The sequence below is a fragment of the Salvelinus fontinalis genome, chromosome 6 (assembly GCF_029448725.1).
Source record: "Salvelinus fontinalis isolate EN_2023a chromosome 6, ASM2944872v1, whole genome shotgun sequence".
Taxonomy (NCBI): domain Eukaryota; kingdom Metazoa; phylum Chordata; class Actinopteri; order Salmoniformes; family Salmonidae; genus Salvelinus; species Salvelinus fontinalis.
In genome coordinates, this window is record NC_074670.1 from 37,755,965 (window position 1) to 37,816,912 (window position 60,948).

A 60,948-nucleotide genomic window follows, 5' to 3' on the forward strand; every position below is an offset into this window, starting at 1 on the left:
ATTCAGCATGGCAAGACAGCAGGTGAGGCTCCGGCAGGAATTAGAGGGATAGATTAAGAAAGACGGATAGAAGAGACAAAATGTTTTCTGTGAGAGAGAGAGAGAGAGAGAAAGAGAGAGTAATCAGCAGAATGGAATAACAAGGGGGATTGGGGGGTTGTAAGGACAGAGTCAAGCTGACATCTGCTGTGTTAAACGTTTCCTCTATGTGGTTCATTTAGGCACTGTCTCATCAACGCTGAGCCACAAAATGAACTCAGAGTGAGGGCTGAGATGGTTGTGTGTCAGGGACATGACCGCGGGCACCTACATTCTGAAGATATTATGTCACAAAGGAGTAGTTCTGGCCCTGGGGTAAGTATTAAACTCTTTTTTTACCTACATCATAATGGCACTCAAACATAATACAACATAATAAAATATGCTTATACAGAATGTGCATGCATACACACATCTTTATTTTATTTGTTTGACTTATATGCGCATGAACATATGTAGGTGGTGCGCACACATGCCCCAAACTAATGGCCTATAGTGTTCTGATGTGAGTCTAGACTCCACTCCTCACTGCGCTTTACAGCTGTAAACTCCATTCCAATCATATGGAACCCAGTCAACTCCACAAACCAATCCTCCGGCCTGCTCATCTGAACAGAGTGCCCTGTGATTGCACGGCAGAGACAGGCATTTGAGCAGAGGAATAGAAAGAGAGAGGGAAAAGAGAGAGAGATTTTAATTCAGAGATAGAGACAGGCTTGTGAGACGTCAGATGGAGGCTAGGGATAAATGATAGCTAACAGTACACTATGACAGCCAAAAGCTACTGTAAGTGCGAGGGCACATAGCAAATGTTTTGTGTGTGTGTGCGTAAATTAGCAAGGATATGCCAAGTGATACAAAGATAAAAATGTGTTATCATGTTAAAAAGCCACATTTTCTCCAGTTACAATACACTACACAATAACTTGAAATGTCTCCTAACTTTTGGTGAGAAGCTGCAATGTGAGTTTCAGATCATTTGCACATAAAGTCAAAATGGCAGCTCACTGACTGATGAAATAAAGATGGAAAAAAGCACAGACAATGCATCAAAAGAAATCCCCTTAAAAGAAAAATAGCAGAAAGTACATCTTCCCTTTTTTCCATGGGCGATGAGGCATTATGATGAAATAGGGTGGCAGGGGCGCTTTGAAGAGCGAGACCAAGAAAAAATGGATGATGTGCTCTCTATTTGTTAGGGTGAGCCCTCCACCGCCCCCGCTCACTTCCTCCTCACCCCATTTGGTTGAGTGTAGGTCTTTCGTCTGTCAGAAGACACGGTAATATCTCCATCCCAGAATAAAGTCTGGGATCGGATAGAGCAAGCTGCCTCCGAGACCTTTGTTTGGGATGATCACATAGCACCCCCAGCACATCAGAATAATGTGGAAAGTGCATGCCTCATTCAGCAAGCCAAAGAAACATTTTGGTCACAATGACTTTCAAGTATGCCACCAAACTCAGATGAATCCAGGGAAATGTGCATGAGACTTCTTCTGCAGAACTTAACTGAAGCAGAACAACCTTAAGCCGTACACAGACACACATTCTGGATACTGGCCAGCAGGATTATCTGCTGGACATTATTTAATTTGGTTTACAGCTCTCTTGAGCAAATAACATGAGTGGGATATTGCTCCAGTGTCCTGAGGCTTCGTCTCCCACACAAACAGCAGCCCCTCTCACCAAGACCGTGATAACTGAAAACAGACGGAGTAGGAGTGGGAGAGAGTGAGAGTGAGAGCGAGAGAAAGACATTTCTCTCTACAGCCCCAATTTTCTGATCCTGCTATGACCCGGCAGTTTAATGTGACAGAACATCTTTCCCTCTGTGCTGATGCTCCTACATGGGTAACGTAGGCTCAGGACACAGCTGCTGCAGGGAGGGATGACACGAGGCAAACAAGAGACATTGGCCTGCTCAAATAGGGCCATTCATCTTGGCTTTAGATGCTAACAGATTGCCCTGTCCATAACCCCCTCCATCCATCCATGTACCTATTCACCTCTCATGTAGCACTCCCCTAGAGAGGTCAAGTCAGCTCAGAAGTTCATTTTACTGGCATGTCATTTGGGACTTGGTGAGAGATTCATCCCTGTGTTGGGAGTAAGTGGTTATCATCCCAACTAACTGTCTTTTGTCATGGGGACCTCACCTGGTCTAACTAGTCAAACTCAGGTACCACAACTCATACAGCCACAAAGACCATGCTAAAATATACTGAACAAAAAAATATAAAACGCAACATGCAACAATTTCAAAGATTTTATTGAGTTACAGTTCATATAATGAAATTAGTCAATTGGAATAAATTCATTTGGCCCTATTCTATGGATTTCACATGACTGGGCAGGGGGCCCGGGAGCGCATAGGCCCACCCACTTGGCAGCCCAGCCAATCAGAACGAGTTTTTCCCCACAAAAGAGCTTTATTACAGACAGAAATACTCCTCAGCCCCCTATTTTTTTATTTTACCCTTATTTAACTAGGCAAGTCAGTTGACGGCTTAGGAACAGTGGGTCAACTGCCTTGTTCAGGGGCAGAACGACAGATTTTTACCTTGTCACGGGGATTCGATCTTGCAACCTTTCGGTTACTAGTCCAAAGCTCTAACCACTAGAATACCTGCCGTCCCACCATCATGCTGTTTAATCAGTTTCTTGATATACCACACCTGTCAGGTGGATGGATTATCTTGGCAAAGGAGAAATGCTCACCAACAGGGATGTAAACAAATTTGTGCACAACATTTGAGAGAAATAAGCTTTTTATGCATATGGAACATTTCTGGGATTTCTGAGACCAACACTTTACATGTTGCGTTTGTATTTTTGTTTAGTGTGGATCGCTATCTTCATTATAGAAACCATTCCTTTTCCATTTATTTACTTCAGTTGTCAGCTCACCAACTATACTAAGTTACTACCCAGTGTGAATTTTTGTTCCAGCCCTACACTAAAACGTTGTCACGCCCTGACCTTAGTTATCTTTGTTTTCTTTATTATTTTGGTTAGGTCAGGGTGTGACGAGGGTGGTATGTGTTTTAATCTTGTCTAGGGCACAGGTGTCAAACTCATTCCACGGGGGGCCGAGTGTCTGCGGGTTTTCGCTCCTCCCTTGTACTTGATTGATGAATTACATTACTAATTAGTTAGGAACTCCCCACACCTGGTTGTCTAGGGCTTTATTGAAAGGAAAAACCAAAAACCTGCAGACACTAGGCCCTCCGTGGAATGAGTTTGACACCCCTGGTCTAGGGGTTTTGTATATCTATGGGGTTTTGGTATTGTCTAGGTAAATGTAGGTCTATGGTGGCCTGAATTGGTTCCCAATTAGAGACAGCTGTTTATCGTTGTCTCTGATTGGGGATCCTATTTAGGTTGCCATTTTCCATTTTGGTTTTGTGGGGTATTGTCTATGTGTAGTTGCATATCAGCACTCGTGGTTATAGCTTCACGTTTGTTTAGTGGTCTTCGTTTTAATAAAGAAGAACGTATACATCTCACGCTGCGCCTTGGTCTCCTCAATACGACGATCGTGACAAACATATGATTCTACTAATCACTTAGTCATCTCAGGTGTATTATTGCTGGGCTGCAACCAAAGCCTGCATTTCCTGTAGGTCTTTATGACCAAGGTTGATCCCCACCATATTCTATGGTTACCACATCATGGAACTTATCCATATTTATACTATGTGTACATAAAGACAGTAAAATACACTGAGTATACAAAACATTAAGAACAGACTGACCAGGTGAAAGGTATGATCCCTTATAGATGTCACTTGTTAAATCCACTTCAATCAGAGTAGATGAAGGGGAGGAGGGGTTAAAGAAGGATTTCTAAGCATTGGGACAATTTAGAGATGAATTGTGTACATGTGCCATTCAGAGGGCGAATGGGCAAGACACAAGATGTTCGGTATACTCAGTGTATCTAACTGCCCCTATGCAGTTGACCTCGGGCAGTGATGTTTAGATCTCACTCTAAAACACTGAGCAGCTGTTCTGTTCCTCTTGAAAGATAATAAAATATCTACTGCTACACCGTACAGGCGCTGTACACCCTGGTCTCATCATTACCAACGCTCCAATCGCTCCTGTCAACTGTCACTGGAAGGTCTATTCTCCTGACTGTCAGGCTTACCCCTCAGACACTCCATCAACCTACTGAGAAATCCATGCTGCCTTTAAGGAAAAGTTTTAAAAAGATACAAAAACAACAACACATTGCTGTTCAAATGTTTATCTTATAAAGTAAAGATACACAGGTAACTGCTAAAAAAAATGGGAACACATAGTGTCTTAATAGGGCGTTGGCTGCCAGAACAGCTTCAATGCGCCTTTGCATAGATTCTACAAGTGTCTGGGACTCTAATGGAGGGATGCGACACCATCCTTCCATGAGAAATTCCCATAATTTGATGTTTTGTTGACGGTGGTGGAAAACGCTGTCTCAGGCACTGCTCCAGAATCTCCCATAAGTGTTCAACTGGGTTGAGATCTGGTGATTGAGACACACACACCCTTTAAACCGCCTATGCTCGTTTGAGATCCCTCTTTCAAATTCACTGAGATCTCTTCTTCGAGACACGGTAGCCACAATAATGGGCAACTGGGCATTTGTATACATGTATACCCTAAGCATGATGGGATGTTTTAATTGCTTAATTAACTCAGGGACCACACCTGTGTGGAAGCACTTGCTTTCAATATACTTTGTATCCCTCATTTACTCAAGTGTTTCCTTTTATTTTGGCAGTTACCTGTTTATAGATAGATATACAGAGTGTATTAAACATTAGGAACACCTTCCTAATATTGAGTCGCACCCCCTTTTGACCTCAGAACAGCCTGAATTCATCAGGGCATAGACTCTACAAGCCCATGTTGACTCCAATGCTTCACACAGTTGTGTCAGTTTGGATCTCCTTTAGGTGGTTGACTCCCCAGTAGCATTGCAGCTATTGACATACTCAAACTGATGCATCTGGAACCTACTACCATACCCTGTTCAAAGGCACTTAAATCCTTTGTCTTGCCCATTCACCCTCTGAATGGCACACAAACACAATCCATGTCTCAATCCATGTCTTCTTTAAACGTTAACTCATCGAAGAGGATTTAAGTGACATCAATAAGGGATCATAGCTTTCACCTGGATTCACCGGGTCAGTCTATACCATGGAAAGAGCAGGTGTTCCTAATGGCTTGTATATATCATACAATACAGATACTGAGCACACAGATGCTGATTCGGATTGTTTCGATTAGAATGTTAAAATTGACTGACTGCATGCCATCACACCATCTTGTACTATCATAAGTCTTAGTGGACATCTGTGGGAGTACAACTCACCAATTAACAGTTAATTAACATGTAACATACATTAGTATGTTTAATATTGTAATGTGTGTCTGCTATGCAATTGACTCATATATTATGGCTTTTTATTTTGGGGAGAACAGTAGCACAGAATCCAGAGCAAGATTTATTCTTGAGCATCTCATGTCTACTGATGTGGTGGTGTCATCCTTGCCCAGGGGAGGGTTGGCAGTACTGTACGCTCAAACCTTTCACCGCGGACATGGCATTTTCACAAGTTCTTGTCCGGGGGTGGCACCCAGGCCACTGGGCAAACTAATGAGTCACAGGGGACCCGCAGATACACCACGATGCCATATTAGTGAGCGGTAGGAAGAGAGAGGGAGTACGGGAAGCGCAGAGGAGTGAGAGAGGGGGAGGGGGAGGCAGGAGCATAGGAGGGTGATAGTGGAAGTAGCTGAAGGTTTGGAGAGGAACAGAGAGGGGGATGAGGGAGGGGTTAGGATAGGATGAGAGGAAGCTAACAATGTAGTCGCAAGAGCAAGAAGAGAAATGTATCAGACGAGAAAATGAGAGAACGAGACGAATTATAGAAAGATGTGAAGAGTAATAAGCATGCTCAAAGAGGGAGGAAAGAGAGAAATAAAAGATGCCAATATTATCTTGGGGTGCCCTTACAGCAAAGAAAGCTATCACATTAATTCCACCTGCTAGCAATATCATTATTTTTTTACCCATATCTTTTAACGCCAGTAATGACACTGATTCACAAAGAGCGAATATCAAAGGTTCAGGAATCATTTGTAGAGGGAATGAGCTTGAAGATGCACTTAGGCAGAGAAAACATTAGGGCTGGTTGACTGCAGCAGGAACTCTATCCGATGCCTCATTGACTAAAATAAAGAGCTTGGTTTGGTCGGAGCTTGGTTCCTCTGACTTTATACCAATGGATCTCACCCTTTGCACAGGTCACGTAATCTCACACACCACCCGTCCCAGTTAATCTAAAAATAATACAGAACTAATTCATTTAGGCACATGCCTGGAACATCCAATCTGAAATTGATATCGGAGAGCTCTGAATGGATCTGTCTGTACGTATGTGATGTTATCAAATAATGAACTATCTACAATGGGAGTTGGGAGAAGACTGAAAACATTTGCAGGGGTTGGAGAGTAAACTGGGGTATCAATGTCTTATACTCACTGGGCTGGTTTCCAAAACACAGATTTAAAAAAGTCTCCATTGAAAATGTGTCCTAGTCCCGGATTGACAAACACACTCACACACAGTCACACTCAGCCAGTGCTCAGCCCTTAGATTAGATACAAATGTAAGACCGCAATCACATTTGAGAGTTACAGTAGTAAAGGCTAGTTACAACCTTTAATTCTCTCAAGGTAGGTTTTGATCCCTTCCTTTTCTACCTTCTCCAAGGCATCCTCTGAGATGACAAAAACCTGTCAAGCTACGTCCAAATCATAGGTCCAAATAGGAAGAAAATTATTCCTGAAAATGTTGTGTTTTGTTGCAGTTGTGCATTTCTCTAGCGATAACTAGGTGAGGAGACTAATGAGCAGTACAATGACAACACGGGGCAGCCCAACATCACCTTGGAGGATCTTTAAAAATATTATTTTTTATACACCGTTTTCTTTGATCAAAGACACGAGGAATGAAAGACAGCATCTCCTCAAGGTTACGAAATGCAGTGATTCCAAACAATAAACACTGTTAATGTATCTGTCATGTGTGTGTGTGTTTGTGTGTGTCTTCAGAACGAGGGCAACTCTTCCAGTACCTCTTCCCACTCAGTCTGCTTTGGTTCATACTGATGGTTTATATAGAGCTCTATATATTGACTCTCGTGTGACAAGGGCTGGAAAGAGAGCCGAGACCCTCTTGACCGTTCAACACGGGATATATTTAATTAGCCAATTCACTCTCTGCTTTGCCACCTCAGTGAGCACAATGTGCCTTTGTATTGTTCCAAAGTAATTGTCAGTTGCCGCATCAGCACATGGCAGATCCAGGGTGGCAAACCAGAGGAATCTACATCTGCTGGGGAGCTTGTAAAAAGAATGTTAGACACCTTATGTTGGCAGAGACACAATGCTGAATCGTCTCTCATTGTCTGCTACGTAACCTACGCAGATAGCTTGTCTTATTTAGAAAACAATGATGGAGAGGGGTAGGCCTGACTAGCTCCAAAACAGAGACAGCAAAAAAATATTGAGGACTAGAGCCTAGAGGTTGATACATTTGTTCTTTCTGTTGGATCCGTGTTGCGAAGCTTAGTCCCCCCCCCCCCCCCCCGTTATACAGTACTGTTATGGTCTACCTTATCTTACTGTAGACAGTTACAAGCTGGTCTAACTCAACTCTGTTAGTTTACAGTTTCTTGCTGTTGTACAGCTACCAACAATGACCCCCTTATACTGTATCTGTGTTGGGATTCACTATAGTTATGTCCTAATATTGGTTCACAAAACCATGGTTGACAAGATGGGTCTGAAAAGCCCCAAAATAGAGCGCAAAAATAAATAAATGTATCTGTACATTTGGGTAACTTAGTTTGTCATGGAGCTCTGCTCCTGGTATTCAAACCATGACCTTTTAGCTTGCTCACTATAGACATTAAGTGATACTGAATAGAACTCTTCCCTTATTCTAAACAGTGCAGCCCCTGTTCCACCTCATTGCTATTCTGTTTACAGTTGCTACCAACAATGACCTCGTTATAGCCTATGGGGATGCACAATATTTGTGTCCTATTATTGGTTATGCCCTGTTTATTGACCCACTGCAAGAGAACATCCAAATCCTCAAAATGAAACCGAATCACACTGGCTTTCCTTGAGTGTAATGGAGTTATAGAACAATATTCTGCATAATATATAATCATATTCTGCATCGACGATATGTTGTCATGTACTTTTAAAGCTGGCTGAGTTTCTATTGCCCATTAATCTAAGGAAGTATTTGTAATTAAAGCTTGACTAGCTGACATTCAGAAAACTCTGGAGTGTTCGATCTCATAAGCAACCACATAATTACTAGTTCTCTGGTAAAAAAAAAAGTCATTATAGCTGAGTTATTATAATGATGCTGTCAGTTGATTTTCCTCTCACACAGTAGCAAATAGTGTGGCTTTGAAAAGTGGGTAGAGGTAAAATGAAAAGCCTGTCACAGAGGTTACATAGTGCCCTCTGTAATTATTGGGACAGTGAAGCATTTCTTCCTATTTTGGCTTTATACTTCAACAGTTTGGATTTGAAATCAAACAATGACTATGAGGTTAAAGTGCAGACTGTCAGCTTTATTTTTAGGGTATTTTCATCCATATCGGGTGAACCGTTTTTTTGTTGTTGTACATAATCCCACCCCATTTTAGGGGAGCAAAAGTATTGGGACAAATTCACTTATGTATGTGTTAATAAAGTAATAAAAAGTTAAGTATTTGGTCCCATATTCATAGCACGCAATGACTACATCAAGCTTGTGACTCCACACATTTGTTGGATGCATTTGCTGTTTGTTTTGGTTGTGTTTCAGATGATTTTGTGCCCAATAGAAATTAATGGTAAATAATGTGTGTCATTTTGGAGTCACTTTTGTTGTAAAAAAAAGAATAGACGGTTAATCCTGAAGGAATCGTGAATAATGATGAGTGAGAAAGTTAGATGCACAAATATCATACCTACAAGCCATTTTTTGGAGGGGTATATTTGAGCATCTGTAACTTTGTCACCCACCATTATTCACGATTCATTCAGGATTATCTGTAATCATGGTAGCATCCACATTCATGCAGAAGTGTTCAGAAACATATTCTATTCTTATTTACAATAAAAGTGACCCCCCTCTAATAAACATGCACTTCAACATAGGCATGTTAGTCAGATTCACTATTTAATCTGGGCAGGTCATCAATAGCTCAGACATTCCAATGGAATTATTAGTTACAAGTCTTTTTACATGGTCTGCACAACAGCAGCTATCAGGGTCATGTTCAGTAGGACCAAAATGAATAAACCTATTCAAAACGTATAACGGAATGAGCGTTATTTTTGGAAAATGCTCGAAACCTGGTTTTCCATTACGTGCCTCTTGAACACAGCCGAAGGCAGATAAATCACTGTACTCTAGTGTTCCAGTGCTTCTTCTGCTGGTCCTCCCTCTAGGAAAGACGCGTGGATCCATGGCTCTTGACCTCTGACATTAGTCTCATGTACGCCACCTGTAGAGAATTCAGATAGATAGGGTTAGATCTCTAAAGTGTAACAATAAGAGATACAGTATTACTTTGCGCACCTGTATATGTACATTCAGATATACAGTCAGCAAAATACAAGAATACAAGAAAAACTAAGCAGGAAATAAGCTACTATTTATTCCCTTTGACCGAAGAGAGTGAACCTCAACCTCTAACGTTAATGCTTTCAAGTATGTACCTTTGAACCAGCTGCTGTCATTGATAGATGGTTGCAATGGCGCCTAGTTGCAGACGTGGTAGTTTACTCCTGCAAACTTATTCTTAATTATTTGTTTTAAGTGTTTTTTTTTATGTGCATTGCTTTTATAAACTTTGTTTTTTGTGTTGAACACATATCTAGTTTTTCTTTTTTAATCAACAACGTTAAAATTAGTTAACATATTTGACTCCGAGCTAATTATTTGGATTCAAATACCAGCACAGATCCTTAGATCGCATCTCTTCTTATCTCATATCTACTGCACCAACGGCTGGACAAAAGGATACAGAAATGGCAGCAACTATCACTCAGGATTCCTCAGAAGTTTTGAACATATTAATACAACCCTGTGCAGGGAGCTGAGAGAACAAGCTTATGCAATACAGGATCCTCCGGAAGAAATGCAGACGGCGAGGACGACGGCGCGGTAGAAGACTAATGAACAAACTTAAATCTATTGTGTGCACTCGCAATGCGAGCAGTAGATCATGCACACCGGATGTGGATCATAAAGGACACTGGCCAGTTCTGCAGGTTTCCCCTCAGGCAACTTCCAAAGTAATTCAACTGAGACTTTTGAATGCAACATTCATAAGCAACAGAGGCTAACTACTGAATGACATCATCACTGACAGAGTTCGAGACTTTCGCTGCCTCACAGACTGAGTACACATCCCTCAACCAATTGCACTCCCATCTGGCTACACCTACCTGGACTGTCCTCGCACATCTGGACAGGTTTGCCGGATTGTCTCATCTGCAAGACTGACTGCACTGTGAAGTCTACTCCAGTACCAGCTCCAGTACCAGCATCTTTTGAATGCACGGCTTTCAAAATCACTGGCTCTGTATCAGTACTTGCTGTGCTGATTGATCGGCCTCCTAAGCTCAACTGACTTTTTTTTGTGGAACTATCTGTGGCTCAATACAACACTGCCTTGGCCTCCATACTGAATGAAGTTGCTCCTTTGAAAACCCACCTGGTGTCTTTCTCCAAATATTCTCCCCGGTACACTGAGGAGCTACGCTCTCTTTAAGCAACTGGCGATCGTCTAGAACGACGGTATAAGAAAACTGGGCTAACAGTACATGCGCAGATGTTTGAGCAACATCAGCGAGAATACAAACAGACCATCAATTCAGCTCGGACAATCTACTTCTCCCAACTGATCAGGAACTCCCGGGTGCTGTTCTCTACTGTGAGCAAGCTCCTCCAACCTGTCAACATTTCTGCTACCTCAGCCTCCCCAGAACAGTGCAACAAATACCTGTGCTTCTTCCAAAGCAAAATTGAAAAACCCCAAAACACCATCCTATCCTCTCCAACCCCTGTAGTTGATCTACCCAGTCCTACACTCCCTGAGTCAACGTTCTCCACCTTCACCACAGTCAATGCAGCTGATGTAACCAAGCTTGTTAGAACAACTTCCTCACTTGACCCTATCCCTACCTCCCTTGTCAAGACCTGCTTACCTGCTCTGGAGCCTTTCTTCACAGAAATTATCAACAAGTCCCTCATCACCGGATGTGTCCCTCAGCTCAAACTGTCCACAGTCACACCGGTACTTAAAAAGCCTGACAACATCCAGAACTACAGGCCTATTTCCAATCTGCCCTTCCAGAGTAAGCTCCTCCCTCAAAACGTGCTGTTTCTAACCAACTCCAAAACCACCTGGCCACTCACAACCTACTTGAGCCCTTCCAGTTGGGTTTCAGAGCTAGACACAGCACCAAGACTGCCCCGGTAAGAGTCACCAATGACGAGCTCATGAATGCTAACTCTGGGGCTGCCATCATCTTCATACTCAACATGGTCAGCCACACCATCCTGCTGGACCGCATGGAGAAGCACCTAGGCCTGTCAGACACTGTTCTGGTTCAGGTCCTATCCCACTGCTCGCTACCAGCTTGTAGCCATCGGTCCTAGTAGGTGAGACAGTTGTGGTCCGACAGGGGGTCCCCCTCAATGCTCGGTTCTGGGGCCACTACCGTTTTGTATCTACATGTTGCCACTGAGAAACAACCTGAGGAAACACGGACTGGGATTTTACTTCTATGCTGATGACACTCAGCTGTTTGTCTCCACAAACACTGCCAATGCCACTGTACTCGTGGTCAGCTGCCTTCAGGACGTCAAAGAGTGGATGCAGTTTAGTTTCCTGCAGTGAAGATAGAGGTCATCCTGATTGGCACTCGCATCATCATTGACTAAATCAGCAGCTACAGCCTCAATATTGATGGTGTCAAGGTCCCCCCCTCCAGTGAGGTTCACAACCTGGGTGTGATATTTGACAGTCAGCTCTCGTTTGAAGCCCACATCAAGTGTGTGACCAAAGTCTCATTTCTCCATCTATGGAACATTTGCCAGGTTACGACCTATGCTATCAAAACCTGCAGCTGAGCGACTCATCCACGGCTTAATTGCAGTTTATTAAACACCCCTTTTGTTGCCCTATCTGTCGAGTGCCTAAACAGGCTACAATTTGACCAGAACTGTGCTGGACGTGTCCTCACTCACACCGCCCCCCGTGAGCACATCAATCCATGTGCTCACGCATCGACTACAAAATCCTGGTTCACACCTACTGAGCTATCCACAACTCTGGACCCAAGTACCTGTCTGCCCTCGTTCTATCCTCCTGCCTCAAACGCACCCTTCGCTCCTCCAGGTCTGTCTTCCTTCAGCAGCCCTGCAGCAGACTAAGAACGACAGGTGACAGGGCTTTCAGTTGTGTGGCTCCGCGTCTGTGGAACACACTTCCAGACACTATTAGGGCAGAGTCTCTTCCAGACATTATTAGTGCAGTGTCTCTGTCCTCCTTTAAAAAGGCACAGCTCAAGACCGTGCTGTTCAGAAAAGCTTTCAAGGACCTCTGCTAATTCTGTTCTCATGTCCTCCAGAGTTGATGATACCTGTATATGGCTTTGTTTTTTTGTCTGTCTATGTTCTGTTTTGTGAATTGTTGGAGCCTTGGGTGTGAGAAACACGTTACAAATGAAATTAATTACTATTGACACAAGGTCCTGCTACATTCCAAGAATAGTTGTGATATGCTAATGTTCTACCCAGGGGTGAAACAGTTTCTCATCACAGATTTGTCGTGAGCTCACAGCAGTTACAAATTCGAATAATGGAAATACAATTTTAGCCCGCCCCCTTTAAAAACGTATTTTCTCCCCCGACGTTCTAGGGATATTATTTTTTTTATATATATATATTTGAGAGAAACACTTCTTCCAGTACCAGGATATTGCATTTGCCAGTACAGTTTATTTTCTTTCTATCACTGTACTATGGCTCTTTTGTCAGAGGTAGTAGTATTCACAGCGGTGTGTTTAATCTATCAGCATTAAAAGAGCTGATATGCTATAGGCTCAGCTTTGATGCTCTCGCCCAGGCGTTCTGTTATCACAACACTCAACATCTTGGTGAGGTGACAGAGGGAGTATTATTTTCTTCACTTGACAAGAAAAATAACTGAGGGGGGGGGAAAACACACAAATGATGTGTGAACGTGAATGGGCTGCTGAAGGGAAAGAAGTTTGCCTACACTAAAACTGTGTTCTGTAGGGAATAAGGCATTTCTGAAAGTGTGATCTAGTGGCGCAGCGGTCTAAGGCACTGCATCTCAGTGCTAGAGGCGTCACTACAGACACCCTGGTTCGAATCCAGGCTGTATCACAACCGGCCGTGATTGGGAGTCCCATTGGGCGGCGCACAATTGCACCAGCGTCGTTCGGGTTTAGCCGGTGTAGGCCGTCATTGTAAATAAGAATTTGTTCTTACCTGACTTGCCAAGTTAAATAAAGGTTAAAAAATTAAAATAATGACTGAGGGAGGTTTCTGATTCTGATTGAGAGCCACAGCAACTGACTGAGTAATCTAAATTATGGGGACCAGCCACACTGACTGAGTTTCACAAGTCATTCAGTCTAATACAATAAAGTGCGGGTTAGCAGAGAATTCTTCTCCCGAAATCCCTTTTTTCATGCATCCCTTGGCACAGAAGTAATGAAACGAGGCACGTGTATCTGAGGGAGGTAATTGATTTCAACAATGCGCCACACTAGTGTTCCAAGACATCGTTAGGGTGAGACTTGATATAGATCCACATTTTCCTGCATTTTGCACCTTACATATTTCTGTCCAGTTTTATCTTCCAGTGTGCCTCTCTGTGTGGGAGATTAATGAGCTGGCGGGCAGGGGGGGGGGGGGGGTCTGTCTGTTCCCTGATGCAGGGGTGGCACTCTGCACTGGAACTACTTTACACCCCATTACACTGCAGCACAGCTCAGAGGTGGAACACAACATCCCAGAAAACACACCATTCCTCCTCCAATAAAAGAGAGGCTAGATCTGGTTAGAAGGGCTAACACAATAGACTGGCACGCTCACCATTTCACATGCCCACACATACGCACAAACAAAAACACACACTATTATGGCTACATTATCAATTTGGGAGTTTTCAGCCCTCATATGCTGTAACTCTGACTATGTGATCGCACTACTCTCTAGTACCACTAGGCCTACAGCAGAGCAGTGAATCCATCTCTCTAGTAGAGGTATTTAAGTGACTAAAATCAGACACTCTTCATCACTCCCCTCAGTCCCTCTTGTCTCTTCTCCATTTCAGTGACATGCAAAATAAGTACCCCGTTCTAAAACAAGTCCCATGTCAGCAGTAGGATAATCACTCATGATCAGGACAAGACATTGATATCCTCGATTTCCAGGCTTTCCCGCTGAGTGATGAACGGGACTTGGGAATATGCTAACGTGGGGGGAGTACGGCATCGCAACTGTAGACAATTGATGGTTTCGATGGAAAATATGTATGTAAACTAAAAAAGACTTATTGCGACATCTGGAATGTACGGAATTACTAACTCTAACGCCTATCAGACTGAAATACGACAAACTGAAGATAACTCCTTTCCTTACTTTTCCCATTTTCTCTCTCTCCCATTTTTCTATCTAAGTGGAATTGATAGCTTCTTCCAGAGTCAAAATTGAGTTCCTCCTCCCCTGTACAGACCCAGAGGGCAAGTAACAGAGTTTTGTGAAAGAGGGAAGAAACACAAAATATGAGATTGCAGAGCCTGGGAGAGAGAGAGCGAGAGAGAGGAAGGGAGCTCTTAAACGCAATAAGCAGTCTCGTAGAGGTTTGGTACTGTCGCAGTGGTGGGAAGTGAGAACAGTAAGTAGAAAGCATTTTAACCAAAGGACCCAGGAGTCATAATAACTATATAATGAGACAGGAGCCAGAGGCCTTATTTACAGCCACACTAAATATGCCGGAGCTCAAATGTTTGTTATTTTTCACATGTTTTGTGGATGTTAGGCTCCTTCAACTTCTTCAACTATACGTCTGGCTCTCAGGTGAGTGCTGCTGTGACAGGTAAAGAGGCAGGGATGAGACAATGTCGGTAATTACTGTGCAACTGTCTGGAAAGTCTTTGGAGAGTCCCTGGTGAAGTCAGCAAAGTTTACACCTCCTAGTCTTGCCTTGGTGCAAGAAAACTCTCCCTTTTTGTACAGTAGAGGAGACTGTTTCTGTGTGCACTAATAAGTTAGACTGCCCAACAGTATTGGCGGTGCTCCAGCATCTTCTAAAGATAGTTTGTCAAAAAATCCCTCTTTTCGAAAGTGAGCTTAAAAAATGGGCGCAACGATAGCTACTAGGCAGAGGTTGTAAATAATGGATAGCAGCAATATGGAATCAAACAGTGTCGTGCTCCTCCTGCCAACGGGAGAAGCTCTGCCTACATTACCCAGAGGCCCTGTTACCTGGTAGGAGTTCATGGAATGCAGCGACAGAGGGAGACAGGAAGTACTGGCTGTCAGCACCGACAACAGCTCCTGGCACGTGGTCTGGGGCAGGTCTACGGGGTGGACACCGATGTCCTTCTCCCAGGTTTCTACAACACTGGAGACACACAGAGATAAGAGATAGTGAGAGAAAGAGACAAAGACATTTAAAAAAATAACGAGACCGAGACCGAGAGAAAGACATGAAGAAAATGTACAACACTGCATCAGTCAGAGTAACACATAAGTCAAATATCTCTCACAGGTTCACATCTTCTAGGCAAGGGCACATAAATCCCAGTTTGAAGTGTTATGATGTTAATCAAATAATTGGAATATATCACTGGGTAATGTTGAACAGCGAGAGTTTGAAAGGGATGGAGGAATGAGAAAGTGAGGGAGAGATTGATTCCCTGTCACAGGTTGTGGAAGCGATCCAGGTTTTTTCATTACATTTGGCCATCTGTGCAGTAGCTCTGTGAGAGACACGCAGAGTTAAAATGCTGATAAGCCCTTAGTATAGCAAGTAACACTCACTTAGTATACAGTGAATACAACTGCTTTTACGGTAAAGAAAAGCATAACACATGCAGCGCTGGTCATAACACTTCAACAGTCACCCGAGTCCACCTGGGGTGTAGTGTTTAGGAACCATTGTCCAAACAGAAGCATACGGCTGAAACAGGGAGGGGCTAACCTGAACTTGTCCAATAAGAAACCCTCGTATTCATTGCAAAAATGTTTTTCTACGGTTTGTACTAATGAGTACACCCCTGGTAATAAATTAGATTAGTTCTGCAGTCGTCAACTCTACACTAATCAATGGCCCTTAGTGACAGACAGCCACAATTCAATTAAGCAGAGGCTCACTGATTCTCCTACCAATTAGAGACACATTACTGGCGTGCATCTCCAACAAACACCACCTCCAGTACGTTCAACCCAAACAGACGGTGCTCCGTGACTTAACACGGCTAACTGAATTTAAACATGGTCAGGGATGAATGTCACATATGTAACAGTATGTAGGCCTAGATGAAACAGATGTTTCTCTACCACTTCCCCACCTTCATATAAGCCGTCTCAGCCAATAGCCACGCTGTTTTCTTCCCGAAATGTTGGAGGAGTGATCCGGTTGAAGCTAGTGTAGGTCAGGGCTCTCCAACCCTGTTCCTGGAGAGCTAACCTCTTGTAGGTTTTCGCTCCAACCCAAGTTGTAACTAACCTGATTTAGCTTATCGACCTGCTAATTATCAACCTGCGTGCTAAGGTTGGAGCGAAAACCAACAGGATGGTAGCTCTCCAGGAACAGGGTTGGAGAGCCTTGACGTAGGGTGTTCGTGTATTCAAATCCGAGCCAGGATTACCAGAGTATTGCAGGCTTTCTGTTCTTACCTGATATTTAATTCCACCCACCTGGTGTCCCAGGTCTAAATCAGTCCCTGATTAGATGGGAAGAATGAAAATCAGCAGTGGAACTGGCTTCGAGGTCCAGATTTGAATACCCCTGAATACCCCGTTATAATTATAACAGCAGGCAATTTCCCATCCTACATGCAGTGAACAGCACTGATGTGATGCGCTGAGTTACGCTGTACTTTAGTGCCGTGCAGATAGGAGTGGAGTCCTCTCCTTTCATCTACAGTTTGTTAATTACAGCTCTGCTGCCAGTCTGCTGGAGGGGCTGTCACATCCTACAAAGCAAAACCAGACTTCTCTCAGGTGAAGAGGAAAAAGGAAATCATAACAGAAGTGAAGAATCCTCCTGCACGGAGGAACACGGAGCAGCCACATCTATCTGTGACTCATTTCTGTTCTCAGTTGCAGAACACAATTTTATCATTTAAAAAATCATACTCTAGCAGAAATGCAGAGGCTGTCAGGCTGACATTCAGCAGGAGATTGGTATGGAGGCTATATCTCACTCTTGGTGTGTGCTCCCAGTGCTGGCAGAGGGAGAACAGGGGAGATAGAGGACTTTGACGGCGCTGCCAGCCTTAGTGGGTGATTGACGCTCAGAACACTGGCGGTGGCTGGGAGAGGGGACAGCATCACCTCTGACAGTCGATGACATAGTGGCAGAGAGAGAGACGATGAGGGAGTCACTGTTCAGGAGCCAGAGCTGAGGATCAGAAGAAGTCATTTAACACTTCACATCCTCTCGGTTAAAGCCACACACATTTCACCAATGCAAATGCACCGTCTCCACCTCGCATATTTCAAGCGCTCTCGCATGCACGTTCACACCTCTTACCAATATGAAGGCTTTTCCATCTGGGGTCTGGAGAGAGAAACGAAACATGCTCTGGGAGGAGGACAGCTCCACCAGTCTGGCAGCTATGGTCTGTTCCAGGAACAGTGACCTGTGGAAGAGTAGGGCATGGTTAACCATCATTATGAATTCTACCTTCCTGTGTCTAAAATAATATTCTACATCTCGTTGGCATTGTAGTAACAAAAGGTCATATCTGGCATCTGCATAATGAAAAACGATACGTTTACATTGATTTGCACTTTGAGAAGCTGAGTATTCGTATGATGATGAGTATCCACAGATGTTACAGCAATATGCACCAGTCTGAGAAGCACCAGCATAGTTACCTGTCTAGGGAGGTATCAAACTGGCTGTCTCCCACACTGGGTCTCACTGTCACCTCTGTGATGTAGAGTTTCAGGGTCCCTGCAACATTTACAGAAACTGTTACTATAGAGCGAAACCTCATGCAGACAGAACCTGGCCTGGGCGTCTTTCCTAATGCAATGCAACTTTATTATGGTTCAAGCCCCAGGGTAGATGATACAAGTTGGGAATTGAACTGGCAAACGAAGGGCTGCTGATCTCATGCCATTCACTGCCTTTGTGCCCTTGAGCAAGGAACTTAAGCACTAAAATTGCTCTGGTAGTGTCGCTCTGAGGCAGACGCTGTGCTGCTCCCAGCCAGTGTGTGTTTGTGTGTATGTGTATGTGTATGTGTATGTGTATGTGTATGTGTGTGTGTGTGTGTGTGTGTGTGTGTGTGTGTGTGTGTGTGTGTGTGTGTGTGTGTGTGAGAGACATTGGGTATTATGAAATCAAATCAATAAACTCCTGTTGAAAAAATTGACAATATACAGTATCTATTCTATAATGACTGTTATGTACCTGGTGCCACAGCCTCTCCCAGGCCGGCTGTACAGCTCTTACAGGAAACAAGTGTACGCCTGCGGTTGGGTTTCTACAAAAAGAACAGAAAAATACAAAATAAAGCTAAAGACAAGAACACACAGTTCTAATTTAAGTTCCTCCAAAACGGAAATCGATAACCAAAATCAAACAGCCTAAAAAGAGGAGAGAGCAATGGGCAGGCAGAATTCCTCTCCTCATCTCTCCACATCCCATCCACTCAACCACAGCCACACTAAAAGGCCCAGGCTGAGCCACAGATAGTGACTAATAGATGGAAAGGGAAATCAATCCCACTCCAGATAGTGATGGAGAGAGAGAGAGAGAGCGGCAGAGAGATTTTTTTTTTTTTAAAGAAGAAAAAAAGAAAGAAGAGGAGCTTGGCTTCAAACACCCGGCCTGGCTGTAGGCTCGGGTTAAAGTGGCTCACGATATGTGTTGATGTGCTGCCTGTCTGCCCGCCTCCTCAAGTTCTCTCTCTAAACGGGAGTGCTGCTAGCTGCTGCTGGTAGTGAAGTAGAATGTGTCCATCTCATCCTGCCAGTCTCGGGCCCAGTGGGATGGGGGTATACAGATACAGTCTCTCACTAACAATGAGCCTGAAGCACATACACTGCTGATGTAACTACAGTACACTTTCCAAACATGAGCGAAACTTTTGAAAATGTTGCTTTACTTTTTGGTAGGTATACAGCACATTGGGGAGGGAGTGGGAGCGAGGTGAAACGCCAAAATTATGTATCTAACGAACATCAAAGTGATGAGCAATGCTAAAACAGCATTGATCTTCTGCCTCAGAGGTTCCTCCCTTCCTTGCCGCCTCTCACCTGTGTGTCCTGATTTTGACCATCAGCCATTTTGTTGGTGATGGGCCTGGGGCTGAGCTCCTGGGTGAGAGTCTCCTCACAGCCTCTATCCCGGTGCACAAGGAGGTGAGTGTCGCCCAGTAAACAGTCCTCCGCTCGGGGCAGCAGCTTCAGGTTGGCAAAGGGGTCCGGGTGGCAGCACCAGTCATCCACCAGGGAGCTCCAGTTGCCGTTGGGGAGAGGGAGCACTCGCTTGAACACCCTGAGAAAAATCAATGACATTACATTGTTGCACAATGGAGACTATTTGTACTGTGATGAAATGAAATCGATAACTTCAATCCAAAAACGATTTGCAGGAATCAATCAAAAACATATTTGCATTAACAGGGAAAGCTGGGCAATATTCCTGTTCTACCCATTTTCCATGACATAATGTCACAAACACATGTATTCACTAAGCTATAGCAGGTGTGTGTGTGGGTGTGCATGTATCCCCCAATCCAATGTCTCCATGACATTGGGAGATGAGCTGAGACAGAACACAGCATTGTCCTCTAGCTCAAACAGCCATCCATCTCCCTCACCGAACCCATCTTCTCCACTACTATGAGCGGCACCGCTTCTTGTGTCTGAACGGAGGACGTAAATTAACCAACAAACCAACTTCCTTCCTGGGGTCGTCTCACCTCTCCTCCAGCACCCTGGTCCCACAGGACTGGCAGTGGAAGCAATAACTCTCTTGGACCAGCAGCCTCTCCATCACACTCCCCGGGGCCACTGTTAGGAGTAGCCACAGAAAACATAAACAACTCTATCGGCGGAAAAGAGCTTCACCTAGAGACGGAGCAAAGGTCGATAAACACTGGGGTGGTGGCGGACTGGCGGTGGTGAAAGAAGCTTGGAAGAAAGCTGCCAATCAATCTGTTTTTGATTGGACTTGTCAATGAATACCCCCCCCCCCCCAGCTGTCCTTGTGTTGTGTCGGCTGGGCCGGCTTCCTCTCAGCTGGAGAGAGGCCGTTGGGTGGGGCGGTAAATTACTCCCTCACACCATAAAACACACAGAGTGAACACAGGCAGAGAGATGAAGGCCTGGTGGTCTTAGGGGTCTGGGCCCATATCCAAAAAGCATTTCAGAGAAGGAGTGCTCAAAAACAGATTAATTGCCAGCTTTCTTCCAAGCTGCTTCCACCACCGCCAGTCCGCTACCACCGCAATGTTTATCAACTTTTGCCCCCTAGATCAGACTTTTTGTGGATATGGATATGACCCCTGTTCTCTCAGGTTAGTGCTGCAATGACTACAGTTAATATAAGCCAGATCTGATGAGTGAGACAAAGTAAACCTGGGGTGTATTCATTGGACACCAAACGGAAGAAAACAGACTGGTGCCAGGACAACAACCTCTCCCTCAACGTGATCAAGACAAAGGAGATGATTGTGGACTACAGGAAAAGGAGGATCGAGCATGCCCCCATTCTCATCGATTGGGGCTGTAGTGGAGCAGGTTGAGAGCTTCAAGTTCCTTGGTGTCCACATCACCAACAAACTAACATGGTCCAAGCACACCAAGACAGTTGTGAAGAGGGCATGACAATACCTATTCCCCCTGAGGAGAATATTTGTTATGGGTCCTCAGATCCTCAAAAGGTTCTACAGCTGCACCATCGAGAACATCCTGACTGGTTGCATCACTGCCTGGTATGGCAACTGCTCGGCCTCCGACCGCAAGGCACTACAGTGGATAGTGCGTACGACCCAGTACATCACTGGGGCCAAGCTTCCTGCCATCCAGGACCTCTATACCAGGTGGTGTCAGAGGAAGGCCCTAAAAATTGTCAAAAGACAACAGCCACCCTAGTCATAGACTGTTCTCTCTGCTACCGCACGGCAAGCGGTACCGGTGCGCCGGGTCTAGGTCCAAGAGGCTTCTAAACAGATTCTACCGCCAAGCAATAAGACTCCTGAACATCTAATCAAATGGCTACCCAGACTATTAGGAAAATCAAGTTACAGCTGATTCAGGTCAAATATTCACATTGTCTGTATATCTCTCAGTGTGTATAGCTTTAGGCACCAGACATGACGGGACAATTACTGAGCTGATGACTCAGTCCTTTATAGATCAGTGCTGTGTGGGCTGATCAGGCTACAGAGAGCACACAGGAGGACTCCTCCACTGTCTCAGTTTGAGGTAAGGCTTCACAGCCACGGACTAACTGACTCAAACCAGATGAGAATAAATGATATAATCAGCCATAAATAACAAATTATCTGCTAATACTGTTCCATCTTACCTGAAGTGGAGATGGTAATTAGGCTATGTGAGAAACATACATTTACATGGTAGTAATTCTCTGTCTCTGTGTGTGTGGTGTGTGTGCGTACGTGCACACATTTATTTTTGAGTGCGTCCATACAGCTAGCCTCACCATTACCTGTGTCATCTGTGTGCTGGTCCACATTGAGGCGCATTCTGAAGTGTATCTCGTCTCCTGTTCCAGGTGCCTCCCTGCAGGAGCCCTCCACGAGGCTGACCCCTGCTGGCAGCTCCACGATTAGCAGGCCCCGAGGAGTCCGGATGTGGAGGGACGAATCTCCTCCTGTAACGCTCACCTCTGCATAGCTCGTAGCCACATCTCTCCTGAGGGAGGGACAGACAGAGTCTTATTTTTCTAAGCACAGGTAAACCTGGTAACAAAACATATACAATTGGATTAATGATTCAGCATAATGGCAGGCTTTTGCACAATGGCTAACAGACAAAAGAGACCGCGTTCCTTGACAAGTGGATGATAAACAAGTGAATGGTAGACCAGTGTGTGTGTGTGTGACAGTACTAAAGTAATTTATCATAACCTTCCAACCTGTCCTTATCCCCCTCTACCTCCTGCTTGTTGCTGTCTCAGCTCAAAGTAGAAGTCTAATGAGTTAAGAGGAAAACTTGCAAAGAGAGAGGATGCACTCACTGCTTTGAAGGAAGAAGGGAAAAGGAAAACAGCTGTAGGCCAACTGAAGAGAGAGGGAGAGAGAAATAAAGAGATTTATATTGTGTGTGTGTGTGTGTGTGTAAGAAAGAGAAATGAAGGAAGAAAAAAAGAGTGGTGGGTAGGGGAAAGCGCATGTACAATGTTGGTCTAATACAGAAAAAGTTTTTTTCCCCCTGGCAGCGACACCCCTGATGCACTCATGCACAGATGATATGTTGCCCTCTGCTCAATCTCTGGGTTCGATGCAATTATTTCCCTAGCCATGCAATGCGTCTCTGTCCATGCTTGACACAACTGCTGTCCCCCAGGAAATAAAACATATTTCCCAGCGAAGACAGCATTAAAGACTTGGGTCGGCTGCATTGAATTTTCTCACTTCCAACCGAGTGGAGGAAGCAACAACAACTGGAAGGAACCGTCATCAGATTTGCTCTAAATTATGTCTACAATTAGATATTTCGACACAAGTCTACTTCATATAGGCTACTACTGCCACACCAGACAATACACAAGCGATTGGTAAAACAAGGGTCTCTAACCAGTAAACCTGCTCTTTTTTACAAGATATTATCAAACTGTAGAACAATTAGGCTATGCAGCAAAGCACCGACTAGACTATAGGCCTAACTTACAGAATCCCACACCAATAAACTGTAACACATTTAGGGGACTTTTCTGTTTCCATCTACCGTGTCTCACTGGGCCATGGCTCCGGCAGACCCGCTCTTACTAGGGGCAAAAGCCAGGCCACTGGTACTTTTCAGATTGTGTTTACATAACAATGGCTAACTGTGAACTTTAACACCTTCTCACAAAGCAACTGTTTTGATAACCTATGCAGAGGTAGTTGATTCTGCTCTTCACAAGTCCTCACTGTCAGCCCTAACAGTGGAAACACAATTTCCCAAGTATCGCAGAAGGGTGGATACACTAGTCTAGTGTAACACTGGTGTTACAGTCGAAAAGCAGCATTAAGTGAGAAGAGTATACATTTATTCTCAGAGATGGAAAGATTCATTAGGGGCCGATTCAAATTTGAGATAAGCAGACTTAACATGGACTTAGGTCCATAAAACATGGATTTAAGTCAAAATATTTCGTTTTAAGTCCATCTTAAGTCAACTTATCTCAAGTCTGAATAGGGCCCTAATGCTGCTTTTGTTAACAGTCCAAATGCAGCATTAGGGCCCTATTAAAACAAAACATTTTGACTTAAGAGCATGTTTTATGGACTCCAGTCCATGTTAAGTCTGACTAGCTGCCACAGCTGGAATGGCCCATTACATTTTAGAATATCAATGAAACAAAAAAATAGCCCAATGTGAAACTGTTCATTTCCTACTTCAAAACCCAGCATTACATCCATGAGAACATGTTGGCCCAATATATGTGATGTAAAGGCATCGTCGTCACCAGTTTCATAACAGTCGGGGGTCATATCTGAAGAGCAGGGACTGAGGGGGTTGTAGGTCAGAGGAGAAAAAGAGGACCTTTTCTAATGTAAATTTCTGCAATTCTACGTCATTTTATATGACTGGAGATATTAATAATAATTTTTATACCACACAAATTGTGTGGTATAAAAAATGTCAAGTTACTCTGACGTTGAAATAGTCCTACTGAGATCAATAAAACGAACTGCCCATGTCTTAAACACAACCAATAGCATAGGCCAATGAAAAGAGAGGATACACATATTTTAGGCCTACAATATGAGGAAATTAAAGTACACCAACTTTCTGGTGCCACTCACTTATACAAACAGATTTTCCCGCAATTGTATTTTGAAATATTGCAAAAATAATTAGAAAATGCTGTTCATTGACAGCTACAACTCAACAGTCGGCAGTTTGATATTTGGCGCGCGGGCTGCAGCCTTGGCGCTCATGTGACAAAACACGATCAACAGCATAAAAAAATAAGAGATATTGATAATCTATGGCTATATTATGCTCTCTGGTGTAGTATTTTCAACGATTTCATTTATTTCTGTAGAGACGGGAGTAGTTACATAATTGGCACATGCATTTCAATTTAACTGCAGCACTTCCAGCACCCTGTAACAGCAGATTTCCTCCTCTTCGTCTGAGGAGGTGTAAGCAGGGATCGGACCAAAGCGCAGCGTGGTTAGTGTTCATCATGTTTAATAACGACAAAAAACGTGAACACTACAAAATACAAACACAACAAATGTAGAAAAACTGAAACAGTCCTATCTGGTGCATAGACACAAAGACAGAAGACAACCACCCACAAAACCCAACACAAAACAGGCTACCTAAATATGCTTCCCAATCAGAGACAATGACTAACACCTGTCTCTGATTGAGAACCATATCAGGCCAAACATAGAAAAGGGAAAACTAGACACACAACATAGAATGCCCACTCAGCTCACGTCGTGATCAACACTAAAACAACAAAACACAAAAGAACTATGGTCAGAACGTGACACACCCCTTCCTGCAGCGCGATGTTTTCTTCCATGCTCTGTATTTTCCAAGGCCAAATAATCAACACTTATTATTCATTCAATTGATTGTGGTCAATAACCCCATACGTGTATTGTGAAGTTAGGCCTACTGTAACAATAATATATCAGCAAGTAGCCTAGCCTATTACAAGATAATAAATTCAGTAAGTCAATGAAGCCAATAGTGGTTTCAGCTATACTGTTATAGAAGGCCTTATGACCTTTTTAACCAATAAGAAAATATGTCAAATGACTTGAATAGCCTATGGGAAAAGTGTACACGTGTATTTACATCAGTAGGCTATGTGACTGAAATGCATCAGAAAAGTATTGGAAAGTTGGGCTATATGCCTAATGTGTGCGTAGAGAAGTCCTGAATTGCTTTCAATTGCTAGACTAAAGATCATGAGCACTCACCTCATTTTAGCTAATATTTCCCAACATAATTGTAACCAAATATCCAAACGGAGATTCACTGAAAACAAAAATCGGACATTGATTGATTTATCAAGATGAGTTCCCATGCGTGTCTCAAAACAGCGCAATGACTCTGTTCTCATTCTAAACCCTGCTGGTATTATCAGTTGACCACACATGGCAATTGCGTTACATTTATTATAACCAGCGGATTAGTGATATTTTTTATGTACCGACATTGTTTAATAAGATACTTTTATAATATACATACAATGCATAATCCAAATTGCACGATTGCCTACACATACTCTAAGTAGCTCGAGGAAAATGTTATATTTTTTAAATCCTAAAACTCCAAATTATGCCTACTTTATTATAAATTAGGCCGTAATCACTGTCAATCGTGAATGATAATTATTCCCGTTTTACATGTGAAACGTCCATGCTGCATGCATGCCAACCATTTGATCTAATCAGTTTCATGGGAATATGCATTTCAATCTTGAATGATGTAAAGGTGGGTAACCAGCCTAACTACTGTCTAATCGAATTTTCTAGCAGATGGAGTTAAACACAGCCACAGCATGAGAACAAAAATGCAACAATAAATACACGTAACGGCAGCTCTATGAACTAAGTGGTGCATTCAGTTGACTAACGGTAAAATTGATTTACACCATTGCAGCAGCGCAAAAGATTCGGGGTTGACCCAAAATCAATCGGGACTAAAGCCAGGTCCTGGTTAAGTCCCTGTAATGTAGGGCCCGGAGTTGATGTTATAAATATCACATAAATGTCCTTGAGATGCTGAATCCCTTTCTTTGCGTCTGTTCTGCGAGAACGCACCCTCTCTGTCCTGTCCTGCTAGCACAACTAGCTGACATTAGCTAAGACTAGATAACGTTACCTAGCTAGAGCTTGCTAACTATTTCGCAAATAATTACCGGAGAACAAGAAGACCACTTTGCAACCGCTTCCTTAGTTCGATAAACACCCAACTGGGGTCCCCAGCTCCTTTGGTATTTTCTCCCATGGCGTGTCTGTCTTTTTCTTCTATTTAACGTTACTTCTGGTACTCGCAATGGCTAACGTTAGCTGGCTAATTTAACAACAAAGACACGTGCAGTTTACTTTTTGCTTTAACATAGATAACTGAGTCCAAAACGAAATGGCTTTGTACATCTGATTGTCAGTATGGTGAATTAAAGTAAATGCAGCAATAAAAATCATCAACCTATCAATTTAAAACGGTGAAGACTTCTAATGCATATATTTGACTAGCTATCAACACGAGCCGGAACTTGTCTACGCTAGGATGGATTGCAGTCGGACAAATGAAGTAGACGTGCCACAATCTGCAATGCAGTCTGGGACAGCTGTAAACGGGATTGTTTGGGCTTTGTGAACCTGAACGTAGGGCAGGTGTGGTTTTGATGGTAGTTTGTTATTCAATAATAAAGGTAAAGACATCGCTATCTCAGAATATGTAGGATACACTTTATTATCTGACCCGTGAGCGTTGTATGCTTACTTGACAAGTGCCACGGTTTAACTGAGTCGACGACGGGGGCCCGGCAGCAGCAACATCAACACGGGCATTGCTATCACATACCGTTAGCTAGCAAGAATACATTTCCCACTGTGCCAATAGCGCAGACCGATTTTTTTTTTCATTCGTCAAGCTGGATAAATAATTTAGTGACAGTGGTTTTCAAATATCCTACTAACGGTAAGCATTTATCGTTAATTGTCACGGCCGAGAAATAACAGACTGTCGTTGCTAGATTTGGGACACAACATCGGGAGTTAGTCTGTCTGAGACGATGTGTCCCAAAGCTAGTCGTTGCAGGCTGTAACGTTACAGCGAACTAAGTTACATGGTACTATTGTAGCCATCTGGGTGTTGGTTCCATGCCTTGACTGAGTTAGTTAACTTATTACGATAGATGATGTCATTCAAGTTTGGTTGCGAGTTATTTTTTTAGCTGCCTTGATAAGTGTTTAACGTCGTTTGCCTTCGAAATAACACTTGTTTTGTCTCCATCTTTTTCAATAGGTGACATGCTAGCTAGTTTAAGTTTGCGTTTTATAATTTGCATATCATTATATTGTTCTTGTCAATATCTAGTTGGTGTCATTATGAAATTAGGCTCTCTTGCCAACTAGCTACATATCCATATTGCAGCAAGTACAAAGACTAGGGCTGTCATTTAGTTTCCTGTGTCGCCCACCTCACCAAGAACACATTTTATTGTGAGGCAATGGGCAGGGCTGTCATGTGATGCACGTACTGTACCACGTAGGTCTGTCCCTTCCCTGATTACCAGGCGGCGGAAATGTAGGTTCCTGCCAAGGTTGACATTGTATTCGATACTGGTACTCCCTGTATCAAGCCATGTTATGTTCTACTCCCTATATATAGCCATGTTTTTTAAAGTTTTTTTTTACTCATTATTTTTATTTGATATTCACTGTGCCACTATTTCCATGTATTCTTTTTTAAATCTGTAACTCTGCACTGTTGGAAATGGACCCATAAGTAAGCATTTCACTGTTAGTCTACACCTGTTGTCCACAAAGCATGTGACAAATAAAATGTTATTTGATTGTTGTTGGAACCCAACTCTCTCACACACATCTTTCTCTCTCTGTTCACTTGACTTCTGTATTGTCTGTTGAAGTCCGCCCATCCCTAAGGCATCTGTTTCACTAAGACATGTCTGGAAGAAGACACTCATGATTAAGCACTCATCACATACCAACATTAACCATATCAATTCCTTGTACCCTGTCAGACTTTGTTCCTAATAAACATTTGTAATTTGTATATGACTGGTCAATAAACAGCTCCATCTGTGCACCATCATCAATCCATGTACTTCTCCTCTGTAATGCTCTCATTCTGACAGATTGACTGGCACTGGCCTGCACATTAAGGACACATGTAGTGTGATACTAATGAAGCTTCCATATGCAATGTTCTGATTAATCACTCACTATGACTCAGAGTAATGATCTTCTCTTTCTGCCCCCCCCCCCCCCCCCTGACTCATTCACTCCAGGTGTGATGTGTGTATGTGAGCTTGGTGTTGACAAGTAGCAGAATAACCACCCAGGAGGATGAATGCAGAGGAAGTGGAGCTGCTCAGTGACTCCAAGTACAGGAATTATGTGGCGGCGGTGGACAAGGCCCTCAAGAACTTTGAGTACTCTAGCGAATGGGCAGACCTCATCTCTGCACTGGGAAAACTCAACAAGGTAACGACCACAAACATTTACGTGTTTGGATATTTCACATATGTACATTTTAGTTTGGAATGGATACACAATGACCACGTCAGCAATGAAAACCCGATCTGCATAGTCTCTAATGCGCTAAATGCATATATATATTTTTTTAACCTCAACACTATTATGGAAAGATGTAGATTGGCCACTGGTACCCCACGTCTGATGTTTGAATCTGTTTCTCAGGTTTTGCAAAGCAATGCTAAGTACCAGGTGGTGCCCAAGAAGCTGACGATAGGCAAGCGTCTGGCTCAATGCCTCCACCCAGCTCTGCCCAGCGGGGTGCATCGCAAGGCCCTGGAGACCTACGAGATCATCTTCAAGATCATAGGGCCCAAGAGGCTGGCCAAAGACCTCTTCCTCTACAGGTACCGACTAGGCTACAGGATGTCAACACTTGTTCAGGACAGTAGGAGAAGTACAGTAGCTTTATTGTAACTGGCAAACATGTCATAAACTGAATTTGAACTAGTAAAGTAAGTAAATAAGGCTTGTCCAAGCCAGAATGGTCCATAGGGCAGGAGCCTGTTTATCCTGCTTCTGTAGCGTGAGGCAGCATGATGTAGAAGTACACCCCCTGGACAGAACGCAAGTCTATCGCAGGGCCTTACCCTCAATCCATCTCCTTTGAACTAGTAAGAGAATGAAAATAAGGCATATGTTTCTACAGTTGACCTATCTGCCCTATAATTTCCCCTTTACTCTATTACCCCACCACCTAACACCTGCCCCCTGCTTTCTGTTTCAGCTCTGGGCTGTTCCCTCTACTCTCCAATGCTGCTATGTCTGTGAAGCCGGTGCTGCTGGGCCTGTATGAGACATACTACCTGCCCCTGGGAAAGACCCTCAAACCTGGCCTGCAGGGGCTGCTGACTGGGGTCCTACCGGGCCTGGAGGAAGGCTCTGAGTACTATGATAGGTAAGAGATGGAGGGCTGGAGAAAGAGAAATTATGTCTTTGAATGAAGTGAATTGCTAATTATGAAGAAGAAAAAATATATTCAGTCAATCAACCTTAGTAACAATTCAGTCATCTGGGATTCAGTTGTCTTGTCAATGTATGTTTGATTTGCAACCCAAATTCAGTTATTTCAATTCAATGCAATCCTCTCCAGGACCAACATGTTGCTGGAGAAGGTGGCTGCGGCGGTGGAGCAGTCAGCCTTCTACAGCGCCCTGTGGGGCAGCATCCTAACCAGCCCTGCCGTGCGCCTGCCCGGGGTCACCTTTGTCCTGCTGCACCTCAACCGCAAACTCTCCATGGAGGACCAGCTCTACGTCATGGGCAGCGACATCGAGCTCATGGTACACGAAAAGAAGAATCATTTTCAGAGACACTTGTCTTTTTCTTTTATCCCAACCCCCCCAAGATGCACATACCAAGTAGAGCTTGTAGTGCCTGTGTTTGTGCAACTTTTAGAAATCATTAGTAGTGTATTCATGATGCAGACTGAGAAATGAAATCCTGTGAACTTGTATTGAGTAGGGCCAGGAGTTTTTCCTAATAAAAAAAAACGTTGGGCCCTACTTCTTTCCTGAAGAACAATAACAAGCAACAAATGCAGTAGGAGTCAACCTAGAATGGTTGTTCTGAAATTCGACATATTCACAGAATTATTTGCAGTACATTAGATAGATGTAAATGGGGCTTGATTTAACCCTGTGTGGTGTCGAACCCTGCAGGTGGAGGCAGTCAGCACGTCAGTGCAGGACTCCAGTGTTCTGGTCCAGAGGAGCACCCTGGACCTGATCCTCTTCTGCTTCCCATTTCACATGAGTCAGGTAAGGACAGATCTGCACTACTCTGTCAGCACTGCTCAGCAGACAAGACAGCAATCACAGCACTTTTGGGAACTGGCCATTCTTGATGATGAGGCTATCCGACATCCAGTTAGAGGGAGAGAGAGCATGCAGTGACTCACAGTGGATGCTTGTTTGGCTGTTCACCTCTCCATTCAATCATCAAAGCACAAAGTGCCTCAGAGACCAAACAGCCCAAATTACGGCATCCTTCTAATTAAGAACTCATCTGACCGTAGCTATTATTTCCTTACTTTTGTTGTGTGTGTTGCTGTTCCAGGCCACCCGTCCAGACATGATTCGGATCCTCTCTGCAGCGCTGCACGTGGTTCTGAGGAGGGACATGTCACTCAACCGCAGACTGTACGCCTGGCTGCTGGGTAAAAGACACACTCACGCACACGCAATGGTTTTCCTTAGCCGGTAATAGCCGGCTTCTGGACGTAATTCTTTTGTTGAAAATCCGATAAATAAAATTGGCACCTGCAAATTGTCTGGGAGAAGAAGAAAAAAAATCCCATTGTGAAATAATGCTTTTTAGCCTATTAACTGATGGAAATACCAGTTTATGTAAATACATTTGACTGGTCATGCTTATCAGTCTATAAGATAATTAGCATAATTTAGTGAAATTAAAATGGCGCGTGTTCAGTATATTTGTTATGTATCCTATTTATCACATGCGTACAGAATACAGAGCGTTTTAGCGGAGAATTTGTCGGGACAGCGCGCTAGCTGCTGCTACAGCAAATGCAGTTCTTGACGCAAACCGGTGCGCCTGGCACCTACCACCATACCCTGTTCAAAGGCACTTTATTTTGTCTTGCCCATTCACCCTCTGAATGGCACACATACACAATCCATGCCTCAATTGTCTCAAGGCTTTAAAATCCTTCTTTAACCTGTCTCCTCCCCTACACTGATTGAAGTGGATTTAACAAGTGACATCAATAAGGGATCTTAGCCTTCACCTGGATTCACCTGGTTAGTGTATCATGGAAAGAGCAGGTGTTCTCAACTTTCTTTCATTGTCCAGTAGACAAAGACACAATCCTAATCATATTAGCAACCCATGCTAGTGGCTGCATATTAGATCTCCCCTCTCTCTGTCACATGAAACCACTAGAATGTGGGGTGTGCTTTTTCGACAACTGTGTTTTCCCACTAATTGCATTATGGAACGAACATTCACGCCTAACCTACTGCCTTGTGCGCATTGCTGCGCTTATAATGTGAATAAATAATCGTTTCTCAACATTTTTAAGCTAAACGTTCTGATCTGTTGCATCAGAGTCATTGCTTTTTAAAAAATATATATGTTTTTACGTAGCCTAGGCCTACTGGTTGTATGAATTTAGGATCTAATGTCCCAACTGTCCCAGAGTCTTTTTGGAATAGGCTATTTATTTCTTGCACAGAACGACAAGATGACCAATAGAATAGGTCAACTTTTCTATGGGGGATAGTAGGTTGACATAGGCTAGTGATTTTGCTGTTCATTACTCCCTCGTCTTGTTGGCTGAGGAAAAGTAAACAGTTATTCTGACATCTTCAAAGTGTACATCAGAATTTGGTAAGAACATTGTTGCCTCCTCGTCTTGCATGTTCTTTTAATACGAATGACCATAATCTAAATGTGATTCCTGTTATTCTGATCACTGGGTGGACGCCCTGATCATCTGACACATCCAATCCATATGGGTTCGGTGTATTTCCGGTAATGAAAGTGCTGCTGGTCAAATGTCCAGCGCCACATTTTCATAATGGAAACCCTGGTACACAGGCACAAACAAGCACATGCACACACACATACCACTGCATGCGTTCTTTACGACTAAGTACAGTTGGACTTTGCCTGTTGGAATGATCATCCTGCCATTTATGTTTTGTGCAGTAACATGTCTTGTAACAAGTCATATGCCAGTGCTTATTTCCCTACTTTGTTTTGTCTTATTTGCGTCTCACTCGCTGTGGATAAAAAAAAAAAAAATGCTGGTAAGTGTCTGCTTCGTTAAGCAGGGCAAATTTTTTTTGCGCTCAGAAAAGCTTGTTTGTTTGCTAAATTACTGGTAACTCAATCTCACCACACCCTCTTCTCCCTTGTCTTTCGTCATATTGTGTGTGTGTGTGTGTGTGTGTGTGTGTGTGTGTGTGTGTGTGTGTGTGTGTGTGTGTGTGTGTGTACTCTGCTCCTAGGCTTTGACAACAATGGTGTGAGGACAGGCCCTCGCAGCTCACGACAGAGCAACCCTGAGGACCATGCTACCCAGTATTTCAATGCCTACTCCAAGGACATGTTGGTCCAGGTACGCCTTGTATGCACACAAACCCACCCACCCACACCTACCTACCTACCTACCTACCTACACACACACACACACACACACACACACACACACACACACACACACACACACACACACACACACACACACACACACACACACACACACACACACACACAGGAGCTTTATGGCCTTCTATAAAAAAAAAACATGCGTACAAAAACAAGACAAGCTGTTTAATGTGCATTTGATTAGCCTTTAAATACAGATTGCTAACACACACTTACAAGACAAACTGTTCCAAAGTTATGTGCTTAAATTATTATTTTCAAAGATCTAAAAGTTTGAGTGGGTTGTCTGAAAGGGCGCAAGTTAAATGCCTTACATTTTTCATCAGGTGAAATTCAGACCCCTACTGCTCCCCCTCTGTGCCCCCTTTTAATCTCTAAACTACCCCCCCCCTACACACACACACCCTTAGGGGTTTGCCTGTAATGCCTGTAGCCCCCTACTTCCACACCCCTCCTAATCCCAGGGGCCTTCCCTTTGAAGCTCTCCCAAAATCTGCTCCGTGCCTGGGCCATGATCACACACTCACACACTATTCCCGCTTGTAATGCACTGTCACGCTCCAACAGCATTGGCTCTTATGACGGCGGGGCCTACATGTAATGTGTCCTGTTACTCCAGGGGTTGGGACAGACAGACCAGGGCTTTAATTTGTTCATCTGCCATCTGTTCATGGACACTTGTTGGGTCTCCTCCTGCTGGGAAACGGGGATACTGCAGGGACCGTCTGTTCCCCGGACCCATCCGCTTCTGTGTTAGACGAGGCGTGAAAAACACACGCAAACACTGAAGGACAAAAATAAGACTTGCTTTGGAAAATGTCCCCAGGCCCTAACCCAAAAATGTAATCCCAACCAGAAACTAGATAGCTAACCAGCTGAGTCCATGTTCTGCCGCCTGTCTCTGGAGTTGCTTTCATCGTTCTGTGTTTTTTGAATGCGGTTTGATCCAGAAGTTTTGACCGTGTGTGTGCAGGCAATGGTGGGGATCCTGCAAGGGAAGGCCCGAGGCGGGGAGGAGGAGAGCGTCCTGATGCATGACCTCAAGCCTTTCCGCATTCTCATCAGTCTGCTGGACAAACCTGAACTCGGTATGGTATATTACTACATCCATCAGATCAGTGCAACACATATCATTCATGTCACTGTTACACACCGAATAGAACACACACAACATTTTGGTCATAGTGACCCACGTGTCACTACTGGGCCGGTTTCAGAAGGGAACACCATAGCAAAACTTTTCACAGCTGACAATTAAAATGAGCGCTTCTTATTGGACAAATCCAGGCAGTCCCTCCCCGTTTCAGTCCATTTCCTTCCATTTGGTGCCTAATGACCCTGTTTCCCTGTGACTGTTCTAGATACATTTGTAAATGGACATGATCAGTGACTGCTTTGTAATCCTGTGTGTTCCAGGACCAGCCATCCTGGAGGACGTTCTGATCGAGGTGTTCAGGACATTACACACACAGTGCCGAGCAGAGCTGGACCTGCAGAACCACAACCCATTCAGCAAGGACCATGCTCATCTCAGCAGGTTGGCCAGCTTGTGTGTTTGTATGTGTGTAACACGAAACACATGAAAAAGCCAAATCTTTAATAAACATTGTAAGCTAAGGGTCGTATTGATTGTTTCCCTCAGCAAACTGCGAGAGAACAAGAAAACTGCAGAGCTTATCAAAACGGCCAATCTCCTGTTCAACTCTTTTGAGCCGTACTACATGTGGGACTACATCGCTCGCTGGTTCGAGGACTGCTGCAGGTCTGTGTGTATGCGCTGCTCCATGTGTGTATGCTGACATGGTAAGATAGCGAGATAGAGCCTGAGTCGTGTTCATTAGGCCACACCGTAGCAAAATGTTTCGCAACCGAAAATAAAGTTCAGCATTTCTTATTGGACAAGTTTTACTCCGTTTTTGCAGGACGCACACCGTCCTGTTTTGTGTTTGTAAATGGGTCACTCTGTCCATCTTGCAGGAAGGCAAAGAATGGACCAGGGAATGCTGGGAGCACAGAGTCTTCAGGGCTCTCATTGGTGGAGTTCTGTCAGCTGGTGGACTTCCTACTGGACATTGTGTCCTTGGTGAGACACACACACAACCTTCTCTCCCTGCCTTCCTTTCTCACTCATACTATAGTCTCTCTATACAGAACAACAGCCATTGAAATATCAGCACTCATACAATAGAATATTTACTAATTATAAGTCGCAGTTTCTGAATGTGAGTGCTCATGGTAATCCCTTATAGTGTGTGCTGTCTTTCTGTGTGTGTGTGTGCAATGCATTAACAGGTTCTAGAACTGCCTGTATTTAGTGTCATTGCATCTTTTAGTAGAGAGAATGCCTGTCTTCATTTCCAATCTGAATAGGTTGGAAAGCCCCTGACACCTTTTATTACTGTCTGTGTGCTTGCACAGCGTGTGTGAGAGTGATTGCTTGCGACCGTGCGCAGGTGTGTGTGTGCTTGAGTGTGTGTGTGTGTGTGTGTGTGTGTGTGTGTGTGTGTGTGTGTGTGTGTGCAGATGTTTCTCTGCATGAGTATGTTCTGCATACAAAGTGTCCTCTGGCCTATGCTCTGCTTGCTCCTGTCTGTTCAATCTATCTGCTCTTTTTCCTTGAAGCCTACTAGAAGCATGAGGGTAATCTGCCAGGTAAAGTACTGCTGTCTCCTGCTTCTTCACCCTTCATCCTGCCTGCCTGCTTTTCTGTGCTTGGATAACATTTTAGCAACGTCCCAGCAACATTCCTAAAGCCAATTTTTAATTTTGGTTATTTTTCTGGCTTTGAATATGGTTATTGTACTTCAGAGTAAGTAACATCTTCCTGTGTTATTGGGAATATGGTGGAATTTCTACCTAGTCCAATAGAATTGGGATTTTTTTTTGTAGGAATATACTGTATATATATTCATAGTTTGGTGTGGGGGATGTTGTGAAAATACAATTTCAGCCTGGTGTGTCATTATCCTGCATGCACAGAATAATATGCTCCCATTGCTCACGTTTAAAGAAGTAGCCTATGTCTTTTTGAAAATGTCACGTTTTGTTTATTCTTCATTTGCCCATTGTTCTGTTTTCTTTTAGCATTATTGTTTTCTATGTCATTTGTAAAGAACATGTCCATTACCACATTCAAGGAAAAGGTACAATGTAAGATGACACTGATTTGAGGATGCCTGCTCATGATGAAATATTTTAGTATGGGTTGTATTTTTCAAAGGGTCTAACCTCTTCAACTTTGATGGCCTCTGATGGCTTTTTCGAAACAACACATACATTTCTAAAAGCAGACTGAACCAAGCTTTCCTCTAAGATTTTGCCTGTGCTTAGCTATATTCCATTTATTTTTATTAACCAAAAAAACTCCCTAGTCCTAGCCAGTGACACAATCTCAATTCAGGCTGTAACACAACAAAATGTGGAAAAAGGGGTGTGAATACTTTCTGAAGGCATTGTACATTTTAAGTTTCAAAACTGTAAGTCCTACAAGCACATGCTATGTACTGTTCGGAAGGTAAGAACTGTTGGATTCTGATAAAGAAAAACAGTGTGACTACTACAGAGACTACTGAAGCAGGCAAAAAAATAATAATAATAAAAATAAATAAAAAATCTTTGGGGGGTGGGGGGGCAGCAATGTGCCACGCCTTCATTTTTTGTCTTGCTGGAATGATATACAGTGCATTCAGAAAGTATTTATACCCCTTGACTTATTCCACATTTTTGCTGTTAAAGATTTTTTTCTCTCACCCATTTACACACAATACCCCATAATGACAAAGTGAAAACATGTTTTATAGAATGTTTTTCAAATTTATTGAAAATGAAATACAGAAATATATCTCATTGACATAAGTATTCAGACACATTTTAGTTTATTGCATTCCGTTATACAACTGACAGGGTATCCCCCTTTACCTTCTTGGGGCGGGGGTACCCCCCCAAATCGTTGGATGCGGTACTGTGTCCAAAACAGCTACAGATTATTCTGGAAATGCCAACAAAGCCATGGTAATGGTATACAGTTTCTCTAATGTGTAGACTTATTTTGAAGAATTGAGAGGTTAAACACAGCGTTGTACTGATAACTAATAATAATAAATAACTATATAGATTCGGAATTGGATTTTAATTACATCAAGCTCCAAAAAGAACTTTCTCAGATATGCTTGATGCTGCCTTTTTATTCTATTGGGTTTATTTAACAGGGTCTATTTATAGTTAAAACACAAATCGGGTGATGTGATGCATTGTACCAGATGAATCTAGGCATCTAATTTCCATCTCCGGAGCCCTCTCACCCTCCTCTTCCTCCTCCCTTCAGGAGACCTACATAGAGATCCAGACGGAGCACCTTCCCCAGCTTCTGCTGCGCATGGTTTCTGCCCTGACCTCTCACCTCCCGGCCCTGGGCCTTGGGGAGCTCACCCACTGCCTGCGCCTCTGCTCCAAGATCCTCAGCAAGGTGCAGCCCCCTCTGGTGTCCCCCCTGTCCCTGCCCACGGGCCCCCTCGCCTCCACAGTCTCTGCTAAGGAGGAGAAACGGGTAAGAAGGACTGAGATGGTGCCCCAGCCCTGGATACCTATAGGAGTTAGATTAACTTTGGTTGTTACAGCCAGAGCATATTCCTTAGCTTTTGTTGTTTATGTGTGAGTTTAAAAAAATCATTGTATGCATATGTAAAATGTATGTAAAATATATGTATTGAAGAAATATGTATATTTTTACCTTTATTTAACTAGGCAAGTCAGTTAAGAACAAATTCTTATTTTCAATGACGGCCTAGGAACAGTGGGTTAACTACCTTGTTCAGGGGCAGGACGACAGATTTTTACCTTGTCAGCTCGGGGATTTGATCTTGCAACCTTTCGGTGACTAGGCCAACTCTAACCACTAGGCTACCTTCCACCCCAATGTATGATGAATCAATATTTCTTGCAGACATTTCCCAGGTAATAAGGATAACCTATAGGCTACCTTTTCATGACAAAAGCAACTGGACTTTGTCCTGATTTACGCTTTTAACCCAGTTACATTTGATCCCGTAAAGCATTGGTGATGATGAATGAGCTTCAGTCATGACCTCTGCCAAGTCTGAAAGCATCTTGTTGTCTTCCTAGTTCTTCCCTGCCTTTACACAGTTTGCGTTAGCATATTGTCTCTGAGCATTTGGTTGATCATAAAATAACATGGTTCCTTTTATCTCTGAACATTATGAAATCCATGGAAAGGTTAAATCGTTTTTGCCTTTGTCATTGTCAAGTGGATGTTCAAAGGCAAACACAACACGCCCACGTTCATTGATTCTCACTTTGAAAATTAAAGCTTTGTCAATTTTTCAGTTCCTAGCTGATGACTGACTACCTTTGATAGTACACAAATGTAACTTCTTTCACTTCCTGCCAAATAAAATCATCAGGGCAGGGCTCCTCTGTTGTTGACCTAGCAGAGACTGCAGTTTGGCCTGCTTCCCTCGCCCTCAAAAACATAAACAACCATCTAAGGCCCTTATGGTGTCCCCTGGTCCCAGAGCTGTCCCCCACCCCTCTACCCCCTCAATTTGGCTGGGTGGTCCCCGCTCCAGGACTGGAGGGGAGCTGCAGAACTGTCCCTCCCCTATTCCCCAGACAGAGGTGTTAGAAGCTGGGATCAGTCAACTGTCTTTGCCCCCCTGTCTGTTACCTGCCGGTCTGGTAGAGTGTTTCAGTGCTCAGTAAGGCTCGACTAAAAGTTGACAGACTCCTAGGCTAGAGGTAGAGGCCAGAGAGAGGTGCAAGGGAGGGGGCACATAGAGACAGACACAAGTGGTAACTAACAAACAGCTGAGCCCCTCTTTCTCTCAGAGGAGGATCAGACTACCCTATGGTTTCCCCTTGGGTATGTCTACTCCATTGGAGTGGAAGGCTTCCTTCCCTCCCTTCAGCTCTATCCATCCTCCCCCCTCTCCCTTCCTCCTGTTCTCCAGCTACCCTCCTGGGGACATTTACAGGACGTAGTTTGCCACCTGAGTCCTGCCGCCAGAATGTGTAGCCTCAGCCTGCCGCACTGCATGCTGGGAAAGCCCTGGGGCTGTTTTGTGGCATGGCAATGTGGGGCTGTCTGTCGATCTGTCCTAAGCTGTCTGGCATGATGCAGGGAGGGAGTTGTATGTAGGGTGTAGTAAAGGAGTAGGCACCCCATTCAGTTTGGGGCAACAGCTGTCCACGTCCCTGTCTGCGCTTTGGGTGCCTACGTTGTGTGGGGGGGTCTGTCAGGGAGTGTCTGTGCTTAGAAATCCTCTCCCTCCTTGTCTCCTGAGAGACCTGCGCTCTTCTCTTGACCTGATGCACTTTTGTCCCCACTGACAATCCTAAAACAGGCCCCGTTAGAATTATTAGGAACCAACCTTGCCGTTGTTACACAGTCAATTTGTTCACTGGAGGGTCCAGTTTTTGGTTTCCAGCTTGTTTAACATGGACGACTTTTGTTTCCACTCCTGATATGTATTGTTGCTGTCTGTGTTTGACCTCTTCTCCTCTCTTCTTCCTGTTCTTTCTCCTAAGCCCCTGCCCTCTACTCTGGAGCTCCCCAGCGGCGAGGTGTTTGAGAACGGGGAGAACCCCAACAGCAGTCGCTTCTCCGAGAGTGGATTCACAGATTTTGTCCAGTACCAGGCTTCTGAGAAACCAGCACTACCCACTCAGCCTTCCCTCAAGACGGGCTGCAGCGGCTCCCTGCCAGCCTCCCAGAACAAGCCGCAGGACAAGCCCGTCATGCAGTGCTGCCTGGAGCATTTCCAGCACTTCCTCTCCCGCTTGGTCACCCTTTACATCACCCCGGGGATGGTAGAAGGAGCTGGGGGTGAGAGGAGCGAAGTGGTACGAACGGAACCAGAGGGCGGCGCCCAGCAGAACGGGCGTGATGTGGTTGAGGTGCCGGGGCAAAGGGAGTGTCTGGCGGCCTTTACTGCCGCCTGCCAGCTCTTCCTGGAGTGCTCCAGCTTCCCCGTCTACATCGCCGAGGGCAACCTCAAGTCCACGCCCCCGCCTAAGGAGCAGACTGGTAAGACAGACTGACTGACCACGTTTGAGATACAGTACAGGCTCTGCGCCGATGAACAGATCTTCACTATGGCTGGAGAAGCGTTTAACTACATTTCAGTTTGATATGATAATCCTATACCCTTCTCCATATTTCAAACATATGGTCTCTCCCCTTTGTGTTAGATGAGCACATCTGGACTACAGCTATTTACTGTTGTATGTCTTCTCCCCTTCTCTCAATACAGTATCGTTTCTATTCTCTCCTGCAGACAGCGAGCAGATGTGTCCTGCCATGTGGTTGCAGACCCTGATGGACGCCTGCTGCCTGGCCAGTAACTTCAGCGTCCAGGGCGTGGCCATCTCCCTGGTCATGGACCTGGTGGGCCTCACCCAGTCCGTCGCCATGGTCACCGCCGAGGGCAGCATTGCCGGTGGCAACCTAGACTCCACTCAGTCCATGAGCCCTAGCCAGGGCCGTGTTGCTGTGGTGATCAGGCCACCACTCACACAGGGAATCCTGAAGTACATTGCAGAGAAGACAGACTTCTTCAAGGTAAGTGACAGGGAGGGGATTTGTGGCTTATTTGAATCTGATATGGTTGAGATGTTTAGAAGTGGTTCAGTACAGATAACACAGAATGTAGCTCAGTATGATAAATGGAAGAAACTTTTGAGATCTCTTTGCCATTGCTCACCATGATAAATGGTAGAAACTTATGTTCATAAATCTGTTTTGCAGCATGATAAATAGTACAAACTTACAGTACCAGTCAAAAGTTTGGACACACCTACTCATTCAAGGGTTTTTCTTTATTTTAAAAAATATTTTCTACATTGTAGAATAATAGTGAAGACGACACAACTATGAAATAACACACATGGAATCATGTAGTAACCAAAAAAGTGTTAAACAAATTTTATATTTTAGATTCTTCAATGTAGTCACCCTTTGCCTTGATGACAGTTTTGCACACTCTTGGCATTCTCTCAACCAGCTTCACCTGGAATGCCTTTCCAACAGTCTTGAAGGAGTTCCCACATATGCTGAGTACTTGTTGGCGGCTTTTCCTTCACTCTGCGGTCCAACTCATCCCAAACCATCTCAATTAGGTTGAGGTCGGGTGATTGTGGAGGCCAGGTCATTTGATGCAGCACTCCATCACTCTCCTTGTTGGTCAAATAGCCCTTACACAGCCTGGAGGTGTGTTGGGTCATTGTCCTGTTGAAAAACAAATGATAGTCCCACTAAGCGCAAACGAGATGGGATGGCGTATCGCTGCAGAATGCTGTGGTAACCGTGCTGGTTAAGTGTGCCTTGAATTCTAAATAAATCGCTGACAGTGTCACCAGCAAATCACCATCACACCTTCTCTTCCATGCTTCAAGGTGGGAATCATACATGCAGAGATCATTTGTTCACCTACTCTGCATCTCACAGACACGGCGGTTTGAACCAAAAATCATTAGATTTAGATTTTCACCGGTCTAATGTCCATTGCTCGTGTTTCTTGGCCCAAGCAAGTCTCTTCTTCTTATTGGTGTCCTTTAGTAGTGGTTTCTTTGCAGCAATTTGACCATGAAGGCCTGATTTCACGCAGTCTCCTCTGAACAGTTGATGTTGGGATGTGTCTGCTACTTGAACTCTGTGAAGCATTTATTTGGGCTGCAACTTCTGAGGCTGGTAACTCCAATGAACTTATCCTCTGCAGCAGAGGTAACTGTGGGTCTTCCTTTCCTGTGGAGGTCCTCATGAGAGCCAGCCTTATCACAGCGCTTTTTGCAACTGCACTTGAAGATACATTCAAAGTTCTTAATTTTCTGGATTAACTAACCTTCTCATGGATTAACTAGTTAATGTCTTAAAGTAATGATGGACTGTCGTTTCTCTTTGCTTATTTGAGCTGTTCTTGCCATAATATGGACTTGGTATTTTACCAAGTAGGGCTGTCTTTTGTATACCAACTCTACCATGTCACAACACAACTGATTGGCTCAAACGCATTAGGAAGGAAAAAAATTCCACAAATTAACTTTATTTTTAATTTTACCCCCTTTTCGCCTCAATTTCGTGGTATCCAATTGTTAGTAATTACTATCTTGTCTCATCGCTACAACTCCCGTACGGGCTCGGGAGAGACGAAGGTCGAAAGCCATGCGTCCTCCGAAACACAACTCAACCAAGCCGCACTGCTTCTTAACACAGCGCGCCTCCAACCCGGAAGCCAGCCGCACCAATGTGTCGGAGGAAACACCGTGCACCTGGCCCGCCACAGGAGTCGCTGGTGCGCGATGAGACAAGGATATCCCTACCGGCCAAACCCTCCCTAACCCGGACGACGCTAGGCCAATTGTGTGTCGCCCCACGGACCTCCCGGTCGCGGCCGGCTGCGACAGAGCCTGGGCGCGAACCCAGAGTCTCTGGTGGTGCCCTAGACCACTGCGTCACCCGGGAGGCCCTACAAATTAACTTTTTAACAAGACAAACTTGTTAATTGAAATACATTCCAGGTGTCTACCTCATGATGCTGGTTAAAAGAATGCCAAGAGTGTGCAAAGCTGTCATCAAGGGAAAGGGTGGCTGCTTTGAATAATCTCAAATATAAAATAAAACGTTACTTTTGTTGGTTACTACATGATTCCATATGTGTTATTTCAAAAGTTTTGATGTCTTCACTATTATTTTACAATGTAGAAAATAGTACAAATAAAGAAAAACCCTTGAATGAGTAGGTGTGTCCAAACTGTTGGCTGGTACTATATGTTGATAAATCTGTTTTTCAGCATGATAAATGGTAGTAAACCAATGCTAATAAATCGCTGTATTGCTCACCATGATACATCTTAGAAGCTTTAGATATCTCTCTCTTAACACACTCTCTCTCTCTCCCCCTCACCTCTCCAGAGTGTGGCCCTTATCCTGTGGGGACAGTTGGGGGAGGGGACCCCTCAGCACCACCAGCGCAGCGTGGAGCTCTTCTACCAGCTCCACAACCTGGTGCCCTCCTCCAGCATCTGTGAGGACGTCATCAGCCAGCAGCTCATGCACAGAGACAAGGTTGGTCAGCTCAGTACATATGCAGTCAGACACACAGGAACACACACAGCTTCACAAGTATGCGTGTAAGAATTCTGTATGCCTGAAGGAATTACGCTCCAACACGCACGCATCCACACACGATTTCTGTGGGTTTTTTCTTTCCTTTCAGAAAATACGTCTTGAGGCCCATGTGAAGTTCTCTGTGCTTTGGCATCTGACCAGAGACTTGAACATCACCAAGTCTTCCCCTTTCAACCGCACCTTTGACAGGTAGGCCTTACCTCTACTGACACTCCACTCAAAAGTTTGGTTTTATCCCTTGTTTTTATAAAGGGTGGACAGAACAGCTGCTAATATATTAATGTAATACATATCTCATACTTCTTTTCTGTCGGTCTCTCTCTCGCACGCACGCACGCACACATACCGTTTGGACGCTACAGACGTTCCGATTTTCGGGGTGTCTCATGGTCCGACAAACACCGCTGCCGCCTTCCTCCGCAGATTGAGATGCAGCCCATGCAAAAGAAACATGTCTCTAGCGTAAACTGGCCGATTTTGATAGGGATTTTTAAAAATGTTACTTAGATTGCCGCTCGGTGGATTATTAATATACACCATCACAATAAATCCATTACGATACATGATCTGTATTAAATATATTTCAGAGGAACTGGATAGCATAGATATGGCTCTGCGCCAAGGCCAATGGCAGCCTAAGCTGTAGACTAGTTCATTGAGCGGACAAGATATGCTTATAATTCCCGTACCATTATTTTATAATATATCATTTTAGAGTTATGAATATAATTGATCTTAGTTGAATAAAATAGAAAGGATATTTTCCCCAAACGGTTATTGAGTGAGTGCGTACATGGAGGACCTATACGCTTGATTTAGAGCTATTTGGCAACTTTAACTGTGAATGATTGTTTTTCAATTTAGAATGTCCATTATCAGCTATGCAGGGGTAGGGGAAAAAGACAAGTAATCCATATGCACTCTAATAGGGAATGGAGGATGCGCTTTCCCGTGCTTCCTTTTTCAATCATGCTGGGTAGGCTACAGAGGGATTGCGTATAGAAATGTATGGGCTTATAAGAACTTACTTCACTCCACGCATCAACCAGCTCAAACTATGTATGCCAGACTCCAACCCTATCCCTGCAAGCTACCCAGTGCTTAATTTGGGAACGGACGGTAGCCCACTTAAGCCACAACATCGAAAACCAAGTGAAATCTATTCGGACACATCGATGGTAAACCCCCACCCCCTTTGCCCTCAGAACAGCTTCAATTCATCGGGGTATGGACTCTATAAGGTGTTGAAAGCGTTCCACAGGGATGTTGGCCCATGTTGACTCCAGTGCTTCCCACAGTTGTGTCAAGATTCCTTTGGGTGGTGGACCATTCTCGATCCATACGGGAAGCTGTTGAGTGTGAAAACCCCAGCAGTGTTGCAGTTCTTGACACTACCATACACCGTTCAAAGGCACTTAAATCTTTTCTCTTGCCCATTCACCTTCGGAATGGCACACATACACAATCCATGGCTCTATAATATTGAGGCTTAAAAATCCTTCTTTAACCTGTCACCTCCCCTTAATCTACATGGATTGAAATGGATTTAACAAGTGACATCAATAAGGGATTATAGCTTTCACCTGGATTTACTTGGTCAGTCTGTCATGGAAAGAGCAGGTGTCCTTAATGTTTTGTACACTCAGTGTATGTATAAGCTTTAAGATAGGCTTATAAAGGTTTAGGCAGAGCTATATGTATGTATTGTAATTATTTTAATTCTGGCTTTTTTTTTTTTTTGGCTTGGATTCATATAGGCGAGGCTTATGCATATAAATAAGCTCTAATATGCATATGAGGGTTCTGCATGTGACGTCTTAAATGCTTTGAATTAATCAGCGAGGTTAACCAATGGGGACAAATGCTGAGTTTCGCAAGCATGATATTACCAAACACCCAGCCCATAATAATCAGACTGCCGTTGATAAAGATGTAGAACTCCCGCCATCACCAGTTGTCCTCATCATTCAGATTCTTATCATTCAGTCTTGAAATGTTTGATGTGATTTTTGGATGCATTTGAATTGATGTCAGACCGATTAGAGACAATCGAGTGCTGAGTACCAGGCCGTTAGCGAGTTGGGTACTACCAATGCATCAACTACAGAGCGGAGAATAGGAGGAGATTACTGTGACTCGGCGGTCACTTGGATTTTGACTGAGGTCATGACTCATGACTGCCGGTGTGGCTTCTGTCTATCTCTCTCTCCCTCCCAGGTCTCTGTTCATCATGCTGGACAGTCTAAGTTACTGGGATGCGTCAGCCAGCGCAGTGGGCCGGGCCTGGCTCAACCAGGTGCTCCAGAGGCACGACATCGCCCGGGTCCTGGAGCCCCTCCTGCTGCTGCTGCTGCACCCCAAGACCCACCGTGTGTCCATCCAGCGCGTCCAGGCCCAGCGCCACTGGGCCCAGGCGTTCCCTAACCACAACCCCCAGGCCGAACAGGACCCCTCAGAACCCATCTACATGAGAGACTCGGGAATCTCTGACAGTGAGTATAGGGGAGATACGGGTTGGAATGGTGGTGGACAGGACAGCCATGGTCGTGAAGAGATACAGGGCACTGCAGGCTTTTGTTCCAGCCCAGCACTAATAGATTCAACACTCATCTCATGATTCTATAATGTTGGGCTGGAAGAAAAATCTATAGCTATAAAGGATCAGTGTAGTTTGGTGAACATTGGTTTGGAGTGAATCTAGTTCAAGGTTCATTTCGACTCTGTAATTTATTTGCATAAACAGTATGTCACATATCCTCTTCTCTCAGACTTCAGCCAGATGCCAGGGGACTCTCTGAAGTCAGGGCTCCGAGGGCTGCCGTTGAGCGACATGGAGCCCTTCTGCCTGACAGTCAACCCTCTGAGTGACAGCCTGTCCCTGCTCAGCCTGAGCAGTGAGAACCTGGCGCTGAGCGGTGACTACCATCCTCCTGACCAGCAGGGGGAACCCCACCTCCACGGCTCTGAGTCCAGCGGCTCCCACTCCTCCTCCATAGACAATGGCAGTTTTGAGGAGCCAGACGGAACCTGCAGCACAGTGAACGGATGTGGATCCGACCAAGTCCCTGTCCTTATAGAGTCAGACAGTATGGTTCCTGATGAGGAGGATTCACTAGAAGAGGTTGTGTTGTCGGTGTTAAATGAGTTGATAGACAATGTGGTGGGTATGGGAGAGGAGGAGGGGCCACCTGAAACGCCGTCCCCCCCTGAAGCGTGGGCGCAAACGGACTCAGATAGCTCCTCATCAGACACGCAGGCCGGTCTTCGGCTCGATTCGGGCCCCGACGCCCCCTCCCACCGCCTCGAGATGTTAGCGGGTGGCACCCTGGGGTTCTTCCATGTCACCCCACCGGACCAGACAGGGGAGGAGTGGGAGAGGCACCGCGAGGGCATCACTCGCCACAGCTCGTCCCCCTCCATCGTGACCCTACCGGACAGCTCAGGCCCGGCCGCCCCTCACGACCGGAACCTCCGCTTGGACGTCGTGGACCTGCGGGCCCGTAAGCGCTCCCACAGCAGCACCCAGCTCAGCCTCAAGGGTAAAATCATGGAGCGTCTGCAAGACAAGTCCCCCGGCGCCAAGCCCAAGGTCAAGAAGAGCAAGAGGAAGGAGGAGGAGAGGCAGAGGAAGGCCCTGCAGGCCGAGAAGCTCCGGCCGCCCAGCATCTTCTTCGGAGACAGCCTGGATCTGGAGAATTGGTACAGCTGCGGAGAAGGTGAGGTGTCCGAGATTGAGAGTGACACCGGCTCGCCCAGTGGGGGCGAAGGTGTGAGCGGGGGCAATGGTCCCAACGGGAGAGCGGGGCGTAGAGCTTCCGGCTCGCCGCCTCGGTTCAACATCCACCCCCTCTACCAGCACGTGCTGCTCTACCTGCAGCTGTACGACTCATCCCGCACACTGCACGCCCTTTCGGCCATCGCCGCCATGCTGCGGGCAGCACCATCGGATTTCGTGGACGCCATCTCCACCACCAGCATCAACAACACCTACACACCCCAGCTGTCACTGCTGCAGAACCTGCTGGCACGCCACCGCGTCTCCGTCATGGGTAAGTCACATAAAGAAATGTATGCATAAAAACACAGATAAGACCACTAAACACATATGAACTAAACGTGTAAAATGTATGCCAGAGGTGTAACACATTACGCTGATTCTAAGTTGCACTGCATAAGAGCTACTAAATGACTAAAATGTCAATTTAAAATGTACACAAAGACCTTACAAACCATACATTTTCGTATTATTAGTATGTAAAATAATGTGATGTTCAATCTCCTCCTCCTCCCAGGTAAGGACTTCTACTGCCCCATCTCCCAGGACAGCCACTCCCACTCGTTCCGCAGCGCCATGTTCCTAGAGATCATCATCTCCCTCTGCCTCTACTTCCTGCGCTCCTACTACTCTGCCCACGTGGGCACGGCCGCCACCGAACTGGCGGGCAACCGGGCCATGCAGCTGACCAGCTTGGAGGTCCTCACCCTTCTCTTCAGTGAGCTGTCCAAGGTGACCGGCGGCTCAGCCAAAGGCTTCACCAGCTTCATCAGCGACGTGCTGTCCAAGTGTAAGGTCCAGAAGGTGGTGCTCCACTGCCTGCTCTCCTCCATCTTCTCGGCCCAGAAGTGGCACGAGCAGCGGGCGGCCGGCGTCAACGTGGCCTCCCAGGAGGAGGGTCTCTCAGAGGACAGCGTCATCAACCTCTCAGAAGATCAGATGGACGGCTGCAGCGCCGTTCAGTCCCAGCTGCTGAGGCTTCTCCAGAGCCTGGTGGTGCTGGAGCACAGGGTCCTAGTGCCCGCCGAGGAGGGGGGCGACGGGGGGCCCGTGGTCGTCCCGGGGGTTGTAACATTAGGAACGGGTAGCGGGGCAGGGACGGGCTTCGAACTGCTGGGAGGAGAGGTGGAGCACATGAACCCACAGCAGCCAATGACGTCGCTGCAGTACCTTCACGGGCAGCCTATCACGGCGCAGGGCATGTTCCTGTGTGCGGTGATCCGGGCGCTGCACCAGCACCACGCGTGTAAGATGCACCCGCAGTGGATCGGCCTGATCACGGCCACGCTGCCCTACATGGGCAAGGTACTGCGCAGGGTGGTGGCCTCGGTAACGCTGCAGCTCTGTAGGAATCTGGATAACCTCATTCAACAGTACCGCTATGAGACCGCCATCACAGACACCAGGTAACTGCTATAGTATAGTTTCTTATAAACCCATATGGGATAGATAGTTTTAAATGTAAAAGTGGAAAAATTGTTGTTCCAGGATCTGGTGTGAAGGCAACTGCAAGCAGATTGTCAGTAACCGGGTTTCCATCCAACCATTTCATGAATTACCTGATGCAAAAAAAAATCACGACCGGGCTAATGGAAACAGGAAATGTTGGGGGACAATTTGTTGATTCGACATGGTGTCAGTAAAATGTGGCTAATTATGCGAAAAATGGCAGTGGAAACACTTTTATTTTTATTCTTTTTTAAATTTGACCTTTACCTACCTAGGCAGTTCCTAGGCAAGTCAGTTAGGAACAAATTCTTATTTTTAGTGACAGCCTAGGAACAGTGGGTTAACTGCCTTGGTCAGGGGCAGAGCGACAGATTTTTACCTTGTCAGCTCGGGGATTCGATCTTGCAACCTTTTGGTTACTAGTCCAACGCTCTAACCACTAGGCTACCTGCCGCCCCATGTGCAAATATTGATATAATAACCGAAATAAACTTGGAGTCACACGATTATATTTTGTGTGGTCCTCCCACTACGACTAGGGGAAAGCCGAGTCGTAAATAATAATTTTGAACTTCAAAAGGTTGTGAAAGTGCACGGTGATGAGCTTGATGCGCCTTTACAATAAATATCAATGGTTTTATTCTGGTGACATGATAATCGATGCTTGGCTGCCATTTGATAAATAAACATAATCTCGCTCTTATCCATAATAATGTCATCATATAGGCTAGCTAGCCTTACCCACTCTGTATCTGCAAACTGCAGATACCAAGACCATAGTGTGCACATTAGCTATTTAACGCAACAGTTTTTGTGACAAAACCATCGGTACAGTTGAAAATGAACTATAGGTTTCTATTCGGTACAAACTTAAAGGGATAGTTCAAGATTGTAGCAGTGAAGCCCTTTATCTATTTCCCCAAAATCAGATGAACTCGTGGATAACATTTTTATGTCTGGAAGTTAGAGGTAGTTTCGTGAGCCAATGCTAACTAGCGTTAGCGCAATGCCTTGAAGTCTACAGGAACACTTAGCACGCTACTTAGCAACTTCCTTCAAACTGCAATCAGAGACCATAAAAATGGCATCCACAAGTTCATCTGGCTCTGGGAAAGTATATAAAGGGCTTCATTCACAAAATCTCAAACCATCCCTTTAATTAAGAAGAAAACAATGTACCTTTTTATGTGCTCTACTTCATCACGTAGTGATTTTTATTCACAAGTCAGTTTGGTGGAAATGCCACTGGTCGGAAAATGCGCATATTCTTTTATGCAGATTTTTGAGTAGTCGTCTGAAAATCTGTCGCCAATTGGATGAACGTAGCTAGTAAAGTGAAATATTTGTATGAGGATGAATTGGTTAATTTAAGTACATATCCAAGGGAATAGATTTACAGCTGTTTTGTAGCAGAGGGAATGTTTGTAAGAAATTAGGTGAGTGATACTGCCACACGATGTCTCTCTTGACCAGCAGTTGCTTCAATTTACCCACCTTTGACTAATGTCTTTGTGGATTCTAAATTGTTACTGTATATTCTATGACAAGATTAATTGTTTATGGCAAAATAGTTTTTTACACCAAATGATGACTATTCATTTATACTTTCCCCGCTATCCGTCTTCCAGACCTCAGTGGATGGCCCTGTGCATCCCCCCAGATTTGATTCTAACAGTACTGGAAGGAGTGACGGCTATCATCCACTACTGTCTACTGGACCCATCCTCCCAGTACCACCAGGTGAGGGCGCTAGTCAGCCGCACTGCACTGCCAAGTAGACAGATATGTCATATCTGCATTGATTTATTGCTGATGTCACTTACTTACACATCGATAGACCTCCTTCGTTTATAAAGCACACATTTATCTAAAAAGGATGCCATTTTCTGTACAGATCTACACAACCTACTACACCATTTTCAAAGTGAAAGAAAATTATAGGACATTTTCCCAAATTAATAAATAAAAAACTAAGATGTCTTGATTGCGTATGTCTTTACACCCCAGAGTTAAAACTTGGTGGAAGCACCTTTGGCAGCCATTACATCTGTAAATCATTTTGAAGAAGATTCTACCAACTTTGCACATAGGGCAACATATATCAATTGTTATTGTCAATGTTGCTCCAGCTCAGTACATTTGGTTGGGAGTCATTGATGGACAGCAATATTCAAACAGTGATTGCTATTATCATGGCTATTGTGGTAGCCACATCAAGTTATGGGTTTGCTTGTCACCGGCAGGGACTTGGGGGTTTGTCACGATCAAAATAACGACAGATTTGTACCTTGTCAGCTTGGGGATTCGATCTTGCAACCTTTCGGCTACTAGTTCAACGCTCTAACCACTAGGCTACCTGCCGCCCCAATTACACAAGCTTTAATGCCAAAGGCACACCAGAATGGCTTTCCAAGAGGTGGTGAGTGTTCCTGAATAGCCCAGTCTCAGTCCTGACTTGAAAATCTGCTTGAAAATGTAGAGACAAGGTTTGAATATTGTTGTCCATCAATGACTCTCAACCACATTTACTGAGCTTGAGCAATTTTGTAAAAGATTTTGCTACCACCAGATGTTAAATCTGGGGTGTGAAGACATCAATGCATCTTCCTTTCACTTTTTTTATTAATTGGTTAATGTTTCTAAAAATTTTCTTTAACTTTGAAAATGTGGAGTAGGTTATGTATATTGGTAGAGGAACAGATCGAATGTAATCCCTTTTTAGATGTAATTTTAAGGCAGCTAAACGTGACGACTGCATGGGGTGTGTAGACTTTCACTGGTGACTGTATCTCCACGTCCCTATCTCTCCTCTCAGCTGCAGGTGAGTGTGGACCAGAAGCACTTGGCAGAGGCTCGCTCAGGGATCCTGTCCATCCTCCACACCATCATGTCCTCCGTCACCCTGCTGTGGAGCGTCCTGTACCAGGCCGACAGCACAGACCGGCCAGCTGCCGCCTCCGCTGCGTCCACTTCCAACATCAACCTGGGATCCACCAAGGTACTGCGGTTACACACGGACCCGAAGCCTTTTCACAGTACTGAATCGAACTAAGGCGAGCCAAACCAAGCTGTACTGAGCTGATCTGATTACTCATCCATCCATAGTTGCTAGAACTGAGCTGAAATGGACAATGTGATAATAGCCATCACATTTTAATCTGGGTCGACACGATACTGTGAAAAGAGTACCTGTCGTTGATACCTAGATCAGTGTTCAATATAGGCAAATCTAAGTAAAAAAAAAAATTGGTAGTGTACCCAGTTTAGCATGTGTTATAGTGGATGCAGCAAAATGCTTATGTTACTAGCTCCTAACTATCCTGCTCCTAGGGACCCTACACGGTGTGCAGGCTTTTGTTTCAGCCCAGTACTCCTGATTTGAGGATTTGACTAAGCATCCGTTAGCGCTGGACTGGAACAAAAGGCTGCACAACGTGGGTTTCCCCAGGACTCGAACATTGTTCAAGGAGGATGGGCCGTCCACTGCCTGTTGGCCTGGTCTTATTTCTGACACTGCATAGAGCGCTCAATCTTTCCTCTTTCTCCTCAGAACTTGCGTCAGCAGATCCTGGAGCTGCTCGGCCCCATCTCCATGAACCACGGAGCCCACTTCATGGCAGCTATCGCCTACGTGTGGAACGAGAGGAAGCAGGTCAAGACCTCTGCCGCTTACAAGGTAAGCTCCAGAAACCAACATGGCAGAAACCCTTACTAAACACGTACATTTTGTGTTATTAGTGTGGTTAATGGCGGTGCGCAGAGGTCTCTTAACCTGCCTGTGTCCGTGTCCATGTTCGCGCACGTCTGTGTGTAGGTGATCCCCGCTGCAAGTGAGGAGCAGTTGTTGTTGGTGGAGCTGGTGCGGTCGGTCAGCGCCATGCGGACCGAGACCGTGATGCAGACGGTCAAAGAGGTCCTGAAGCAGCCGCCGGCCATCGCCAAAGAGAAGGTTGGTGCTGCCGTCTCCCAATAGCCTGGAATCTAAACTGACAGGCTCTGTTTTACCATTAAAATAAAGCAAATTAGTTTCCCAATACATACGCTTAGATCACACTGTGCTACTCTAACCTTGTTACAGTTTATGACTATATACAAAGCTGCACGACTCCTAGCCTCCTGCTTACATTAGTCCTAATTCGCCCTAATGCAGGTCCTCTGTTACTATTACATTGGACAGGTACCATCTTATTGTTACACTATATCAAAGTAAACTGGCAGCTTCCCTGCTACGGCCTCATTATTTTCTAATGAAATGTAATTCAGTCCAGTGTTACCTCTTCCTCAACCCTCTCTCCCCCTCTTTCACTCGTCTTCCCTCTTTCTCACCGTATCTCCATAGAAGCATCTGTCTCTGGAGGTGTGCATGCTGCAGTTCTTCTATGCCTACGTTCAGAGGTGAGACCCAACAGACCTCCTCCACCTGTCTGTCAAGTGTGTTGAGCATAAGTTGCAAATAGACCAACTGAGTTTTCTATCGTGTAGTGTGCCAACTGAGTTTTCTCTAGTTTAGTTCAGGTGATGTCATGTTTAGTTTGACATTTTTGTATGTCAAGTGTGTTGAGCGTGTAGAATAAAATTGAATTAATGTTGTTAGTCCAATTCATTGAGTTCTGTAGCTTTACTATTATTGTTACTAAACTGTCTATACAGGTATCTTACTTAAATTAGTACTTGACCCATCATTAGAACATGACTGTATTCTTCTTGTCTGTCTATGTAGGATCCCTGTGTCCAGTCTGGTGGACAGTTGGCTGTCTCTGCTGGCACTGCTGAAGGACTCGATACAGCTGGGGCTGCCTGCTCCTGGACAGTTCCTCATACTGGGGTTAGACCACACACACACACACATACACATACACACACACACACACACACACACACACACACACACCAGCTCCCGAGTGGCGTAGCGTTCTAATCGACTGCATCTCAGTGCAAGAGGCTTCACTACTGTCCTAGGTTCGAATCCAGGCTGTATCACATCCGGCCGTGATCGGGAGTCCCATAGGGCGCCGCACAATTGGCCCAGCGTCATCCGGGTTTGGCCGGGGTAGACAGTCATTGTAAATAAGAATTTGTTCTTAACTGACTTGCCTCGTAAAATAAAAACATTTAATAAATAAAAAGTATGCAAGGCTCTAGCGATCAAGCTACCGAAGACCAGTCATTTTCAATAAGGGGAAGAAGACACAAGGATACATTTAAGCAATAAGGCCCAAGGAGGTGGGGTATATGGCCAATATACCGTGGCTAAGGGCTGTTCTTGTGGTCAACGCGGAGTGCCTGGACACACCCCTTAGCCGTGGTATATTGGCCATGTACCACAAACCCCCAGGTGCCTCATTGCTATTATAAACTGCTTACCAAAGTAATTTGAGCAGCTGATATACCACAGCTGTCAGCCAGTCAGCATTCAGGGCTCGAACCACACAGTTTATAATTAGCTAATAATCAAGTCGGAGGAGGAGGGAGAATCTTGCAAGCTAGCTTTGACACTGTGCTGGATACGCTAATATCTAACGTAATATCTAACGTGACGTTGTGAGCCTGTTGTTTGGAAGCTACACCCACGAAGGGGGAGAGCTCTGCAATTCCTTACTACTTTGTAGTTTTTGGTAAGACTGCGCTTTACAACGCTCTCTGAGACACTGACTTCTCTCACTTACACCATCACTCTCTTCCCCTTATCTACCCTTTTACATACGCGGCCACCAGACTAACCTATCCGTCTGTCTCTTCCCCAGAGTTCTGAATGAGTTCATCCTCAAGAACCCAAACCTAGAGAGCAAGAAGGACCAGCGGGAGCTGCAGGTAAGCCTCAGTCCCATGCAAAAGGATTCACTATTCTTCTATCTTTAAGGTGACATAATTCACAATTCTTATCTTCTAGATAAGATAATATTAATCGAGGTAAACGCCCCGTCGAGGACCACTTTGGAATCAAGTGTTTTGAATAATAATTTTAAGTGCTGTCCTCTGGGAATACAATGTACCTATTGCTGAATATGTTTTTACCCAAATAAATTCAATTCAAGAGTTCCCTTCCATTATTTACCCAAGCATACCGATTAGATTGAAGCAATGTGTTGGGCATGCATTTTATTTAAGTGGTATGGTTATTGTAATGAAGCCAGAATGATTAGTCACCCTGTGTGTGTGTGTGTGTGTGTGTGTGTGTGTGTGTGTGTGTGTGTGTGTGTGTGTGTGTGTGTGTGTGTGTGTGTGTGTGTGTGTGTGTGTGTGTGTGTGTGTGTGTGCAGGATGTGACCCACAAGGTGGTGGAGGCCATCGGGACCATCGCAGGCTCCTCTCTGGAGCAGACCACCTGGCTGAGGAGGAACCTGGAGGTCAAGGCCTCGCCACAGATCATGGTGGACGGGACCAGCCTGGAGCAAGACGTAGAGGGTAGGAGCGATGAGAGGGCCCTGGCTGTCTGTGCTAGTTGTGTACAATACGTCAGCTTCGTGTTCATTGGGGCACCGGATTCTTATTGGACAAGTCCAGGGTTGTCCCTCCCTGTTTCAGTCCGTTTTCTTCCGTTTGGTCCCTAATGAACACCACCTTAATCGGGAATGTGCAGATTATAGGTGTTTCTTCTGTGACTGAATGTATGGCTGTGTTTTCAATATCCACACTATCATACCACTTAGAATGACCCAATGTATTGGAAATGCATTCAAAGGGGTACATTATGTTAGTGTGGATATTTGATCGTGCACACGAACAGCATGTGTCTGCATGTGTGTGTGCTGCGTATGATCTGTCACTAATGGCGTGTGTGTTTCAGATCTAATGCTCACAGTGATGGAGGCGTCCAGCTTCACTCCATCTGTGTACAGCGTTCACGCCCTCACACTGCTAGCGGAGGTAAAACACCAAGCGTACTGTCTGGCTGTCCATCTGTGCATCCTCTCCACTCCCGGCTACCAACAGCCTCGCTTCTGCTATTAGGACCCACAAAAAGTCTACTCACACTCAGCTGATTTACGACCAGCTCTCCCTTCCCCAGGCCCAACCTCAATCATTATTAGCAAAGCAATACATCCTTCCTTGGACACTGTCGCTGTTGAAGCCAGATAGAAACTGGAGGCACTAAGTGTGCCTCTCTTGCTTTAGTGTTATAAACAGACCTCCCTCTCTTCCCATTGTTTAGGATTATGTCACTCTCATGTGACCCGTTTACTCGTTGCAGTGCATTAGTGTTTATTGGTCGGTTTATGTCTGCTGTAGTGCAAGGATGTATCTTTTAAAGCAATATGGCAATGTGCTAAGTTTGATATTACTTTTTAGTGTAGTGTGCTGTTGCCATGTATCCTATTTGAACAGTGCAGAGTATTGAGAGTAGTGATTGTGTGTTGTCAGGTGCTGGCCCATCTCCTAGACATGGTGTTCTACAGTGATGAGAAGGAGAGGGTGATCCCCTTACTGGTGAACATTATGCACTATGTCGTGCCCTATCTCCGCAACCACAGGTAAGGATGGACCAGCCACTACACTACACTCCTTCACTAGAGCCTAGAGCACGCCCAGGTCCTCAGTTACACTAAATAACATGCACATGGGATCTGCCAAGGAAACACTCCCAAGCTGTATAACTAGGGCCTAGTATTTCCTGGTCAGGTTAAATCTGGGTCCTATCTCCAATGTGCAGTGTGTCTCTGTGCCCTCTTCCCTGGCAGTGCCCACAACGCCCCCAGCTACCGGGCGTGTATCCAGCTGCTGAGCAGCCTGAGTGGGTACCAGTACACCCGGCGGGCCTGGAAGAAAGAAGCCTTCGACCTTTTCATGGACCACACCTTTTTCCAGATGGATTCCTCCTGTGTCAGCCAGTGAGTTGAGAATTGTTGAGTGTGTGTGTGGGGGAGGGGAACGACGGGGGGATGGGGATCGTGTATTTTTGTTATGTGCTTCATATAATAGGATTCTATCTGACGTCCTCTCCTGTATTTTCCAGTTGGAGAGCCATCATTGATCATCTTATGACCCACGACAAGACCACGTTTAGAGATCTTATGAGTAAGTATAATTGAGTAGCCCGATTCTTCTAAATGAGAATTTCTGTGTGTATATAATTTCTGTGTATAGTTGTATGTGAGCTGTACAGGTAAATATATGGGTAGATATTATATTAGAACTGTTATAGTGTAGCAGTTAACGCGCGTGTGTCTGCAGCTCGTGTGGCGGTGGCTCAGAGCAGCTCTCTGAATCTGTTCTCTAACCGAGACGCAGAGCTGGAGCAGAGAGCCATGCTGCTCAAACGCCTGGCCTTCACCATCTACAGCAGCGAGGTGGACCAGTACCAGAAATACCTACCTGACATACAGGGTAAACACGCACATGCAGACAGGCATGCACACAAACACATACCCCCGCTTACAAACACACACACACCACTAAGAAATAAACACACACATCCTTCTTTTTTCAAATATTTACACACACACACACACACAGCGATGGAGTATTGACTTATGAGTGTGTGTGTTTCCCCTATCAGAGCGGCTGGTGGAGAGTCTGCGTCTGCCCCAGGTGCCCATCCTCCATGCCCAGGTGTTCCTGTTCTTCAGAGTTCTACTGCTGCGCATGTCTCCTCAACACCTCACCTCACTGTGGCCCACCATGATCACTGAACTGGTGAGAGACACTAGAGCACGCTACAAACATGCACCACACAAAAAATGTACGCACTTAGTCTCACACACACACGCACAAGCGACAACTGCTGATGAACAGCCTGATGAAGGCCTACGCCAAGCCCAAACACCTCTGCGTTTGTTTGTCCTGCTGTTTATAAATATTTCGATAGAATTTCGAGGATAATGAAGGCTTTTAAAATAAAGTAATGAGTGTCTTGACTGGATAAGTAAGCCCCACTGTTATTCTTGCAATAGTTTTCGATTGCTGAGTTGTGGTTATCATCGCCTTTGTCTCAAACTACTGTACTATAGAATCGTCGACCAAGATAATAGATTGTTATATATAATCCGAACATTGTGTGGCTTTTCTCCTATTTACTTACCTATGTATTTCCTCCCTCTCAGGTTCAGGTCTTTTTACTCATGGAGCAGGAGCTTACTGCAGACGAGGACATGTCAAGGTAACTGTCAGTCCACCAAATGGGAGTGGACGTTGATTAATACATGACAATGAGAGTGTGTGTTTTTCCTGCCATAGAAATGTGACTTGATGATGATGGATTGGATTTATCGAGTTTTCAGGTGCTCAATGCGATTTAGATTGTATGGTGGGGAAACATCCACTACCAATGTGTATCTTCAACCTGGGTGACTTCGTAGGGCTGGTTTTCTGGACACAGATTACGAATAGACCTGAAATGTAAAAGCATGTTCAATGGAGATTCTCTGTTGAGAGTGTATTTGAGTCCAGGAAACTGGTCCGTACTGTCTGCGTCTATGCTGTGTGTATGCATTGGTCATGTTTCCATCTGGGTTTGACCTGTAGGACGTCAGGTCCATCGGTGGCTGGCCTGGAGACCACCTACTCTGGAGGGAACGGTTTCTCCACGTCTTACAACAGCCAGCGCTGGCTCAACCTCTACCTGTCTGCCTGCAAACTGCTGGACCTGGCCCTGGCCCTGCCCTCAGAGAGCCTGCCCCAGTTCCAGATGTGTGTACTAACCCACTACTCGTGCCTGGATTCATACACTCACATACAGTACATTTATCTGAAGACTGTAGTGCACACTGCACTATTTCATTTAGTTCTTTTTGGAAGGTATAAAAGGTTTAAGCACGTACTTTAATGTGTTATGAAACACAATCTATGTTGCAACACTTTTACCCAATGAGGTCCTCAAGCCTTTTCACACTATCGTACTGAACGAAACCATTCAGTGATGGCTCATATATTTTCCTGTAACTTTGTCCTTTCCATCATAAATTGTGTGTTTTTTGCTCAGAAGTGTGAAAAGGTTTATGTGTGTATAATGTTTGGGCATTGGCTGTGTTCTTTCCCAGGTACCGCTGGGCCTTTATCCCCGAGGCATCTGATGACTCGGGCCTGGAGGTGAGACGACAGGGGACCCACCAGAGAGAGTTCAAACCCTATGTTGTCCGACTAGCCAAGCTGTTGAGGAAACGAGCCAAGGTAACCGCTCTGGTCTACCAGCAAGGCTGGACATAGACCCACATTAGCAAAAGTGACCAATCCCAATGACCATGGTAACTTTAGCTATTACTGACATTTGGTACAACTTACTGTACCCCTAAGGCCAGTAGTGTAAGAGCCTGGACACAGCAGGCTGAAAATCTTTTCTGAAGGCTATCAGTGGGCAAACATCAGCTGCAGTCCACACGGTGTGTTCCAGGGGCCACCTGCCGGGTGGTCGAGCAGTCTTTCACGATTCAACATGTAGAATCTTGGAGGAGCGTCAGGAATAGCTTCACACCCTTGAGCCAATCAGAGCGCTAGGGCGTTTTCGCCACGTGACAACAAAAATGAAATTGAGCAATGTAAATATCAGCTGTACCCTGGACAGTGTGTTCCAGCAGGTTTTGTACTTAATTTGTTTAAAAAAATGAATATGTTAGAAAGATTCTGGCAGACAATCCAGTCAGATAATGGCACACCAACAAAGCACATACACTACCATTCAAAAGTTTGGGGTCACTTAGAAATGTCCTTGTTTTTGAAAGAAAAAGAAAAAGAATTGTCCATTAAAATAACATCAAATTGATCAGAAAAACAATGTAGACATTGTTAATGATTGTATTTGACCATTGTAGCTGGAAACCACAGATTTTTTTTTATTGAATATCTACAGTACATAGGTGTACAGAGGCCCATTATCAGCAACCATCACTCCTAGCTAATCCAAGTTTTTTTATTTAAAAATCTAATTGATCATTAGAAAACCCTTTGGCAATTATGTTAGCAAAGCAGAAAACTGTTATTCTGATTAAAGAAGCAATAAAACTGGCCTTCTTTAGACTAGTTGAGTATCTGGAACATCAGCATTTGTGGATTCGATTACAGGCTCAAAATGGCAAGAAATAAAGAACTTTCTTCTGAAACTCATCAATCTATTCTTGTTCTGAGAAATGAATGCACAACTGAGCAAGAGGACAAGTACATTTAAGTGGTTTGAGAAACAGACGCCTCACAAGTCCTCAACTGGCATTTTCATTATATAGTACCCACAAAACACCAGTCTCAACGTCAACAGTGAAGAGGCGACTCTGGGATGTTGTCCTTTTCGTTTCCAGCTACAATAGTCATTTACAACATTAACAATGTCTACACTGTATTTCTGATCAATTTGATGTTATTTTAATGGACCAAAAAATGTGCTTTTCTTTCAAAATCAAGGACATTTCTAAGTGACCCCAAACTTTTGAACGGTAGTGTACATATAATATATTCATAGCTGTATAAAGTCACAACTCTGCTCATTCTGCTGTCGTCTGTTTCCATCCATTCGTCCATAGAAGAACCCAGAGGAGGACTGTTCCCTGCGTACTCTGTCCTGGGAACCGGGCCACCTCACCCTGACACTCTACATGATCCGCAGCATGGAGCAGCTCCTCCCCTTCTTCAACCTGCTCAGTCAGGTGTTCAACAGTAAGGCCAGCAGCCGCAATGGCCCTACCCACAACGCCGCACCTAGCCACTCTGGCCACTCCTTCCCCAACAAGGAGGGCAAGCTGGAGAGCCAAAAAGTGTTCTGGAGCCGGGCACGGCAGAACATTGAGGAGATGGTGGAGAAAGACTTTTTAGAGGGCCTTATCAAGACGTAAACATGAGGGACAGAGGGAAATGTATTTTCCGAGGCGATATATATTAATTAAAAACATTAGTGAATAAAACTAATCTTGTATATAATGGAACATATTAGGGACATAAACCATGGAACTAAAAATACATCTGTTTTCTGTTTTTGTATTTATGACTGTATTTTACTTTTCAAAGGCTTTTAATTATTTGTATATACAGGGCAGCTGTGAAGACTGATTTTGACAGTTTGTGTAAGCCCTCTGGGACAATGTGAAGATGCTGTGCAATTCTATATTGTTGTGACTTACTGAATTAAAGACTTCATGAGATCCACATGCCCTGTGTGTCTCGGTCTCACCCTCACCATGGAAAGACATGTTATTTGAATTGTTTTGAGCATCATAGAGTGGAAAGCACTTAAAAACAGCTGTACTGGATCTTTATCTCAATATCACATTTCTGTTTAGCAATTAAGTACCTTACTGTGATTGTTTTCAATTAAAATTGTCAAAAAATAATAGCTTCTTGGCAAAGAGCAATTTCTCAAGCAAGAAGTTTTGCTAGGACTGTCGAAGTCGTCTGAGTGGAGAGAGGAAAACTGAAAGCTAGCTGTTATTTGCAGAGGTTTGGAACTCTTATTAGTCTATTCACCAGGCAGAACAAAACTATCCCACCAGAACAGGCTGATATTTCAGTCTTTTCAAACCGCTGTCACACTGAAAGTGTGTGGAAACATAAAACACATGTTCTCTCACATTGTACATAAATAGTGTGATTAATTTGTGCCATTTTTATGTGTAATTTCATATATAGGGTTGGGGACAGAAGCTGTAATTTGTGCTTATTTTGGCTTCATGACTGATAGAATGAATAACTAGAATGTTGCCACTCATTTTGGCC

The 60,948-nt window shown here is 44.6% G+C and overlaps 2 protein-coding genes across 9 annotated transcripts; one reads left to right on the plus strand and one right to left on the minus strand.

Moving 5' to 3' along the window:
- Window positions 1-8,667: 8,667 nt before the first annotated feature.
- Window positions 8,668-26,833, minus strand: LOC129857788 (E3 ubiquitin-protein ligase E3D-like). The gene is made up of 10 exons (XM_055926354.1): window positions 26,452-26,833; window positions 22,066-22,271; window positions 20,315-20,405; window positions 19,647-19,887; window positions 18,799-18,871; window positions 18,258-18,336; window positions 17,911-18,019; window positions 17,582-17,778; window positions 15,636-15,774; window positions 8,668-9,609 (listed from the first exon to the last, which is right to left on the minus strand). Exons 1-10 carry the CDS (start codon window positions 26,538-26,540, stop codon window positions 9,550-9,552), a joined length of 1,284 nt encoding a protein of 427 aa, XP_055782329.1. The 5' UTR covers window positions 26,541-26,833; the 3' UTR covers window positions 8,668-9,549.
- LOC129857787 (protein dopey-1-like) lies at window positions 22,232-60,381 on the plus strand. Of its 8 annotated transcripts, none has more exons than XM_055926346.1 (39): window positions 22,232-22,312; window positions 28,570-28,765; window positions 28,982-29,163; window positions 29,544-29,714; window positions 29,910-30,099; window positions 30,478-30,576; window positions 30,875-30,974; window positions 32,791-32,900; window positions 33,924-34,038; window positions 34,367-34,487; window positions 34,593-34,712; window positions 34,928-35,033; window positions 35,573-35,602; window positions 37,275-37,496; window positions 39,494-39,992; window positions 40,219-40,526; window positions 42,876-43,028; window positions 43,180-43,280; window positions 45,309-45,583; window positions 45,860-47,140; window positions 47,384-48,272; window positions 49,944-50,055; window positions 51,131-51,313; window positions 51,866-51,991; window positions 52,130-52,264; window positions 52,655-52,710; window positions 53,036-53,140; window positions 54,060-54,126; window positions 54,576-54,720; window positions 55,103-55,182; window positions 55,678-55,787; window positions 55,995-56,144; window positions 56,270-56,331; window positions 56,488-56,640; window positions 56,813-56,949; window positions 57,357-57,412; window positions 57,778-57,942; window positions 58,293-58,422; window positions 59,763-60,381. In XM_055926346.1, exons 2-39 carry the CDS (start codon window positions 28,628-28,630, stop codon window positions 60,069-60,071), a joined length of 7,491 nt encoding a protein of 2,496 aa, XP_055782321.1. In that variant the 5' UTR covers window positions 22,232-22,312; window positions 28,570-28,627; the 3' UTR covers window positions 60,072-60,381. The 8 variants fall into 8 exon arrangements, with proteins under 8 accessions (XP_055782321.1, XP_055782320.1, XP_055782322.1 ...); XM_055926345.1 differs by lacking the exon at window positions 22,232-22,312 and adding an exon at window positions 26,834-27,236; XM_055926347.1 differs by lacking the exon at window positions 22,232-22,312 and adding an exon at window positions 26,834-27,236 and having other exon boundaries at window positions 40,243-40,526.
- Window positions 60,382-60,948: the final 567 nt, after the last annotated feature.

What these genes read in the sequence shown, in the direction of transcription:
- LOC129857788 (XM_055926354.1), bottom strand. Translation starts at nt 26,540, where the DNA reads ATGGGAGAAAATACCAAAGGAGCTGGGGACCCCAGTTGGGTGTTTATC. An exon ending in ACCAGGGTGCTGGAGGAGAG is followed by an intron (nt 19,888 to 20,314) that starts GTGAGACGACCC and finishes GATTTTTCTCAG; the next exon opens with GGTGTTCAAGCGAGTGCTCC. An exon ending in ATTCCATGAACTCCTACCAG is followed by an intron (nt 9,610 to 15,635) that starts GTAACAGGGCCT and finishes AATTCTCTACAG; the next exon opens with GTGGCGTACATGAGACTAAT.
- LOC129857787 (XM_055926346.1), top strand. Translation starts at nt 28,628, where the DNA reads ATGAATGCAGAGGAAGTGGAGCTGCTCAGTGACTCCAAGTACAGGAAT. An exon ending in CCCGCCTAAGGAGCAGACTG is followed by an intron (nt 39,993 to 40,218) that starts GTAAGACAGACT and finishes CTCTCAATACAG; the next exon opens with TATCGTTTCTATTCTCTCCT. An exon ending in AGACCTCTGCCGCTTACAAG is followed by an intron (nt 51,992 to 52,129) that starts GTAAGCTCCAGA and finishes GTCTGTGTGTAG; the next exon opens with GTGATCCCCGCTGCAAGTGA.